The following is a 67,413-nucleotide window of genomic DNA, read 5'->3' on the forward strand; positions in this document are numbered from 1 at the left end:
AGTTGTTTCTGAATACAGAACTTGCGCCCTAAATTACGGCGGCGTAACGTATCTGAGATACGTATCTGAGATACGTTACGCAGGGCGGACAGTTAGACCATTCTATCTGAATCCAGCCCTAGATGTTTAACAAAAAAATAATAATAATCAAATAAATATCCAGATGCCGAAAGGGAAGCTAGAAAAGGCAGATGAGAACATTAGGTTTAAAATAGAAAACAGTCAGGAGATTCCATATAATAAATAACATCATTACACTCCTTGCTGGGTGGGAACGTTTGTGTGGCAGAACCAAATACTTTACACGGGGAAGTAATGTGGGTGCACCCAACAGGGGAAGGAATTAATGAGAGCACTGCAGGAAGCATGGTGTAGGCTGCAGAAGGTGTAGAGTGTGTTTTGCAGAAATTGTAAGTGTCTTGTGACTGATTGCTGCCTCCAGGTCTGATTTCCCTGTATTATGTGTCTGTATTGTACTTTTAGGTGTCTACTCCTAGACCTAGAGAGTGATAACTCATCATTACAGGAAGACCTGTGTATCCTCCCTGTGTTTTCCTCCATTAATGCATTGAATAGACATATATCTCCTGCTATTAGTGTACTTTGTACTCCTACCAGCATCTCTTAGTACATGCTTACACTTGTAGTCCTACAAGGATTGAAGAAACACACACATATAGCTCATAGTGATCTGTCTTTTGCAGGGAATGGCTGTCTTTTGGAAACAAAGCCTGGTTTCCCCTTCAAGTGTATACATACGCTAACGCTGAGTTTAGATGTGTAGTTGGGGGGGGGGGGGGGATTTGGTCAAAAAGGCGCAGTTGAGTGTGTTTTTAGCGCCCCCACCATCCCCCTCTTAAAGGAGAAGTCCAGGCTGAGCTTGTTTTCAGCAGAGAGCTGTCTGAAGTCCGTTCTCCGCTGACGTCACTGGAATCAGCCCAGGCACCGCGTTATACCGACTTGGAAAGTCTGGATCCGCCAGGTGCCTGGACTGATACCTGTCTCAGCCAGCCACTGAGACAGCTGCTCAACGCCCTTCCACAGCTCAGCGCTCCAGTAAGCGAGGGGGGGGCCGAGAACAGAGAGCTGCTGACTGACAGTCAGCAGCTCAATGCTCGGGGATCTGAGGTAAGTATGATGGTAAAAAAAAAAAAAAAAGTCTATTTAAAGCTACAATGGCTGCAGACAGGGCTGTTTACTAAGGATGAGCTCTGGCGTGTTCGCATAGAACACGTGCAGAGCCCGCCAGGAAGTGTGCACGGTGCTGCGCTAATAACAGCCAGGGAGACATTTCCCGATCTCTGCAGCCGAGCATCGGGACAATGTCTCCCTGGCTGTGATTAGCACAGCGCCGTGCACACTTCCTGGCGGGCTCTGCACGTGTTCTATGCGAACACGCCGGAGCTCATCCTTACTGTTTACATGCTTCAGTCGCAAAGCTTTACTTCACACCCGTGGCATAAAAACCTGTCATGATATTGTGATTCAAGTGAATAGGGAATTGTCACAGCCATTTGCACAACACACGGTTATGGTGTGTTTGTTTGGCAAACATAAGGTTAAAACGGGCGTCGCATCACCTCCTCACTATCTGTTGATTGCTCTTCATTCATCTCTTTGGGGGTTATTTACTAAAGGCAAATCCACTTTGCACTACAAGTGCAAAGTGCACTTGAAATTGCACTGAAAGTGCACTTGGAAGTGCAGTAGCTGTAGATCTGAGGGGGACATGCAAGGAAAATAAACAGCATTTTATCTTGTACATGATTGAATTGAATAATAAAATCGGCAAAGCTTCCCCTCATTTCAGATTTACAGCGACGGCACTTCCAGTGCAATTTCAAGTGCACTTTGTAGTGCAAAGTGGATTTGCCTTTCGTAAATAACCTAGATCTTGGGTACAAAATAAATCTCTGAAAGCGATTTCTAACACAGCCCAAAGCTGTAGCACTATCACCAGCGACTCAGCAGCCCTCCCATGGGGAAAGTAAGGCCTGATTTACACCTATGCAGTTTGCATATTCCAGGTGCATGTTGCGTTTTTCAATGCACATTTTTGATCCATTGAAGTCTAGGGAGCCAAAAACCAGAAAAAAAAAACACCCTGGCCCTTTCCGTAAAATGCCCAGATGTGAACTACATCCATAGGAAACCATGATAAATGGACTGTAGCGTGTTTCTGCAAAACTGAAAACGCACTAAAAAATGCATAGGTGTGAACCAGGCCTAAAGATCTACCTTTGCAGTAGGGCTGCCCCTTCGTTGCAAAGATTAAAGGGGTTGTAAAGGTTTGTTTTTTATTTTAGTGCATTGTTGGTTCACTTACCTTTTCCTTCAATTTCCCTTCTAAATGTTTTTTTTTTCTTTGTCTGAATTTCTCACTTCCTGTTCCTCCTCAGTAAGCTTGCCCCCATCATCCGAGCTGTTCTGACTGGGGGTTAGTCAGCCAGAACAGCTTACTGAGGAGGAACAGGAAGTGAGAAATTCAGACAAAGAAAAAAAACATTTAGAAGGGAAATTGAAGGAAAAGGTAAGTGAACCAACAATGCACGAGCTTAAAGGAACCTATTAAGAAAATAAAAACATAAACCTTTACAACCCCTTTAAATGCTTGTTTAGAGTACCAGAAAAATCAGCTGGCACTCTCCTCTGCTCCTCTATCCTCTGGCAGTGGACTGTTCTCGGCATCCTCATATCCTTTGCAGGGCTATGGGCTCTGCATTGTACTTGAGGACAAGGCCGGGTTGCAGTTGGATGGGGCAGGAGAGGTAGCTGCCCTTGGTGACTACTAGTAAAGCCAGCGGCTCTGATAGGCTTTTCCAGTACCGCCCTCCGGCTCTCGGATGTCTATACTCGGAGCGCAGGCAATCTGCGTTCCTTGCATAAGACTGACAGCCGTTTCAGCCAATCAGGTTCCCGGATTCTGGTTATCAGGAACCTGATTGGCTGAAGCTTCACCACGGCGGCAGAAGACATCGAGGGAGGACATGGAAGCTTCAGGTAAGTGCTTTTTACAGGAAAAGGGGCGACAATGGGCACAGAGGTGACAATGGGCACAGTGGCATCATGGGGCACAGTGGTGACAATGGGCACAGTGTTATCATGGGGCACAGTGGTGACAATAGGCACAGTGGTGACAATTGAGGGGCACAGTGGCTGCGTTTGATGGCATGGCACAGTGGTGACAATTGAGGGGCACAGTGGCTGCGTTTGATGGCATGGCACAGTGGTGACAATTGATGGAACAGTGGCTGCGTTTGATGGCATGGCACAGTGACTGCGTTTGATGGCATGGCACAGTGGTGACAATTGATGGCACAGTTGCTGTGTTGCATGGCACAATGGTGACAATTGATGGCACAGTGACTGCATTTGATGGCAAGGCACAGTGGTGACAATTGATGGCACAGTTGCTGTGTTGCATGGCACAGTGGTGACAATTGATGGCACAGTGATTGAATTTGATGGCATGGCACAGTGGTGACAATTGATGGCACAGTGACTGCATTTGATGGCATGGCACAGTGGTGACAATTGATGGCACAGTTGCTGTGTTTGATGGCATGGCACAGTGGTGACAATTGATGGCACAGTGGCTGCATTTGGTGGCATGGCACAGTGGCTGCGTTTGATGGCACAATGGCTGCATGTGATAGGCACAGTGAGGCTGCAATTTTTTATTTTTTTTCGTTTGCGGCTCCCCAAAAATTTTGAGCACCAGCCGCCACTGGACCAGTGATGTCTCTAGTGGACTGGCCACACACCGTAGTTTTCTTTTCTTGTTGTATTTTATTTTTTTGCACCTATCAGGCAGAAGCTGTACTGTAGTTCTAGTATCATGGGTCCCAGCTGCAGAAGACAATTGAGCCCACAGCAGCAGAGGGAAGGGGGTACAATTTGTCATCTTCACCCTGGACACTGGATGACTATGTTCCGGCACTGGTTGATGACGTCGGAGGACCTGTGGCCCCTGGAGCCTAGGGGAGCAGAGACTATGGACACCAGTCTAGCAGCTCAGATGGATCCTGCAGGAGCCGATAACTTTTTTCACAAGAGTTCAACTTTAATTTGCAAGCTGTTACTCGCTGGCATTAGTAGTATGAAGCGACTGTTAACCTCTGCTACAAAATTGCAATGGAACGTCAGCCTATGGCTTCCATGCTTCCTCACAATTGGTTTCCATCACCCAGTCTTTTTTTTGTCTATGAACTTTTCCTTGTCTATGTGACTACTAACATGAGGTGTCCCTTCCCATATTTCTTCTTCTAAGAGGCGTCCCTCCCATCTCCTCTCAAAAAGGTGGGGGATATGCACATGTTGTTGCTACAGGCTATATACAATTTTTTTTTGCTCCGGTTAAAATTTGACCATGAATATAATTTTAGTGATATGTTTTATTTTTCCTTTCTTTTTTTTTTTTTGTTTTAATCGTTTTTTCCATCATTCAGCAATGCCCTGAGTAACTCTCTGGTGATCATCAAGAAGTAGTGTTGGACAGACATGGAGGAGGTGAGTCTAAAGATGGCTATACACGGGGCAAATGTCCGACAATTTCAAGCAGCAAAAATGGCTCCAGACAAAACTTTTTTTTACAGTAGATTTGGTAATAGTCAGACCCTATTGCTGTTCCTGTTCTCCTCTGGGACTTTTCTAGTTGCTTTTTGTACCAGTGACACCAAGACAGAAAATGGGAAGTTGCTGTAACAGGAATTTGGAGAGGGCAAAAAAAACCTGACAGCTAAACAATTGTTCTTTTGTTGCTTTTACTATGTGAATCGGAGAGAGATCCCATTACTTTCTGTCCTCATAACACCATGTCACAAGAAAAGGAGGTGCGAATCTTCCCAACTAGAACACCAATGGAAAACAAACCTTACGTAGATTCTCACCTTTCCTTCTCTGTACAAAATCTACTCCGACTCCACAGCACTGCTCCTAACCCCCTTGTCTTGTGTTGTAACTGTACTCTTAGACCTCTTTCACATTGAGGCGTGGAGCCGCGGTGAAGGTATAGCCGCGATATTTGTAGCGCGGCTATACCGTCGTATTTACCGCGATATTCGGGCGCTAGCGGTGAGGTTTTAACCCCCCGCTAGCGGCCGAAAAAGGGTTAATACCGCTCTTTCCCATTGATTTCAATGGGAGGGCGCGGTATAGGAGCGGTGAACACACCGCTCCTATACCGCAGTAAAGATGCGGCTAGCAGGACTTTTGGAGCGCTCCTGCTAGCGCACGGCTTCAGTGTGAAAGCCTTCGGGCTTTCACATTGAAGTCTGCAGGGCATGATTTTTCATGCGGTATAGCAGCGCTATTTTTAGCGCTGTACCGCATGAAAAACGCCTCAATGTGAAAGGGGCCTTATACTGTAAAGTGTTGTGCAAACTGTTGGCACTATATAAATGCTGTGTAATAATTTGTTTCTTTTACAGATGGGCTTTTGTAAAAGTTAACCTGTGGTGATAGGGTCACTGTAATATTTGGAGCCAGGAGTTCTGCTACGAGAAGTCCCTAGTTATATTTGTAGTTTGCCATTTTTTTAAGCTATTTCTTGATATAGTTCATTAAGATCTGAATTGATAATATGGGCTACAGCATGTGTTATTTCCAGTGCCTTAAAGTGATATTAAAGTTTTTTTTTTTTTTTTTTGGGGGCTAAAATAAAAAAGGGGTTATACTTGCCTGCTCTGTGCAACAGAAAGATCCCTTATCCCCTCTTTGGCATACTCCCACCGGTGTTCTCTTCTTCCCTCTCCATCGGGTTCCTCCTTGGCAAGCTGCTGTGTGTGTCTATAGACACACAGTGCCTGTGAACCATGCCCCCTACTCCCTCCTCACAGGAGTTTGACTGACAGCAGCAGGAGCTTATGCCTCCCATTGCTCTGTGTCTCCTGTAAGACCAGAAAGTGAGAGGAGTGGTGCTGCAGCTTAGACGGCACTAGAATAGTGACAGGAATGGATAAGTGGGTTGGAGTGGGGACAGGAGAAAATGCATTGGGGTTAAAAAGAAATTGGACTTTAGAGCCACTTTAATAATGAACCAGAGTTGATGCAGTTTGCATATAACAGATTTTTTTTTTTTTCTAGGCTCCGCAAGGAACGTTTCAAGATGAGCTGGACTGGTGTATCCAACAGCTAGAAACCGCCCTCCTGCGGCGTAATCCAACCCAACAGCAAGGTAAGAGTGTGATATAAGAAAAGAAGGAAAACTGCGCAAGTGGTGTATGTGTGTGTTTATATATAATAGCTGCCTGCACAACAGGTATACTGTATATAGGCAAGGTGGAAATGGTAAAGTGCAGCGCTGAAAATCATGATTTTGATGTGCTCAAAAAATATATAAATTGGTGAATAAGAGGGTGCTATCTATATGAATTGAACCATTAGACTGCGCTAATTTCAATATACACACAGAAGGTAATAAATGAATATTAATAAAACAACCAAAATTAATGGTGTATAAACAGGGCTGGACTGAGACTAAAATTTGGCCCTGGACTTCATCCAGACTGGCCCACTTTAAGTTTTCAAACAAGCAAAAAACCAGTATATAAACTATACGCAATTGTGCAAAAAAACATAAGTAGCATAACATAAGGAGTCCTCACTCACCTCTTTTATTATTTCACTTATTCTCCTCTGTATTTTTCTCACCCTTCTCACATCACTGCATGAAGTGGAGGGCGAGCTGTGCAGCCATTACTTTGACAGGCTGTCACTGAAACCGGCCCACTAAGCCATCGGCCCACTGGGAAACTTCCTGTAGTCCCTATGGCCAGTACATGCCTGTGTATAAAAAACAAAAATCCTGATAAACAAAGTGTATAGATGTACAAAGAGATTGATAAATATCTATATTGAACATCAAGGTGATTTTGTTAACAAACACCAAAGTGACAATAAACCAAGTGTGTTGGTAAACAAGTATAAAGTCCAAAAAATTCCACTGAAATGAAAATGACTATATAATCAGTTGTCTGTAGGTAATCCACCACCGTGAAGATTGAAGGCTTACCAAACGAGTTGGACCCAGCGAGGCTTACGCCTGATGAGTCAAACGGGGCTTGTTGGTGTATCTCACTCAGGAAGAATTAAACAAGTACGACTTCCAATGGAACCAGGCAGAGATATATCACAGAGTTGACATCAATGAATATAGACCATGGATGGAGCAGCAGTACTTCACATATAAATCCTCCCAATGTAACATATAGTAGAAGGAAAAAGATTGGGCCACATAGTGTAATTCCAGTCACTCCCCTGATTTTATTCGCTTTATATGCCTTCTCAAATGTGAGTGATCATTTTATATTTTTAATAAATGTTCTAATTTTGAAACGGAATTACACTATGTGGCCCAATCTTTTTCCTTCTACTATATGTTACATTGGGAGGATTTACATGTGAAGTACTGCTGCTCCATCCATGGTCTATATTCATTGATGTCAACTCTGTGATATATCTCTGCCTGGTTCCATTGGAAGTCGTACTTGTTTAACCACTTGCTTACTGGGCACATATACCCCCCTCCTGCCCAGGTGAAATTTCAGCTTCCGGCACTGCCTCGCTTTAACTAACAATTGCGTGGTCGTGCGACGTGGCTCCCAAACAAAATTGACGTCCTTTTTTCCCCACAAAACACTTTTTTTTTTCCCTCAGTCTAGGCAGATACGTATTCTTCTACATATTTTTGGTAAAAAAAAAAAACGCAATAAGCGACTGGTTTGCGCAAAAGTTATAGCGCCTACAAAATAGGGGACAGAATTATTATTTTTTATTTATTTTTTTTACTAAAACTGGCAGCGATCTGCGATTTTTTTTATTGGGACTGCGACGTTACGGCGGACACATCGGACACTTTTGACACATTTTTGGCGCCATTCACATTTATACTGCGATCAGTGCTATAAATATGCACTAATTACAGTATAAATGTGACTGGCATTGAAGGGGTTAACACTAGGGGGGGGAGGAAGGGGTTAAATGTATCCCTGCATTGTGTTCTAACTGTAGGTGGAGGGGGCGTGACTGGGGGGGGTGACCGATCTATGTCCCTATGTACAAGGGACACAGATCGGTCTCCTCTCCAGAGACAGCACCGCTGTCTCTGTGTAAAACGGCTTCGAGAGATGATCTCATATGTTTACATATGAGATCATCTCTCATTGGCCGCACAGATCGCATCGCATCGCAAACGGCCACTCTGATTGGCCGTTCGCGATCTGTAATTGGCTGTGTCCAAGGGACACGGCCAACACAGAGTTTCCCCGCTGCGCGTTCTTGAGCGCGCGCGGGGAACGCGCAAAGGGGCGGACGTCAATTGACGTCCACTTGGATTTTGGGATCTGCGCTGTAGCCGTCATTTGACTATAGCGCGGATCCCAAGCGGTTAATTCTTCCTGAGTGAGATACACCAACAAGCCCCGTTTGACTCCTCAGGCATAAGCCTCGCTGGGTCCAACTCGTTTGGTAAGCCTTCAATCTTCACGGTGGTGGATTACCTACAGACAACTGATTATATAGTCATTTTCATTTCAGTGGAATTTTTTGGACTTTATACTTGTTTACCAACACACTTGGTTTATTGTCACTTTGGTGTTTATTAACACAATCACCTTGATGTTCAATATAGATATTTATCTATCTCTTTGTACATCTATACACTTTGTTTATCAGGATGTTTGTGTTTTATGCACCATTCATTTTAGTTGTTTTATTAACCACTTCCATACCAGGCACTTGCGCACCTTCCTGCCCAAGCCAATTTTCAGCTTTCAGCGCTGTCGCACTTTGAATGACAATTGCGCGGTCATGCTACACTGTACCCAAACAATTTTTTTATCATTTTGTTCCCACAAATAGAGCTTTCTTTTGGTGGTATTTGATCACCTCTGCGATTTTTATTTTTTGCGCAACAACTATAAAAAGACCGAAAATCTTGTGTTTTTTTATTTTTTTTTGTGAACAAGTAAGTTTTCTTCTTCGATTGCGGGCACTGATATGGCGGCATGAAATCCTGCAGGACGTCAATAGACGTCCAGTCAGGATTTTACAACCACTTCCCAGACGTCAATTGTATATTGACCGGGCAGGAAGTGGTTAATATTCATTTATTACCTTCTGTGTGTATATTGAAATGAGCGCAGTCTAATGGTCCAATTCATATAGATAGCACCCTCTTATTCACCTATTCATATATTTTTTGATCACATCAAAATCATAATTTTCAGCGCCACACTTTAACATTTCCAAGAGTGTGAGATAATACATAGGAAGCCTATTGTCTAATTATCATAATTACATAGTTGGTAATGTTGAATAACACGGTCTAATTGGTTCAACCTGTGTGGGTGTGTTTGTGTCAAAAAAATTTCCTATAGCCCTGTATACTGTGTTTGCTAAGAGTTTTTTGAAACGGTCTATGCTTCCCACTAACGCCACCAATTGTGGTAGGGAGTTCACATCCTTACCTCTAAGGCCTTGTACACACGATCAGTCCAAACTGATAAAAAAGGAATGAAGTTCAGTTTCATCGGTCCAAACCTACCGTGTGTATGGCCCATCGGACTTTTGTCCTTCAGACCAAAGTTTTAGAACTTGCTTTAAAATTGGACCGATGGACACCTGACCGATCGGTCCAAACTGATGGTTAGTACGCAAAAGCATCAGTTCCAAACCCGCGCATGCTCAGAATCAAGTCGACGCATGCTTGGAAGCATTGAACTTCATTTTTCTCTGCACGTCGTGTTTTACGTCACTGCGTTGTACTCGATCGGATTTTGAACTGATGGTGTGTAGGCACATCAGACCATCAGACTTCAGCCTTCAGTCCGTTTCATCGGATGGACTGAGCGTGTGTACAGGGCCTAACAGTGAAAAAACACTCTTCACAGTTTAAAGGGGTTGTAAACCCTCCTGTGTTTTTTCACCTTAATGCAGCCTATGCATAATTTTATTTTTAATAGAACAAGATACTCAAAGGATACTGCGGGTCCTGCGTTCTCGGAAAGCCCCCTTTGTGAAGAAAAGGCAGGTCATGAATCAAGTATTTGGAAACTACCGTCAAAAAATGACAGAGGAGAGAAAACAAAAAGAAAAAGCAGGTTTGCATTTTTGTAATAGTCGAGAATGGAGAATCATTCCTCCCATATAGAGATTCAAAATGAGCTTGAGTGTCCTAACTCCTCTCTAACCTGAACTCCTGAAATTTACCCTTTTGGTATTCCATTGAGCTGCGTGCTGGGTCACTCCCCACCCCCAAATCACACGAGGATTGACCCAGCCCATGGCTTGGGGTACTAAAAGTTGGGAATTCAGAGCTCTGGTTACAGATGAGAATGCCCAAGCTCATCTCTTGGAGAGATCCAGAAGGGCAGCCATGTTGTCGTGTCTATGACTGCAGGGAGAATACTGGGAAAGATCACATTCATCTTTACTTTCACAGCATTCGTCCACTGGAGGATGGTAAATCCATTATTATTCATGCTCTGGGTCAACATTACACTTTTCAAGCAATGAATACTTTAATAAAAATGTAAGGGAACATTGTGACAAACTAGTTTTCTTTGATTGAATTTGTAGTCATGTCAACGTTTTTGTAAAACCCTTGTTGGCAATCACAGAAGTCAGACGTTTCTTGTAGTTGGCCACCAGGTTTGCTCACATCTCAGGAGGGATTTTGCCCCACTCCTCTTTGCAGATCCTCTCCAAGTCATTAAGATTTTCGAGGCTGATGTTTTGGTAACTCGAACCTTCAGCTCCGTCCACATATTTTTTTGGGGGTTAAGGTCTGGAGACTGGCTAGGCCACTCCAGGACCTTAATGTGCCTCTTCTTGAGCCACTCCTTTGTTGCTTTAGCTGTGTGTTTTGGGTCATCATTGTAACGGACTCCCAAATGGGACAGGGGTTAAATCCGTTCACGATATTCCATTCCACCCAAGACCGCTTATTGACACTCCACAATCGGGCAAGCGAACACGACCCATAAGAATTCCCCCCAGACACGAGACACACAGCTCTGTTCTGGTTTCAAATGCAAGACAACTTTAATGGTTGGCTCTCAAGTTTATATACAGTTCAAGTATGAAAGGAACCATCAAACTCTCCACCCACACATCACACCCTGGGGGGCTTCAATACACCTTCAGATGGCTAATTGCTAAACATTCCAGACATCTCGGCGCCGGGCTATAATTATCACTGCACCTGAGAAGTCACATTCCTTCATTAACAGAATTCAAACAAAACACCATCACACATTAAATCCCTCTCAATCCACATCTTTAGACAGACGTTCTGTCTCCGCATGAAAGGTATTCACACCTCTGAGCATCAATAGGCTTTAAACAGTGTTATTACACAATGAAAGGAAAAAAAAACAAGATGCGCTAAATAAATTTATACAAATTTTGATACCAAACAGCATGTAATAAATCAATGTCCATGAGTGAAGGTAAGGAAATAGAAGAAATAAAGTCCTTGAGGGGACGGCAAGGCTTCTATTCACCCGTGTAGTGAAAAGAGGAGATGAACCTTATAAATCCACAAATAAGTCCAAGGTTCTAAAAAGTGACTATCCCAAAGCAGTGATCCACCACCGAGAGCAAATTTTAGCCTCTTACCAGATGTCCGGCGGTCTCTTAACTAAAAGAAGACCCCAGAAAGCATATAAAAGATGAACCGTTGGAAATCAGAATGCAGGTGGGCTGAGCTGGAAACCAATCTTTATCTCATTCCGGTGCTTGCAGACACTGTCACTGATGGCTGTTCCCTGTGATCGGGAATGGTCATCAGTGACGTGTCATGTGTAGCCACGCCCCCCTAACAGTAAGAATCACTCCATAGGGAACACTTAACCCCTACAGCGCCACCTAGTGGTTAACCCCTTCACTGCCAGTGTAATTTTTACAGTAATCAGTGCATTTTTATAGCGCTGATCGCTGTAAAAATTACAATGGTCCCAAAAATGCGTCAAGTGTCCGAATGCGTCCGCCATAATGTCGCAGTCACAATAAAAATCGCTGATCGCCGCCATTTCTAGTAAAGAAAAAAATGAATAAAAATGCCATAAAACGAACCCCCTATTTTGTAAACGCTATAACTTTTGCTCAAACCGATCAATAAATGCTTATTGCGTTTTTGTTTTTTAATATGTAGAAGAATACACATCGGCCTAAACTGAGGAAAAAAAATATTTTTATATATTTTCGTTTCAATAGTTTTTATTAGTTTTGACAGTTTTAAACATAAGTGACATGAACAAAAAAAAAATACAAAGACACCTATAAGTGAGTTGGATCACAAGGTGAGGAGGCATCTTATCCATACAATACTAAGATGGTGTACATAACAGATGAGAGTAATTGGATACCCGTAACCCATCACGCCAGAAGGGCCATTTTTCATGTAGAACCGAGGTAATAGTACATCACCAAACTCAACATGACTAAAATGAGATAATACAACTGAAATAACAAGAAAAAGCAAACGGAATAGCAGACTGAAACTCGGGCATTAGAAACAGACGCAGTCAATCACCTTTAGCAGTGGGCAGTATATCTGCATTGTGTCAGGCAAGAGCTAACTCATGGAGGGCCAGGTCCGGGTTGAACCTTATACCATTCGTTCCAAGGTTCCCAGAATTTACTAATCTCTGTATTACCGACCCCGGAGGCAAATAGTTGTTCATATGAGCCATGGGTATTGATTATTTGGATAACTTCAGAAAGTGTAGGTCGAGGAGTGGTCTTCCAATGTCTGACCAAGGCTCAATTGAAAAGCCTGTGGCGTGCATAACACAACCCAAAAACTTCACCCGGTGCAGTAAAAAATGTGCACACACATAAAGAGTGAAACACAAAAAAAAATGTGACGGGTGCATCGTCAAGTGGCCCTCCGAAAAGGGCCCAGCTCTGATCCCCTGGGGCGTTAGGCTCCTGGCAGGGAAAAGAGTAAACTGCGGTCCATGCAGCCGAAGCCACATGGACCCACCTTGGCCCAAGCAGCCAAAGCCACAAGGACCGAACGTCCTGGGAGGGACTGCCGAAACAGAACCCTCCTCGGTGAGGCTCCCCCGAAGGGAGACCCCATGAGAGCAGGCGAACTAAGCCAGAAGGCCATGTCCACCCACTCCCAAGACTTTCAGAGCAGGCCCGAGGACCAGCACCCTACTCGTCACACTAAAAGTGCAGTGCACCAAACAAAAAGAAGACAAAACGTGACAAACGGGGGTAAAATAAAAAAGAAAGTGGGGGGAAAAGGAAGGTGGGAATGGTGAGTGGAAAGTGGCCACCTGGCAATACGATGGCCGGCCCTCCGGCCAGGAACAAAAATTCCTCTGGTCCTAGCCAAAAGGCTCGGCCCTAGAGGCAGGTGTTAAAAAGTGTGTTTGTGGAGATCGTGACCAAGGTGCCAAACGATGAGTGCCCCTCACACACTCGTGCAATGAATGGCACCCCTGGACTGCCACTCCAGGGGCACTATCTCCACAGGCTTTTCAACGGTCCGTCCTCCTCGTCTGGGGGTCCCCCTATCGGCATTCCTGGCTCCTCTTCAGTAAATGGCCCACTTTCAAAAGAAAGCCAATTTCTATGGGGGCACTCATTCAGGCTCGCTCCTGATCTGCCTTGTCCTCGTCTATTGACGCAGGCAGGGCGGCTCGTCACGCCCCCCCACTCCCTTGTCACAAAGCTTGATTGACAGCAACAGGAGCTGCTATTAATCTGCTCAGTGAGGAGGGACGGAGCTGGCAGAGATGCTGCTCTCATGCACATTGCTGGATCAAGATCAGGTAAATATAAGGGGGTGGGGGCTGGGAGGATTCTGCCTTTACAACCACTTTAAGAGGGACTATAGTCTTTTCACACACCCTGACATTCTGACTCGGAACAATTAGTGACTCAAGTATGAAAGAAAAGGGTCAGCATGACAGCTAGGTAATAAGTAATTGCAGAATCAGAGTCAACAATAGAAACCTCCATATTTTTCACAGGTGCTTGCTGCTAGTTCTCAGGTGGAACATAAATCTCAGGATTTGGTACTGTGCCCAAGAAGCTAATAGATTCGTTTTCAGGTGGTTAAAGAATGTTTGGTGGTCATGCATTTCTGACTCAAAACTGTTTTAAGCAAGTGTGTGTGTGTGTGTGTGTGTGTGTGTGTGTGTGTGTGTTTTTTTTTTTTTACCTTGTGGGTTATATTGTCAGTCTTTCACTGTTGTTTTATGTTTCCTTCATGCCAAAGCATCTCCTCCTCAAGTTCAGATTCAAGAAGTGATCCATCCAGATTCTCGCAGTGTGGCCTACAGGAAGTGCCCCAGGGACGGTCAGAGCACCAGCACACAATGGTTCACCCCGTCTGACAATAGTTTTAGCTTCAATTTCTGCCCAGAAAAAACTGATGACCATGCAGAAGCTGGGCCAGAAAACACAGAGGACAGCCAAGCCACGTGTAAACAGACCGACGTCAACAGTAAAGGCAACCTGTTGGGCACTGAGGAAGGGTCTGGCTTCACCTTCAGTTTCCAGATCCCAGAGGATACAGTATCTTCATCTCCGAACTGTGAAGGTCTTGCCTCTACTGCAGACACTTCAACCGACAAGCCCAGCACTAATCATTCATTGTCGGCGGTCAAAAATGTTGCAGAGTCACAAGAAGCCTCATCGCAAAGTGTGTCTAGTTTGGGAGAGGCTTCAGGGTTATCGGCCAATCAGAACTTAACGCTGGAAGCTGCTTTGCAAAGTTTAACTGACTCTTCAAAGAAAAAGAAGAAGAAAAAGGCTCAGAAAAAGAATAATTGTGCCCAAGCAGAAAAGAAGGTGGAGGAACACAAAGCGGACACAGAGAAATCACCTCCAGCGAGGGAAGATGGTCAGGTAAGATGATTCACAGACGTTGGTATTTAAAAAGGACCTTGCATATTTGTTAAGGAATTGAAATATAGTTAACAAAAAAATGACCCCAGTTATATATTTGTGTAAGGAGCCTTGTCCGCCCATTCGTTCTTTGAAAATGCTGCCGCGCCCCTGGATTGAATGGGCGACTCCATGTTTACAGCCAAGTCAGTGTCCTTTGAACTCCAGACGGTGGTGTTGGACCCCCTCAGGGTAGATATGTTTTCCTACACGCTAAGATAGCAGGTAACCTATTATTAATCTTGGCTTGGTACGTTCCTCTCCATATAACTCCACCGATCTCGGTGTTGGATTCTATTTTATGGCCAAACATCCCTCTATACCGGCTATATGGTTGGGGAATTTTAATATGGTGGTTAATCCTTGTCTGGACTGAATGGGCCTGGGATCGCAGATGCCTCTGCTGGATTGGGACTCTAGGTTTAGTCGTCTGATGACGAGCTTTAATCTGGTGAATACCTGGCAGCACCTACATCCTAATCGACAGGCCTATTCTTGTTTCTCTAGTCCCACTCTACCATGTCCTGAATAGATTTAATTTGGCTCTCTCGTACCTTAATCCCGGGGATGCAAACTGCTAGGTCTGGCCCCTGACTGTCGGATCATTCGCCCTATTGAGTTGAGCTGACACCCTACAACATCCCCCTGATATTGAACTGGAGATTAAACCCCTTCTGGTTAAATGTTCTCCCTGATACTGACAGACTGGTCATGGAATGGAAATTCTTGTTTTGACACTAATGCTGATACGTCCTCACCACTGACAGTCTGGGAAGCGTTTAAAAAACATGCCCGAATGCTTCTCACCGAATACATTTCCAGGTTTAGAAGAAATTCTAAATCCGGCTATGTTCAAGCTACTGCTCAGCTGACTGAACTGGAAGAACAATACGCGTCATCACCTGTTACCCGCAGGGGCTGGTGCTCAAAATTTTTAGGGGGGGGCGCAAACAAACTGAAAAAAAAAATCAATTGCCCCTAACTGTGCCAATCGATTGCCGCCAACTGTGCATCCCCCGCCTGCCTGGCACTTGCCTGTCTCGGTGGGGCAGCGGTTACGGCAATGTCTTCCATGCTCCTCAATGTCTCCTGTCCTCTCTTCCCATCCTCTGCTATGATTGGACGCCCAATAGGCGTCCAATCGCAGCGCCTGTCGTTTTCGGCAGGTGACAGGTAACTATTTTGGTTATTTATACATTTTACCAATTGCACCATTCTATGCTCTTGGAGCGCAACACCATCTCTTGATTTTTTCCAGGTAACAGACCCAAGCACCTGATTGTCTGAGAGGCGGTTCAGTGTTAGGAAAGCAAATGAATATTCGCTTTCCTAACACAATGCTAAGTGAACAGCAAGCTCACTGTTTACCTTTTTGCACGCCTATGGCTCTAATCGGGTGCTTCCAAAAAATACCCAGCGCTGTAATTCAGGCTCGGCACCACTCGAAAAGAGGTCGGCACCTGAATAGGGGGTGGCAGAGGCGACCATAGATTCATGCATTGCATGAATCTATCTATGGTGATAGAGGGGTGGCAGGAGAGAGGGGGCGGCGCCAATGCGCCCCTTTATGGACGTACCGCCACTGCCTGCTACACTGGCACAACTGAACCTTGAAACTAGGGTGGTTGATCAGCTGTGCCAGAAGCGAGCTAGGCGCAAGTTATTAGTAAACAAAAGATCTTTGAACAGGGTGAACGTCCGGGTAAACTGCTGGCCTAGATTCCTCCTGTATTGTATTGTAACTGTACTGTCTGCACTAATGTTGTAAAGCGCTGCAAAAAATGTTGGCGCTTTATAAATCCTTTATAATAATAATGTCAAAAGTGTTAGGTAGTTGAAAATGCAGCACTTTCACTGTTGAATGAAGGTCTACTTGAAATGCATAGATTCATAAAAAGAAACTAAAGCAGTGCCAGCCGGAACTCTCCTATCTCGGTGAGTAAAAGTTTAATTGTGGTTGGTTGCTATGAGCAACAACATCATCGTGACTTTAGCTAGTCATTCATTAATGCTGTGATCATATTATCTGGAGATTCATGATGTAAAATTACAACCAGTAAATGCAAATTGTGTACATATTTATTTAACAAAGTAACCTGTTGCCTCTCATGTCACAGTTGGGAGACAGTGACTTGCAGAGGGAGCTGGACTGGTGTGTGGAACAGCTGAAAATAGGACTACAGCGAAAGAAGTCAACATCCAAACAAGGTAAGGATATCCCTTTTTGTATTAAAGCAGCCTTGATATATATATAGGCCCAGATTCACAAAGCACTTACGCAGACGTATCTCGAGATACGCTGCGTAAGTGTAAGTATGCGCCGTCGTATCTATGCGCCGTGCCCATAAACTGAGATACGCCTGAAAATAGGCTTCATCCGACTGACGTAACTTTCCTACGCCGGCGTATCGTGGGCGCATATTTACGCTGGGCGCATTTGCCGCTCCCATTTATTTTCTATGCACATATGCAAATGAGGGAGATACGCTGATTCACGAACGTACTTGCGCTGTGGTTTGCGTAAGTCCGGCGTAAAGTTATTCCCCATATAGGAGGCGCAACTCATGCAAAGGTATGGACCAGGGAACAGAGCCGTCGTATCTTTTGTCGTTTACGTTGTACGTGAATAGGGTTGGGCGTAGGTTACGTTCACGTCGTAGGCAGTGATCCGTCGTATCTTAGGGAGTAGTTCTGACGTGTTTCTGAGCATGCGCACGGGGATGCGTCCACGGGACGGCGCATGTGCCGTTCATTTTAAGTACTTCTATGGTGCTTGCCCCATCATTTGCATGGGGTCACGTCTCATTAGCATGGCTCACGCCCACTTCCACCTACGCTGGCTTACGCCGAGGAAACCCAGCGTATCTTTAAGAGCGAGTGGGAGCGAGTGCTTGGTGAATCCAGTGCTTGCCTCTGTGCGCTGCGTTGGCCTAGCGTATATTAGATACGCTACGCCCGCATAAATATGAATGACTTGTATAGCGCAACTCATGCGAACTGAATCGCCTCTGGGCGATGTATGTGAACCTGGGCCATACTGTGTGTGTCACAATAAGCTGATGGAGGATATACTTTGAAATCTAACTTAAGCCAAAGTGTTTTTTTTTGGGGGGGTTTGGATAGAGTGCGGAAGAGTTTTTAAATCTTTTTCAGATTTTTATCGCCATCTATAACCCCCATTGGGCAGAGCGCAAGACTTTTTTTTTTTTTTAAAAGCTGGCGGTTGGCATACACAGCATGCCTGTAGCTGCAGCTCTTTATTTCAGACTCATTTCTGACCAGAATCCTACATGTAAATCGTCTTTTGCTCTGAGGCTACACAATGGTGTCCCACATAGTACTAATGGCAGCATCATTTTGTTGCAGCTGCCCTGCACCATGCAATCACCACACGACAAAGATCTGCATGGTTTGTATAGGTAAGGGGGTCATCTCCCAGGGAAAGAGTTTGATGTTAAAAGGGTGCATTCCGGTGCTAACTGGGATCTCTGTATTTTAGTCCAACATGCCCAACTAATAGAAGCTCATCATGGGAAATGAGCCAAAGATCCTACCCAAAACATGGAAGGTCTTCTTCCAAATTACAGAGATTCCACTATTAAGAGTGCTCCAGATCCTGTTCAAGAGAATTGCTGCCTTCTATACACTCCATCAAGGATTACTGCTGGACAAGAGTGTTTGAAAATACTGTTTGACAGAGGAAACCAAGGGACAACAGTGCTGAAAGCATGGAGGGTGATCTGCGTTATGCTTGTTATGAGGTCCCTGACAGAGTTCTCTTCATACCTAGGCAGGCCACATGCAGATCCCTCCATAAACGAGCAACCTTGTGAGACAAACCAGGCCTCATCCCCTTTGTTACCTCCCCTTCGCAAATTTCAGCGGAAGGAGAACTTTCTGATGGTGAGGAAGAGAAGATGTATGTAGACCGATTAAGTTATATTCAGACTTTAACTTCACCCTCAGAGCTCTTTATTTTGGGTTCAAGCAAGCTATTCGTTTGGAAAAGCCAGGAGAGGCCCCCCAATGATCCCTGAATTGCTATTCCTATGTGGGAAAAATTGCACAGTATTTTTTCTAATGGAGGAAGTACAAGGAGTGTCTAAAAAGTTCAGTGAAAGGTCCCTCAACATGGGCCAGGTGTATGCACATGGCTATCCCAGAGACGCGTCAAAAAATTCCACCTACAGAGGAGTACATGTGACCATCAGGGTAAACCTGCTGTAGACAGTCGAACGTGTGAGGCCTCGTACACACGGACAGACAATCCGATGAAAACGGTCTGCCGGTCCGTTTTCATCGGACATGTCCGCTGCCGGATTTTGGTCTGATGTGTGTACACACCATCAGACCAAAATCCCCGCGGACAGCGAACGCGGTGACGTGGTCGCGACGATGACGCGGCGAGGTGCGCGACCCTGGAAGGTCAATGCTTCCACGCATGCGTCTAATCACTTTGACGCATGCAAGGGCTTTCGGCCGAGCGGACATGTCCGGTGAGTCGTACAGACGACCGAACATGTCCGACGGACAGGCTTCCAGCGGACATGTTTTATAGCATGCTATGAAACATTTGTCCACTGTTAACCTGTCCGCTAGGCCGTGAATCCGGTCTGGTCGGCCGTACAGACGACCGAACATGTCCACGTAAACTGGTCCTTAGAGGTAGGGTCACAGTGTAGTGGAGCTTTGGATTGGGGTAAGCAGAAGATCTGTTCCCGGTTTGTGCCGCAGACGAACAGAAAGCAAAACGCATGGAAACCTCTGGAGATTTCATTACCATGTGTGACCAGGATTCATCCTTTGCTGTAAACCATCGTCACAGGGGGTGAGACCTGATGCTATCGGTTCAATCTGGAATCCAAGCGGAAAACGGTGGAATGACGTTCACCGTCATTCCCGTGACCCAAAAAGAGTCGCCTGCAAAACTCCAAGGTCAAGACAATGTTCATCGATTTCTTTGACAACGATGGCATCATCCATAAGGAATTTGTTCCTGCGGTTCCAACCGTGAGTATTCTATGAGGAAGTTTTTGTTTGGCCAGAGTTGCACAGGACTGGACAGTGGATGTTGCTGCACAATAATGCGCCTGCGCACTGTGGGATCCATGTGCACCAATTCTTGGCTCTGGGCTGCATACCTGTTCTCAATCATCCACCGTACTCCCCTGATCTGGCGCCTGCAGACTTATTTCTGTTTCCCTGCTTGAAGGGCGTTGTGAAAGGCGCACATTTTGCAGACGTTGCGGCAATTCAAGAACGTGTAACGGCGGTTCTGCAATTGATTCATAAAAAGGCCTTTGACAGTTTCCGGAAGCTGTTTGAACGTTGCTTGTGAAGAATATCGATTATTTTGAAGACCAATAACGGTAATTTGTTTATCTTCTGTTTTGTTTGTTTTCGGATACCATTCACCAAACTTTTTAGACACCTCCGTACATTTTATTATAAAGGACGAACAGAAGAAGACAAACAAGAAGCTAAAGCCCCAGAACCACCAGATAAAGCCCTCCTTGTTGACAGACTCGGATGTGGCCACCCAGTAGTGGATGCAGCAGTGGTGAGGTTGGCCAGCAATGTTAGTCTTAGGCCCCGTACACACGACCGAACATGTCTGCTGAAACTGGTCCGCGGACCAGTTTCAGCAGACATGTTCGGTCGTGTGTAGGCCCGAGCGGACCGGATTCCAGCATACATTTGCCCGCCGGGCCTTTTTCCAGCGGGCAAATATTTCTGGACTTGTTTTAAAACAGCCCGCTGAAATCCTGCCCGCTCGGACATGTTCGGTCGTCTGTACAGACCTACCGTACATGTCCGAGCGCCCGCCATCCCTCGCATGCGTCGAATGACTTTGACGCATGCGTGGAAGCATTGAACTGGCAGGGCCGCCCACGTCGCCGCGTCATCGTCGCGGCGACGGCGCGGACACGCCCCGCATATTGTTTACGCGCGGATTTCTGTATGATGATGAGTACAGCCACCATACAGAAATCCCCGGGCAGACATGTACGGTGAAAACGGTCCGACGGACCGGTTTCATCGTACATGTTTGCTCGTCTGTACCCGGCCTAATGATGGAGCACTCTATTGGGTTAATGTACTAAAACTGGAGAGTGCAAAATCTGGTGGTGGTATATTCCAGGATGTAAAGTAAGGCTGGCCATACATGGTCAAATTTCGAAGGAATTTTACTTTTGAAAATCAGAAAATTTGTGTGTGTTGTGATCCGATTGGTGCCACCATTGATTTTGAAATTCAGCCAACCAAGCCTTCAATTTCATCTCAAGTTGGAACAAAAAAAGAATTTTCATGGCTGAGAATCTTCTTTTCTTTCTGGGAATTTTCTTTTCTTGCACATGGGCATTTACTTTTTCGATTACATTTTTTGCACAATTCTCCCATCATTAATTAAAAAATTCCAACATGCCCGACTGCTCCAATTCGATGGCCGCATGAAAATCGTCTGTTGCTGCAGCCCACTAATGGTGCGAAATACTAACAAAAATTCTTAGATAAGATTTTCGAAAGAAAATTCTCTCGAGATTCGACCCATGCCTTGGTAAACTAAATTAATTGTCTGCCCTTACTCAAGCTGGCCACGACCAGAAATGCTAAGGGGGCATTTTATGAAGTGATTTCTCAACATAATAAAGCATGAAGACGTGGGTGAGTTTTCTTTTGAATATACAAAATGTCATTTTTGGTTTGTGGTGCTCGGAAGAAGTGTAGTTCCACTTTGACCTTGCATGATGCACAGGGCTGAAAAGGTGTATAGTTTAATGCTTACAAAAAGGGACTTTTTCGGTTTGCGTACATCTCAGAATCTATACAAACTTTTCTAACCAGCAAACCAGATTACCAAAAATACAGTGTGATAGAGGAACTCATAACGAGGTCACCCATATAGGAAAAAAAGATTAATAAACCACATTCATTAACCACTTTAATTGCACATAGAAACCTGTCCTACTTACCAAGCTTCCTTATTGAGTTTGTATAGCACTCATTAGGACGAATTGTTGGTAATCTGATATGCATCACAATTGTCATCTAATGTAGCTTGCCAATATCTTGGGAAAATCTCATCTATAACATGCATGTATTTACCATTGATCTGTATTCGCTTCATGTAAACTCTTCCCAGTTTTGTTGTCTTCTGCAGCATATCCAAAAATGTAGCATATCCACACTTTTAGGTAGATTCACGTAGGGGCGCCTAACTTTAGGGCGGCCTAGCCTTTTTAGGCTACACCGCCGTAAATTAGTTAGGCTAGTAGTGATTCTCAAACCACTTACCTGCTAATTTTCGGCGGCGTAGCCTAAAACGAGCGGGCGTAAGGGCGCCTAATTCAAATGACTTGGAGGGGGGCGTGTTGTATGGAAATGAGGCTTGACCTCACGTTTATTGACGTTTTTTGACACTGCGCATGCGCCGGGCGACTACATTTCCCAGTGCGCATTGCGGCTAAGTAGGCCGCACGGGCCTATTGATTTCGACGCGGACGTAAACGGCGTGACTCCCGATTCGCGGACGACTTGCGCAAACGACGTTCACATTTCGAAATTTGCGGCGGGAACGGCGGCCATACTTAACATTGGCTAGGCCACTAGAGCATAGCTCTAACTTTAGGCGGCCTATCCCTTACGGAAACGACGTAATTCGACGGCATAGGCCTGGCGTACGTTTGTGTTCGGTCGTGAATCGGCGTATCCCCTCATTTACATAATCTACGCCGGCCGCAATGGAAGCGCCATCTAGTGACCAAAAGAAACATTGCAATCTAAGATAGAACGGCACAAGCCGGCCTATCTTAGATATGTTTAAGTGTATCTCTGTTTGAGCATACACTTAAACATAGGTCGGCTTAGATTCAGAGTTAGGTCGGCTTATCTGTAGATAAGCCGGCCTAACTCTTTGTGAATCTACCTATTTGTGACCATAATTTCCTTTATTAAATCTCTGACAGTCCTTTCATGCATCACATATATTGAACATTACATGCAGTCATTTGATGATGTGATTTGATGTCGGGCTGCATTTGAGGCTTCCCTTTAGCTCATACCGTATATACTCGCGTATAAGCCGAAGTACCTAATTTTACCACCAAAAAAATGGGAAAACGTACTGACTTGAATATAAGTCTAGGGTGAGAATGCAGCAGCTACTGTAAGCGGGAAAAGAGGGTCAACAATGCCCATTTGCACGCCTCACTGTGCCCATTTGCACGCCTCACTGTGCCTGAGGCAGTGTACCTGAAATTATTGACAGGCTGCGGGCGTCCATTCGTTGTTTAAAAGTCGTGGTCTTCTCCTGGTCCCTTCAGTGATGGGCGTTTCTCAGCAGACACAGTTCCACCAATCAAGGACATCCTCTTGTCCGAGGATGATGAAAGGACGTCCGAGGATGTGATTGGTGGAACACTGAACACAGTGTCTGCTGGGAAACTGAGTCCGAGGATGAGAGAATGTTCGTGATGGGCGGAACTGTGTCTGCTGAGAAACGCCTATCACGGAAGGGACCAGGAGGAGACCGTGACTTTTAAACAATGGACACAAAAAAACCAAGTAAAACGTAATTATTTCAATTTTCTTTACTAGGTGAGCATAATTGTTTTTAAAATCCCAAACCTTTAAATTTGTTCAGTGTTGACGGTGAGACAGGTTTTTCGTTAGTTTTTCTACGGTGAAATAGGCTTTAAGTGGGAAACTCCATTCAACTATAATTTTTTTTGTGCTAAAGACAAACTTTTATCAGCCTGATTATTTTACAATGTAATAAACCTGTCAAAGCGACAGAATCTACACAAATTGGGAAACAAAATCATATACAAAGAAAACGGTCTGGCTTAAAAAAAAAAAAAAAGTTAAAGTCCGCAGCTACAAATACTGTAGCCGCTGACTTTTAATAAGGACACTTACCTGTCCAGGGTGCCCGTGATGTCGACAGCCGAAGCCGAGCAATCACTCAGGTCTCGGCTGCCCCACCGCCATCCTCGGTGAGGGAACTAGTGAGACGTTGCAGCTTCGCTGCTCGATTCCCTACTGCGCATGCGCGAGCCGTGCGGCGCTATGTGAATGGGCGGTTGTCTCCTGGGACACACACAAGGTCCCAAAAGACACCGCTCCCCATTTCCCAGGAGGCAGCGCGACGAGGAGAAGAAAGAAGACCCACCGGACAAGGAAGAGGCATATTAGGAGATCTGCCTAGTAACAGCCACTTCTGGTAAGTATAAAACAAAATTTTGTTTTTTTTTTGTAGCCTTTTGGCTTTTTTCTTTTGGGTGGACCTCCGCTTTAAATATACTCCAAAAACACCCTCTACATAAAGAAAGTATTGTTACTTGTTTTCCCACAAATTTTACCTAACAAGCTCGATGAGTGAAATCAAGAGTTTCTGCTTTGGCAAAATTTAGCAAAATTGATTTGGGCTCCCTACGAGTCCATACACACTAGGCTCCACTCCTTCCTACGGGTCCATACACACTAGACTCCACTCCTCCCTACGGGTCCATACACACTAGGCTCCACTCCTCCCTACGGGTCCATACACACGAGACTCCACTCCTCCCTACGGGTCCATACACACTAGACTCCACTCCTCCCTACGGGTCCATACACACTAGGCTCCACTCCTTCCTACGGGTCCATACACACGAGACTCCACTCCTCCCTACGGGTCCATACACACTAGACTCCACTCCTCCCTACGGGTCCATACACACTAGACTCCACTCCTCCCTACGGGTCCATACACACTAGACTCCACTCCTCCCTACGGGTCCATACACACTAGACTCCACTCCTCCCTACGGGTCCATACACACTAGACTCCACTCCTCCCTACGGGTTCATACACACTAAACTCCACTCCTCCCTACGGGTCCATACACACTAGACTCCACTCCTCCCTACAGGTCCATACACACTAGACTCCACTCCTCCCTACGGGTCCATACACACTAGGCTCCACTCCTCCCAGTCTTCTGTGGCTGACTTTTTTTTTTTTTTTTTTTCATAGACTGGAACTAACTTTTCATTGTCGTCTTGTGCCCCAAAAGTACAGCTGCATCTGCCTGTCTTTGTTTTGTTTTTTGTGTTATGAAGAATCAGTTTTGATCCCGAGTTTCTCTTGTATAGTGGAAGAAGCAATGCGTACTATGAAAACACTGCGTAGCGAAAAAGTGGCATTGGTTAAGAAACGGCAAGTGATGCGCACAATGTTTGGCGATTATCGACAAAAGATGGAAGAAGAGAGACAGAAGCAACTAAAACTAATGCAGGCAGGTGAGTAACCCCCTAAGGTGACTTATGAAAACTGGAGCGGGTGTATAGAGCAGAAGTCTGTTACAATCAATAGGAAATGAAATGACATTCCTGAGTCTGCACCAGCAAAATAAATGAACCATTTTGATTGGTCTAATTGTGCTGTCTACAGGGCTCTGACAGCACTGTTGATTTTATATGGATTTGATTAAAACTTTTAGGCCCAGATTCTCAAAGGGCTTACGACGGCGCAACGCCATTTATGCCGTCGTAAGTCCTAATCTGGGCCGTCGTATCTATGCGACTGATTCTTAGAATCAGTTACGCCTAGATATCCATTAGATCCGACAGGCGTAAGGCTCTTACGCTGTCGGATCTTAAATGCATTTTTCTTTTTCGCCGCTAGGTGTCGTCTCCGTCGTTTTCCCTTTTGAGTATGCAAATTAGCTAAATACGCGAATTCCCGAACGTACGCGCGGTCGACACAGTGAAGTTACGACGTTTACGTTAGGTTTGCACGGCGTAAAGTTGCCCCTGCTATATGAGGGGCAACCAATGTTAAGAATGGCCGTCGTTCCCGCGTCAAAATTTAAAAATTTACGTTGTTTGCGTAAGTCGTCTGTGAATGGGGCTGGACGCCATTTATGTTCACGTCGAAACCAATGACGTCCTTGCGACGTCATTTGGAGCAATGCACCCTGGGATATTTTCCGGACGGCGCATGCGCTGTACTTTCGGCGCGGGAACGCGCTTAATTTAAATGCTCCACACCCCATACCCGGCTAATTTGAATTAGGCGGGCTCGCGCCGGGTGATTTACGCTACGCCGCCGTAACTTTACAGGCAAGTTCTTTGTGAATAAAGCACTTGCCTGTAAAACTTGCGGCGGCGTAACGTAAATGAGATACTTTACGCCCATCTACGAGAATCTGGGCCTTAATGCGCCAGTAAAAAAAAATTAAATTGTTCCATTTTGTGCTGAGAGGGGAAACCCGTGTCCAATTCGCAGTAGTGTGAACCCAGCCTAAAAGTTACATAGTTAGTCAGGTTAAAAAAAGACACAAGTCCATCTGGTTCAATCAAAAAAAAAACATACAATCCCATATACCCAATTCCATACCCACAGTTGATCCAGAGGAAGGCGAAAAACCCCAGCAGAGCATGATCCAATTTGCTACAGCAGGGGAAAAAATTCCTTCCTGATCCCCCGAGAGGCAATCGGATTTACCCTGGATCAACTTTACCTATAAATGTCAGTACCCAGTTATATTATGTACATTTAGGAAAGTATTCAGGCCTTTCTTAAAGCAATCTACTAGAACTGCTGGCCAGAACCACCTCTGGAGGGAGTCTGTTTCACATTTTCACAGCTCTTACTGTGAAGAAACCTTTCTGTATTTGGAGATGAAATCTTTTTTCCTCTAGACGTAAAGAGTGCCCCCTTTTCCTCTGTGATGACCTTAACCACTTAACGCCCCCTGCACGACTATTTACGTCCGCAAAATGGCACGGACAGGCAGATGGGCGTATATATATACGTCCTTGCCTTTCCGCGGGTCGGGGGTCCGATCGGGACCCCCGCTGCGGGCGGATTCCCTCGGGGAGCGATCCGGGACGACGGCGCGGCTATTCGTTTATAGCCGCTCCGTCGCGATCGCTCCCCGGAGCTGAAGAGAGCTGTATGTAAACACGGCTTCCCCGTGCTTCACTGTGGCGGCGCATCGATTGTGTCATCCCCTTTATAGGGGAGACACAATCGATGACATCAGACCTACAGCCACATCCCCCTACAGTTGTAAACACACACTAGGTGAAGCCTAACACGTTCAGGGCCCTCTGTGGTTAACTCCCAAACTGCAACTGTCATTTTCACAATAAAGATTGCAATTTAAATGCATTTTTTGCTGTGAAAATTACAATGGTCCCAAAAATGTGTCAAAATTGTCCGAAGTGTCCGCCATAATGTCGCAGTCACGAAAAAAAATCGCTGATCGCCGCCATTAGTAGTAAAGAAAAAAAGATTAATAAAAATGCAATAAAAATATCCCCTATTTTGTAAACGCTATAAATTTTGCGCAAACCAATCGATAAACGCTTATTGCGATTTTTTTTTTTTTTTACCAAAAATAGGTAGAAGAATACGTATCGGCCTAAACTGAGGGGGAAAAAAAAATTATATATGTTTTTGGGGGATATTTATTATAGCAAAAAGTAAAAAATATTGAATTTTTTTCAAAATTGTCGCTCTATTTTTGTTTATAGCGCAAAAAATAAAAACCGCAGAGGTGATCAAATACCACCAAAAGAAAGCTCTATTTGTGGGGAAAGAAGGACGCCAATTTTGTTTGGGAGCCACGTCGCACGACCGCGCAATTGTCTGTTAAAGCGACGCAGTGCCGATTCGCAAAACCTGGCCTGGGCATTTAGCTGCCTAAAGGTCCGGGCTTAAGTGGTTAAGTGAATAACTCAACACCAAGTTCACTATATGGACCCCTTATATATTTGTACATGTTAATCACACCTCCCCTTATTCTGCTCTTCTCAAAAAGCACATAAATTCAGCCCCTCTAATCTTTCCTCATACCTGAGCTCCTCCGTGCCTCTTATTAGTTTGGTTGCCCTTCTTTGCACTTTTTTCCAGTTCTCCTATATCCTTTTTGAGAACCGGGCCCAAATCTGAACTGCATATTCTGGATGAGATCTTGCTAATGATTTGTACAGGGGCAAAATGATATATCTCCCACCCCATCCCCTTAGTTGCCCAATTAGACAGTGCAGTGCAAAAGTGATCGGGTGGCTGTAGAACCACCTGCGTCACTTTTAAAAAAAAAGCCAATTGCTGGCTAAAATAAAATGACCCCCAAGCTCATGGCTGCAGCCGTGTTTCCATATTAGGGGACTCTGATGTGAAAAGATGGGGAGGACACACTGAGGAGGAATCTGAAGAAATGGGAGGGGTGGAATTGAGTCTGATGTGAAAATGGGAGGAAGGGAATAAGGACTTTGATGTAAAGGGGGGGGTGGCTCAGGACTTGTGGGGGGTGGGGTGCCTCAGGACTTGAAAGTTTTGTAAAAGTGGAGATCGACTTGGGACTCTGATGTGAAGGGGGAAGCAGGGGACTCTGATGTAAAGGTAGGGGGACTGAAGAGGAAGGGGTGAGGGGGACTAGGGATTCTGATGTTAAAGGAGGGATTTTTCTGTCACTTTGTGGGGCTTTGAGATTTTGCATACAGTGGAACCTCAGATTGCAAGTAAGGCGGTTAACAAATGTTTCGCAATTTTTTTTCAAATCCTGATTTGTTTTTCGAGCAGGATTCAAGACTGCGTTGTGCAGTACCGCATCAAACCAGAGGTGCAGGGGCACCGGTGACACTCTGAGCTGTTCGGAAATACTCCGTTCCCGAGTTCTTCCGAGCCTTTTCAAGGGTTCCCAAGGTGTTTACGAGTCTTTCTGAACGGTTTCCGAGTCTCTCCAGCGCCCCCCTTGGCCACATGCGGTATTGCATGCAATAAAAGTCAATGTGGAACAAATTATCTTTGTTTCCATGGACTTCTATGGGGAAACTCACTTTGATATGCGAGTGCTTTGGATTACAAGCACTCTCCTGGAACGGATTATACTCGTAATCCAAGGTTCCACTGTACTTTCAAAAGGCGCTTTAACTGAAAAAAGTTGAGAAACCCTGCGCTAGACTAAAGCCAGCCACAGACTGATTGAATTTCCATCTATCTATGGGCAAGCTAGTTGTACTGAATTTGATTAACCAACTTCAGTATAACCAGCCTGTCAGCTTTTTTTCGTTCGATCACTGCCAGCAACAATGGCCGCCAGAGATGATCATTTTATTCTGATGGTGGGGAAACCTCCCACTATCATACAATAGCTCTGTGGGATGGATTCCCCTATCAACACTGATTGCTTTGTTCGGGAAATCAGTTTTCTTTAAAGCGGAGTTCCACCCAAAAGTGGAACTTCCGCTTTAAGCACTCCTCATCCCCTTACATGCCACATTTTACATGTAATTTTTTTGGTAGGAGTGGGACTTCCTGTCCCACTTCCACCTACAGGCCACCTAGGCAACTCCTCCTCTCGCCTTAGGTGGCCCCTCCCTCTAGGTGATCTCTTGGGACACGTGACGGGTCCCAGGAGATCGCCTTCCACTCCTAGAGCACAGAGCGACTCGCGCATGCACAGTGCGTGCCTGGCCACGAAGCCGAAAGCTGTCACGGTCGGTTGCCCACACTATGAATGGAGGTGCTGGCGGAGAGGGGGGGAGAGGAGCGGAGCTCTGGGCGGCCTCATTGCTGGACCGTGGAGCAGGTAAGTCTCTTTATTAAAAGTCAGCAGCTACACTTTTTGTAGCTGCTGACTTTTGATAAACGTAAACAGGTTGGAATTCCACTTTAATCTGTGGTTGAAGGAAAGAAAATTGCATAATGTATGGCCTGCCTAAAGCTAGCCATATGCACATCAAATATTGCCGGATTCCTATTGAATCGGCCAAGAGTTGTCCTATCAGTGCCACCCGGCTTGACCAATAGTCGATTTTAAAAACTTTCTGAGCCTGTTGGAATCTTCTAGACTGAACATTGTTTGGGTATTCAGGCAGCCATGGATGCTGGGGATGCTGCTAGAGGTAGACCGATATATCGGCCGATATTTGGCCATTTTTGATAAATCGGCATCGGCCAAATATTATCAAAATTAGGCCGATCTTTTACACTGACCACCGTTCCTCCTCTCTTCTCCACACTCGGTGGCTCTGGCAGCTTCAAGCGACACGCTGAGTGTGAAACTGAAAAGTAACAGAGAGGATAGAGAGAGGAGCTGTCCACTCGATGTCAGGGGTGGGCGGGACCCAGCAGCTATATTACACTAGCCAATGGGATGGTATCTGGGCAGGCCGCTATGTGTATGTGGCCCGCCCCCTTTCTAAAGCAGCCCAATCATTGGCTGGTGCCATCTGTCAGTGCCAATTAGTGTCACCCGCCAGTGCCAACCACTGCCAGCCAGTGTCACCCGCCAGTGCCAACCAGTTCCAATTGCCAGTGCCACTGTCAATCAGTGCCACCTGCCAGTGCCATCTGTCAGTTCCAAACAGTGCCACCTGCCAGTGCCAATAGTGCCATCTGTCAGTTCCAAACCAGTGCCATCTGTCAGTTCCAAACCAGTGCCACCTGCCAGTGCCAATAGTGCCATCTGTCAGTTCCAAACCAGTGCCACCTGCCAGTTACAAACCAGTGCCATCTGCTAGTGCCAATAGTGCCATCTGTCAGTTCCAAACCAGTGCCACCTGCCAGTGCCATCTGTCAGTTCCAAACCAGTGCCACCTGCCAGTGCCAACCAGTGCCATCTGTACTGAGGACATCAAGTGTGTGCTAGAGTGACAGGAGTAAGCAGGAAGGCGTGAAGTAGGCAAGGTTTTTTTTTTTTTTTAAATCGGCCTAAAATATCGGCCACAAAAATAGGCATCATACATCGGCCGTCCCAATTTCTAAATATCGGCATCGGCCAGAGAAAAACCCATATCGGTCTACCTCTAGATGCTGCATACAATGGCCAGTGGTTGAGACTCCTCCATCCACGTTAATAGATACTTGACTAATCCTAAAATATTTTTTTTACATCTATTTGGAGTTCCAGTTTTTAGCATCTCTTCTTGTCTTGTAATTTGCAGCTGCTAAATCTGCACGGGTAACTGAAGTGCCAGAAACATTGAGACGGAAGAGCAGCAAAGTTTTCCGGAAGAGCGCACAAAAGTCCAACAGAGACACTGGACAGGACCTTCCCACCAGCTCCCAAGACTCAACTGCACAGCCCGCTCCTAACCAAGAAGGATTCACTTTCCAACCATCCCAGGAGCCATTCTTTTTCAATTTCTTGTAATTAACGACCTCATGGGGACATACTGTTGCTGTTATCGGTCCATGGATGGCCTACACCAGTGTGCCCCTCATCTTTCTTTTATTTAAAGGAGAGCTAAAGAAACACGATTTTAGTGCAAACTCAAGAAAGCTGCAAGGGAAAACGTATGCTTGTATAGTATGTCAGCTGAGTGACGGCTCTGCATCATCTTGGGCTGCTGACATGACGTCCAAGATGGCAGTAGCAAACGGCATTCTTAGAAGGCTTTAAGTGGTCAAACATGCATAAAATTAAATTAAATGTACCGTATTTATCGCGGTATAACACGCTCCCGTGTATACCGCGCACCCCTAAAGTGACCCCGAATCCTGTGGAAAAAGTTTTTTTTTGAACTTACAAGTTTGGTGTCTTGCGCGGTGTCCATCGGCGGCCTCGTCGGGTCCGGCGTCCTTCTGCGGCTTCGGGTGTCCTCTTCGGCGGGTCCGGCGTCCTTCTGCGGCTTCGGGTGTCCTCTTCGGCGGGTCCGGCGTCCTTCTGCGGCTTCGGGTGTCCTCTTCGGCGGGTCCGGCGTCCTTCTGCGGCTTCTGGTGTCCTTCTGCGGCAGGTCCGGTGTCCTCTTCGGCGGGTCCGGCGTCCTTCTGCGGCGTCCTCGCTCGTTTCCCGCGCCGAGTTTTGAATACTGCGCCGACATATACCGAGCGCAGTAAAGTCGGGCAGTCTCGGCAACTTCCGCGCTCACGTCCTGGACGTACAGGACGTCAGCGCGGGTAGCCGAGCATTGCCGACAATACACGAGTGTACTGCGCTCTGACACTCGTGTATTGTCGGCAATGCTCAGCTACCCGCGCTGACGTCCTGTACGTCCAGGACGTGAGCGCGGAAGTTGCCGAGACTGCCCGACTCTACCCGAGTGTACTGCGCTCGGTATATGTCGGCGCAGTATTCAAAACTCGGCGCGGGTATTGGCGTATACCGCGCACTCATGATTTTACCCTGATTTTCAGGGCAAAAACTTGCGCTGTATACGCCGATAAATACGGTACATATAATCTTATAGGCCAAGTGGCTGTATGTCATTGGTCGTGCTGCTATGCCTGCATAATCTCAGGAAACACGGTTCTGCAGGTATGCATGGACATTTCATATGGTGAGACTACACTTTTCCCTTAATTTACTGCTGAAGAACGAGTTCAGCCAAAAGCACTTGTATATGACATCAAGTGTCTCTTTCATTTTTAAACTCTTTTGTTTAAAAATGAATTGTGCTAGTGAATGAGAAAATGGCAGACATGGGTTGTTAGCAAAGTTATAGTTTTAGAAGAATTAAAGCCCAACTGGGGAATTTTTTTTTTTTTATTATTTAAAAAAAAAAATGATGCCGTGAGGCTGTGCCCACACTGCATGGATTAACTGCTCCTTTTCTTCATGTTGAGAGGAGAGCGGAGATCTACTTGCCTGATCTCCCGATCCTCCCAGGTGAAGACTGGTCCGGTACCCCCACGCTCCAGTGGTCTTGAATATTGGATTGTTCCTGATGTCGTCACGCACAGGACAGACTCCATAGACCTCTAGATCATGGAGCTCACCTCTAGACAAAATGGGCAGTTGACCTGTGCCGTGCAGGCGCAGCCCGACAGCATGGGCACTTTTTTTTGCTTGAAGTTGAGCTTTACATATAAAGGTAAGGCCATTTTTTGGAGCACAATGTCCATGAAATTACTAAATAAACTTGAAAATGTGTTACATTGTTGGCTTCAATATGAGTGTGTTTTTTTTTTGCATTTCACTACATGCAGGGCCCCCCCGAACTGCTGCAGCCTGGGTGCCAGATGCAACCCTTTGCTTTCTTCTGTCTGGCCCTTGGGACACCATTCCTCTAACTGACATCAATGATGTGACCCCATTTCTCCCACTGACACCATTAATGTGGCACGCTTCTCCCATTGATATCATCAATGGGGCACCATTTCTCCTACCTAGACCAATGATGGGGCACCATTGCTCCCATTGATACCACTGTTCCTCCCATTGCTTCCAACCACTGAGCACTATTCGTCCTGCTAAAACCAATGATGGGAGAGTGTTTATCCCCACTGATGCCGGTGATCTATCGATTTGTGCCCTCCGTCAAAAAGTGCATGCGCAGAAAGGAAGGGCACTCCAGCTGAGTTTCCGATCAGCTGGAGTGCCGTCACTATAGCGCATGCGCACATCGTAGGAGTTTTTTTGGTTTTTTTTAATGGGCGATACTATTTTCACCTTTTGGGAGATTTGACGTGCTGACGTCATCGCTTTGTATCCTGCAGTGGACGGGTGTTCGATAGCCGGCCGGCTCGCTTTTTTATCTTGATGTTTTCCTGTAGTCCAAGGGAGGGGGAGCACGACGCTCCACACCAGGGAGAAAGCCTTGCATTACTGTGTGGAGTTACAGACAGAAGAACAGGAAGTGAGAATTTCTCAGAAGAAATAAGGACATTTAAAAGCAAAATGGAAGGATGAGGTAAGTGAAGGAGGACGGCACTAAGGTAAAGGAAGCGATTTAGGGAAAAAAATGGTACCTTTACAACCACTTTTAAGGACCGCTCAGATTCACCCCTTAGCGGTTTATGGACTAGTTTAGAATATATGGTGTTATATATATATATATATATTACACCCACCTTTCATTTATGGACTTGGTGTCATTATTTCATGTATTCACTTTTATGATTCTCACTCATTTGCCTTAGCGTGGCTTTATTATTCTTTATTAAACTATTTCGCAGGCACAATTGAAAGCTATGCAAAGAGCGTAGGGACACCGTAGATGTCAGACTGTGTCTTGCTGAAAACCCGTGGCGCAACAGCGAGGCACAATATGACAAATACGGCGTCCCTCCGCTGTTTTCATAGCATTAAATTGTAGCTGAGAAATGGTATCACCCGTTGAAATAAAAGGCTCCTATGATGTGCACATGCGCTATGGGACGTTACTCCAGCTGATTGGCGACTCAGCTGGAGCACCCTTCCATTCTGCGCGGGCACTTTTCGACGGAGGGCACATATCGACACAACATCGGGACATTTTCTACTCACGCTGGCTACAGTTCAGCCCCCCTAAAGCCGGGATGACAATAAACTGGACCTTTTTGTTTAAGTTTGGAGACCCCTGGATTACATGATCCTTGCCGAAGGGGGATGCTCAGAATTTGGTTTGGCTGATTTGCTAATGCAGTGTGTATCACAGACAGTTGATATATTTTGTGAAATAACATTTTTGTATTTCTTTTTTTTTTTCATCCTTTGGTGCATGTCAGTGGTGATTATATCATGAAGCAACTTCCTGTCCACATGCATGGCAGTAATGGATGCAAGGCATTTTACAGAGCCAGTTCCTGTTGGTGACAACTGTGCAAAATGTGTACAAATGTCCACTCGTAAAAATGACTTTTTATTATGTTTACATATTAAAGGGGTTGTAAAGGTTTGTTTTTTATTTTCTAAATAGGTTCCTTTAAGCTAGTGCATTGTTGGTTCACTTACCTTTTCCTTCCATTTCCCTTCTAAAATGTTTTTTTTTCTTTGTCTGAATTTCTCACTTCCTGTTTCTGCTCAGTAAGCTGTTCTAAATGACTTTCCACCTCTCGGATGATGGTGGAAAGCTTACTGAGGAGAAACAGGAAGTGCAAAATTCAAACAAAGAAAAAAAACATTTAGAAGGGAAATCTAAGGAAAAGGTAAGTGAACCAACAATGCACTAGCTTAAAGGAACCTATTTAGAGAATAAAAGACGAACCTTTACAACCCCTTTAACCACTTAAGGACTGCCTCCTGCACATATACGTCGGCAGAATGGCACGGCTGGGCACATGCAGGTACGTGCTGTGCTATTGTCCAGTCACGGGTGCGTGCCCGCGACCTGGTCCGAAGCGCCGGGACCCACGGACCCGATCGCTGCTGGAGTCCTGCGATCGGTCCCCGGAGCTGAAGAACGGGGAGAGCTGTATGTAAACACGGCTTCCCCATTCTTCACTGTGGCGGCATCGATCGTGTGATCCCTTTTATAGGGATTCACAATCGATGACGTCACACCTACAGCCACACCCCCCTACAGTTGTAAACACACATGACGTCACGCATAACCCCTTCAGCGCCCCCTTGTGGTTAACTCCCAAACTGCAACTGACATTTCCACAGTAAACAATGCATTTTAAAAGCATTTTTTGCTGTGAAAATGACAATGGTCCCAAAAATGTGTCAAAATTGTCTGAAGTGTGCCCCATAATGTCGCAGTCAAGAAAAAAATCGCTGATCGCCGCCATTAGTAGTTAAATTTTTTTTTATAAAAATGCAATAAAACTATCCCCTATTTTGTAAACGCTATAAATTTTGCGCAAACCAACCGATAAACGCCTATTGCGATTTTTTTTTTTTTATACCAAAAATAGGTAGAAGAATACGTATCGGCCTAAACTGAGGAGAAAAAAAAATGTTTTATATATTTTTTGGGGATATTTATTATAGCAAAAAGTAAAAAATATTGCATTTTTTTCAAAATTGTCGCTCTATTTTTGTTAAAAGTGCAAAAAATAAAAACCGCAGAGGTGATCAAATACCACCAAAATAAAGCTCTATTTGTGGGGAAAAAAGGACGCCAATTTTTTTGGGGAGCTACGTCGCACGACCGCGCAGATGTCTGTTAAAGTGACGCAGTGACGAATCGCAAAACCTGGCCGTGTCCTTTAGCTGCATTTTGGTCCGGGTCTTAAGTGGTTAAGTAAAACGTTTTACTGTGTGCAATGTAGTGTGCTTTTTTTTTTATTTAAAAAAAAAAATGAAGCCATACAACCCCTTTAACCTTCTCACATCCAGAGAACCAGAATGGGGTCGTCTGCTGTACATAATACACACAGTGGGAACAAAGCTGTCAATCAAAAACATAAGTCTCCATAAGCCCCGCCTTCCTCCTGCAAAAGGGGATGGGATAAGCCGAGAAGGAGCAGTCTGTGTGGTAGATTGTGGGGATGGTAGAAGGACTACAGCAGAGGAGACATACAGACCAAGACTTGATGGGACGCACCAATACCTTGGAATAGTGACAGTCGCTGGACAAACGGATATCACTCACAATAAAGGACATTTTAACCTGCGATCAGCCTACCAGCCTACGTGATCCTGACCTGGGTTTAATTTTTTTTTTAAGAAATATATACTTTTTTGGTAAATTAAAATTAATTCTAAAACATTTTTTTGTACATTTCAGCTGCTTTCAGTAAAAAGAAAGGAGAAAACTGTTATTTTTATAGCTTTGGACAGTGGACTTTTATTCAAATTTGAATCTGTTTACACGCTTCTTACTTTCCTGATTTTTTCCATTGAAAAGTTGATCCTTCAGATTTTTTCGTGGTGCTAGAAGAAAGTGACAGATCAATCCATTTCCATAGAGTTTCTCCAGGAGCAGTAGAAGAATATGGATGAAGTGTGGATCTTGTCCCTCTGCCTCTCTTTATTTGCCATTTTCCTTTTTATTTTGACCTTAAAACCAAAAGAACAAGAACCCGAAAGCATCGGCAAGAAATCTGCCCCCAGTACTTCTTCCTATGTCGGCTCCGGCGGGCGAAGCCTGGAGATCAAAGAAGACGATGTGGACAAGATGATGGAGCGGCTAAATAAATTGCTGTATCAAGACGAACCTAAGAAGAAAGAGGTCCCTCAAGAAAGGAAGAAGCCCGTTGTTCAGGAGAGAGCCCCAGAGTCTCCTCTACACATTAAAGACTTTGAAAATGCTCCGGAAACTCAAGAACCAGTGGGCAAAGGGCCAGGGCATTCCCAGCCTGCCTACCAGCCGAGCCATCACAGGGTTCAGGTATGGGACAAGGCCAGGAGGAACTGTCCAGTCAGCATGCGCACTGAAACTTAGACCAGAATTAGCAGCTCAGGAATTATATGTGGATATTAATAACACTTGAGCTACAAAATTATTGTCCAAATGTGGGGTTTGATTTAACGGTTTCTCTAGACATTTCCTCAGGCATCAGTTTCTAATGTGTTTTTAGATGTCTAAGGATTTGCTTAAATCGGTATTAAACCCAAAAGTAGATATTTATTTTATTGCAGCTTACTAATTCTCAGGCCTTGTACACACGGTCGGACGGTCCGATGAAAACAGTCCACCGGACCGTTTTCATCGGACATGTCCGCTGCCGGATTTTGGTCTGATGTGTGTACACACCATCAGACCAAAATCCCAGTGGACAGCGAACGCGGTGACGTGGCCGCGACGATGACGCGGCGACGTGCGCGACCCTGGAAGGTCAATGCTTCCACGCATGCGAGGGCTTTCGGCCCAGCGGACATGTCCGATGAGTTGTACTAACCATCGGACGTGTCCGACGGACATGGTTTCAGCGGACATGTTTCTTAGCATGCTAAGAAACATTTGTCCGCTGGAAACCTGTCCGCTAGGCCGGGAATCCGGTCCGGTCGGCCGTAAACACGACCGAACATGTCCGGAAACTGGTCCGCGGACCAGTTTCAGCAGACATGTTCGGTCGTGTGTACGAGGCCTCAGATGTTATGGTTACATTTTAGTTTTAGTTTTTTCTGCTTTTGCCTATTGATCTGGCCAGTAAGGCCGCATTCACACCTGAGCGTAGCGTTGTCGGTCGTTTTGTCGCACGTATTCGCGCGTTTGAACTTTGTTGTTTTTTATTTTAGCCAATAGGAAAAATGATCATCTTTCATCATTTGTTGCTATGTTTGCAGATTTTTTTTATCTTCTTCCTGGGTGAATGTTATATTTCACAGAACAGATTAAAGCGACAAAACACCCGTAGAAACGCTCGTTGTCGCGCTAGACACTTGAATCGAGCGTTTCCATTAGTTTCTATGGGAATACAAACGTTCAAAAACGCCCAAATCCGCCCGATTCGCGCGACAAAAAAGGGTCCAGAACTTGTTTGAGCTTCAGGCGTTCGGCTTCAGGCGTTTTGGAGTGGAGATGTGAACCATCTCCATAGAGAATAATGGATTTTTTCCCCTCTATCGTTTTGGAGCTTCAGGCTACAAAACGCTCAGGTGTGAATGCAGCCTTAGTCTGTTTTTCAATAGAACAAGCTCTCCTGAAAATGGTAGCAGTTAAAAGGCTGAGACAAACCATTTCACACTCCCCTGGGTACTTACAATGATCAGCTTTGGGGAGGGGGGAAAAAAGCCTAGAAAAGAATGCAGCCACGACATCTAATGATTGGAAAGCTGCAATATATGGCATTTTTGGTTTAATACCGCATTTAAAGGGGTTGTAAAGGTAAACGTTTTTTCACCTAAATACATTCTATGCATTAAGGTGAAAAAACTTCCGACTATACCGGCCCCCTGTTATACTTACCTGACCCCTCGAAAGTCCCGCGCTCGGCCCCGACCTCCTCTTCGCCGCTCAGCCTGGCCGTTGATTGGCTAGAGCGGATGGATTGAAAGCAGCGCAGCCATTAGCTGGCACTGCTATCAATCACATCCAATGACGGGCCGAGTGATACAGCGAGCGGCTATGGCCGCTCGCTGTATCACGGGAGCCCGCCCACAAGGACTCCACACAATGCGAGGGAGCTCGCATGAATGTGTGAAGTTCTTGCGGGGAGGACCAGAGACAGCCGCCGAGGGACCCCAGAAGACGTGGATCGGGGCCACTCTGTGCAAAACGAACTGCACAGTGGAGATAAGTTTAACATGTTTGTTATTTTAATAAAAAAAATCTTTACAAACCCTTTAAAGTATATCAAAATTTAAGAAAAATAATTAATACATTGCTGCTTACCAGTTCTTAATTACATTCATTTTCTATATGCAGGCCATTTTCTGTAAGTACAAAAAACGTGTTGTCAATCCTAACTGAAAGCTTGTGGACTGAGCTAAAATCTCACACATTGTTATTTTACTCTTCCTAGTTCTCCCGTGTTAACTACAGAACACCTACCTACTATAATGTGAAGATAAGGAGAATAGAAGGGTTTCTGTAGTCCTAATACACTTTCTGCCTTAAGGTGACAACTCTGCACTTCCCTATGCTGGAAGATTTTTTTTTTGAAAATTTGGGTTTTTGATTTTCTAACGGGTAGTGTAGTTAACCACTTCAGCCCCGGGAAGATTTACCCCCCCCCCCCCTTCATGACAAGGGCATTTTGGCGATACGGCACTTTAAAGCGGAGTTCTACCCAAAAGTGGAACTTCCGCTTTAAGCACATTTGGCATGTAAGGGGGCGAGCGCTTTACCATGTGATCAGCTGTGTCCAATCACAGCTGATCGAATGTAAACAAATGGCGGCAGTTTTCCTTTCCTCAGCGCTGTCAGTGCCTGAGTGCTTACTGAAGGGAACAACATTGGAGAAGATTGCGTTAAAGGCTGTTTTTTTATTTTCGCTATTGCTGGGGAAGCTTTTAAAAACCAAGCCTGGAGTTCAGTTTTAGCTAACAAAGCTGCTAATCCTTGCGGCCAGACTTTAAATTGCTGCATTTGGTATCATGAAAATCTAGTTTTAAGGAAACAGGCAATGTAATCTGAGATGGACGAGAGCATGTCCCTTGCCTACTCAATTTGTGCTAAAATATATATTTTTCTATCATCTCAAATTTGGGAATTAATATTATTGACATTAACATGGGGGTACAGCCTCTAAAAGTGATGTCTATAGGTTCAATTGATGGATCTCTAGCCCAGTAGGGTCTCTAGTACAGTAACCTTCTAAGCCCGGACGGAATTGTGTGAAGAGTTAGGCTAGGTTCACATCACGATTTTTACATCCGATAATCGGACCGTTAAATCGGATGGAATCGTATATGACAAAATCGTATGTAATCGTATCCATCCGATTTTCACTAAAAAATCGGATCCTGATTTTAAAAAATGTCTGGCAATGGCCATAAAGTTTTGGCTATTTGAATGTTTTTTTTTTGTTTTGTACAATAAAGCTTGTTTCAATGAACAAAAGGGGTGTGGTTTAGAGCGTGGAGAAAGAGAGACGAGCTTCCAGTGTCTAGTGCGCATGCGTAATAAAAAATCGGGTACGATTTATCGGATAAAAACGCACAGTCATCCGATTTATTACGATTTAGATTGACCACAATATAAGAAAAATCGGACACGATTTTAATACGATTTCAAATCAGGACCAAAAATCGTGGTCAAACACGATTTTTGATGCGATTTTAAATCGTATCAAATCTGATGCGGATCAAATCGGATGCACTTGGGGACCTACATTAATGAATGGAAGTGAATGGATATGTTTTGCCATACAGATTTGTACGATTTCAAACCTAAGAATCGTGAGAACAAGTAGGATGATAAAATCGTGGTGTGAATGCACCCTAAAGCAGAATTTTATAATGGTCACTGATCAGACCATGTTGGGGTCTAGTCTAATAACAGCTGATGAGCCTTGAATTGCATGCTATCCATATGGATGAGCAGAGATTGGATTTAGTTACTGAAAAGCCTTCAGTGGAATGCTGGACTATGTTGCTCTGTGATCCAGCAGTATCCTATTCTTGGATAATCAGAGGGGTTGATCTCACACCTCCTGAATGTCAAGAGTGGACTGAAGACTGCCAACAACATATTCTGTAATTTACAGTGGTATTAACTCACATTGATTGCATAATACATCCTATTAGAGGAACTACGTAAAGTAAATACGAGGCTTGTAACCTTTTCAGCTGCCGTCCTAGGGTGTCCCTTCTAGTTAAGACTTTTTAAGTCCTAGATTGTAATGTAAATGCTGACCTTTTAAAAGGGCCTCGGGCCAGATTCACGTAGAAGTGCGGCGGCGTAACGTATCGTAGATACGTTACACCGCCGCAAGTTTTCAGCGCAAGTGCCTGATTCACCAAGTACTTGCGTGAAAACTTACGCCGGCGGCCTCCGGCGTAAGCCCGCGTAATTCAAAGGGCGTGTGCCATTTAAATTAGGCGCGCTCCCGCGCCGGACCTACTGCGCATGCTCCCTTTTGAATTTCCCGCCGTGCTTTGCGCGAAGTGACGTCATTTTTTCGAACGTATTCCCGGACGTCTTACGCAAGAAGCAAACATTTTTACATTTCGACGCGGGAACGACGGCCATACTTTATACAGCACATACGTGTGCTGTGTAAAGTTAGGGCACCTAAAACGACGACTAACCTTGCGACGGGAAACTAGACTAGCAGCGACGTAGCGACCGCGAAAAACCATCGTGGATCGCCGTAACTACTAATTTGCATACCCGACGCTGGTTTACGACGCAAACTCCCCCCAGCGGCGGCCGCGGTATTGCATCCTAAGATCCGACAGTGTAAAACAATTACACCTGTTGGATCTTAGGGCTATCTATGCGCAACTGATTCTATGAATCAGTCGCATAGATACTCTGAGAGATACGACGGAGTATCTGAGATACTCCGTCGTATCTCTGCTGTGAATCTGGCCCCCTGTTCTTAGTCTGGAAACATTTCAGCCTAGTACACACTAGTCCTGAAATTCATTCTGAATGGAAAAAAAAACGCTCAGGAGGAGGCACTGTACTAACTATCTAACTTTAGTAATGCAATCTCCCCTGCTGTTCTATGGTGTTCTCCTCCCCCCCCCCCCCCCCCACCAACCAGGACACTCTGGTCAGTGATCTCAGCCATTCGCTGACCTTTTTCGGTCATGCCCCTTCGGCTTCTGTTGGACCAACTGCAGTGAGTGAGTGAGAAACATATAGCGCAACACATGCAAACTGAATCGCCTCTGGGCGCTTGGTATCCATTCCCTGGGCCCTCAGAAGAGATGGGTCTTGATCTTTCTCCTGAAGGCCAGGTGGTTTACCTCCAATCGGATGCTGGTTGGTAGAGCGTTCCATAGTCTGGGTCCTTGGACCGCAAATCTTCGTTCTCCTTTGGACTTGTATCTGGCTTTGGGTATCTGGAGTAGATTTTGGTTGGTGGATCGCAGAACGCGATTGGTGTTGTGAGCTTTTAGTTTCTCGCATAGATATTGGGGGGCATTTCCCAGAATACACTTATGCGTTAGACAGAGAGCTTTGAAAGTGATTCTGTCTTTTACTGGCAACCAATGAAGGGATCTCAGAGAAGGTGAGATTGATTCCCATGGTTTTTTCCCAGTCACAAGTCGAGCGGCCGTATTTTGAACGACTTGCAGACGAGTGATTTGGTATTTTGGGAGTCCAAGATAAAGGGCATTTGCATAGTCAAGTCTGGAGTTGATGGGTGTCCCCACCGCGACTGCTATGTCTTTTTTTGGGATAAAGGGAGTGAGTCTGCGTAGAAGGCGCCACAGATGGTTCCAACCTGCTGACTACTGACCCTATTTGTGCATCCATTGTCATGTAGGTGTCGAAGATGACTCCGAGACTTTTGACTTTGGTGCTGGGGGTGATGGATTGACCCAGAATGGTCGGGGACGTCCATGTTGTTGCGGGATGAATCTTCCGATTGGCCTGAAACAGGAGAAGTTCTGTTTTTGAGCCATTGAGTTTAAGGTAACTCTTTGTCATCCACTTTTCTATCAAAGAAAGGCATTTCTCTAGTCCGAGATAATAATCCTTTTTGTTGCAGATGCGAAAATACAGTTGTGTGTCATCTGCATAAGAGTGGTAAAGTAACTTCTGGTTGCTGATGATTTCAAAAAGCGGGCGGAGATAGATATTGAAAAGAACAGGCGACAGAGGGGATCCCTGGGGGACTCCGCATGACACCGTGCGTACACACAGGCCAAATGTCATCTGTTTTCTATTGAACCAGCCGATGCCGCCCGACATTCAGTCTAGGCTTTAGATTTAAGATAGCTGGAGCAGATATGGATCTGTTAACCAAAAGTTCACTTTTGCTTCAGTTGTCATAAACTAACTGAATTCATGCTTCTCATAAGCCATTAGAGATGCAATTAATACTTAGGGGAGTCCAGAAACTTGGGCACCTTTTGGATGTAATACACTATTATTTTTTCCTATTTAGCCCTAGCCGTGTTATTTTTTTAGTGTATGTAAACTCTAAAAACAAACTTTCATCTTCTATCATTTATCCTAGTAAATAAACCACTTAAAATGTTTTTTGTTATATCTGTACGATGCGAAAATTTACCCAGACTACAGAATGATTAGTCTTTATGTTGTGCACAATAGCATAGGGGTGGGTTTGACTGGTTTAGCAAAGAAAACTGGACAGGGCTGACACCCCCAAGTCTAGAAAAATATTGTGTTGTCAACCCACAAGGACATTATTTCTTTTCATCTAGCCTTTGTTTATGTGATTTTGGATTTTAGTTTATTTTTTCACTTTATATCACTGTTTGTTTACCCACAACAGTAAAATGAGTCTGTATATGCAGTAAAGCATGCTTGTTATACTCACTGTGGAACCTAAGGCGGTAATCCTCTGCATTGTGTAAAAAGGCTGCTTGATCCTCCCTATCTTCCACTTACTCCAAAACAGGGGCGGATAAGACAGAGTTACTGGAGTCAGGCTGCACATGCTCAGTTTGGTGTGCATTGCCAGAGCCTTGTTTTTTCCTCTTGGGAAGGTGCATGTGATCGGCGCAGGGCCAATCAGCACTGTCCAGACAGAGAGTCAGGGGTCCTGTGGCCTCAAAGGGCAGCCAGAGCAGTATGAAAACTCCTCCTGCAAGCCCTGTTCGGACACTGATAGAAGTCACAAGACTGCTATATACTGCTGAGGAGAAAAGATATTTAGCAATTTATATTTACTAAAATGATTGCATTTCTGTGTACTGTGGGAGACCAGATATAGTGAATGCAGGGTCCTGGGTTTAGTAACACTTTAAGGCATGGCTAGTAGCTTAGGACTTGAAATTTGGAGCCCTGACATACAGTATATAATTTTTTTATAAAATTTCCTCCAGATTTACCTTCAACTATGTAGTGTTCGAGGGCTGGCCTGATTGCATATATGGTTTTGGGAAGTATAAAGGAAAATTATACACGAAAATTGTATAATGTATAACGAGCCTTAGTAGCGGAGTACATTTTTGGCAACTCAACAGGTTTTTTTCTGTACTTACAGGCTCTTAAAGTGATACTAAACACACACTGTTTCATTTACATTATCCCTTCTCTTCCTGTATCTTGATGTACCTTTTTTCCTCAGCGTTATACAGCTGTCACATGACCCAGCTCATTCCCAGCCTGTCTGCAGGGAAACATAAGCATGAGGAGCTTTAAGTCATTTTCTGCTGGTCACATGTTCAAAATTTAAAATAAATTATTATTTTTGGCAATAACATGAATTGGGCAGATTTCTGCTAGTCACAGGCTGTGCCAGGCCCCTTTAGCCTATGTCTTGGAATACCAAGGAGGTGAAGCACCAAAAAAACAAATGATACGCTCGTATGCATAATTACTAAACCGCATGATTTTTTTTTCGATCCACTGTACTTTAGTAATCCTTTATGTTACTGACCGCTTCCAGTATATGGATTCATCGGGAAGCAAGTTCTTTCTAAATCCCACGATAACTCGCGGCAGACCTCCGCAATGTCTCCTGGGAACAATGACAAAAGCTCCCAGGAGACATTGCGGCATCGAGGAAGTGACGGAATACACACACACTATCTGATGAATCCATATACAGGAAGCGGCCAGTAACATAAGGGATTACTAAGGTTCCCCTGCCCCTGACAGTGACTCGAGCTGGGCATCGCCGCTTAGTGAAGGATTGGCACGGGTGGCTCGGCTGCTCTAGTCCTGCAAAGGGAACTCAGTTCCTGCTGTGAAAAAAGTGCAGGAACTCCGTTCCCACGCGTTCCCGCAGGACTTGAGCCCTGCTGCCCCTTTGGTGGGCATGGAGGAGAAGAAGAAGGAGGAGGAGGGAGTGGACTGTCTTTTACCACTGTGTATATGCCAACATGTGTGACTCTATAGTCACATGGGCTGCTCAGATGTGATCAAAGAGGAAGTCCTAATGCCTCATACGCACGATCGGTTTTCCCGGCAGTCAAAAGTCAGCCGGGAAAACCAAGAAACTTCTCGGTTGCTTTTCCCCGTGTACACATGGCAGGTTTTCCCGACAGGAAAACGTCCATGACAGCTTTGATCGGGAAAACCGTCCGTGTGTATGCTCCACTGCAGTGTTTCCCATAGAGAAACTGTCCCACAAAAAAAACGCTGAAAATTGCGGCGGGTAAAAAGAGAACAAGTCTTTGCTCGCAGTTTTCCTGTGGGGAAAACTGCTATGGAGCATACACATGGGCAGTTTTCCCAACAAAAGCAAACATGGCAGTTTTCCCGTCGGGAAAACCAGACGTGTGTATGCTCCACTGCATACAAACCGGTCGTGTGTACGAAGCATAAGGGTATAAAAACCTCTAAAAACGGACCATGTGCTCATATGCAAATCCCTAGCTGAAGTAAGAACATGGACATAAGGGGGCAGCAGGATCAACCAGTTTTTTTTCAGAATACAGAAAACAAATCTCATAGTGACTTAGTGGGTAATACAACATCTACTGATGGTTTTTAATGACGTGGGTTTAATAACACATAGGGCCAGATCCACAAAGAACTTACGGCGGCGTATCAATTGATACGCCGCGTAAGTTCTACGATGCGCCGTCGTATCTTTGTTTTGTATCCACAAAACAAGATACGCCTGAATGTGGGCTAGATCCGACTGACGTACGTCTTAGTACGCCGTCGGATCTTAGGTGCATATTTACGCTGGCCCCTAGGTGGCGCTTCCGTTGATTTCCGCGTCGAGTATGCAAATTAGCTAGATACGCCGATCCTCAAACGTACGTCCGCCCGGCACATTTTTTTTACGTCGTTTACGTAAGGCTTTTTCTGGCGAAAAGTTACCCCTGGCTCTATGAGGCGTACGCAATGTTAAGTATGTAAGTCGGGACAGCGTTGAATTTTCCGTCGTTTGCGTAAATCGTTCGCGAATAGGGCTTTGAGTGAGTTACGTTCACGTCGAAAGCATTGACTATTTGCGACGTGATTTTGCTCATGCGCACTGGGATACATCCACGGACGGCGCATGCGCCGTTCGTAAAAAGCGTCAATTAAGTGGGGTCATACTAGATTAGCATACAACACTTCCACTCCAAGCCTACTTTGAATTACGCGGCCTTACGCCGGCAGATTTACGTTACGCCGGCGCACATATGGGAGCAAGTTCTTTGTGGATACCCTACGAGCCACTCAGATTTACGGCGGCGTAGCGCATATGAGATGCGCTACGCCCGCCTAAATATACGCCCGTTTTTGTGGATCTGGCCCTTAAAATGTAAACCACCATTTCCTATATCTCTTGGGGACCTTATTGGTTGATCTCTGCATTGAGGGTCTGGGTCTGCGCGCCCATTGTGGTATGAGGATTTCCTACTCTCCTTGTTGGATTTTTTTTTTTATTATTCTATATTCTGGAAAATGCAGCAAGAGGAGCTGAGACACACAACGTTGGGATTACCCAAACCTCCCAGGTAGACAACAATAGTTGGCAACCATAGCAGAAAGATCTACAGGTTAGAGTGTCCAAGACATATAGGAAACCAGGGGCTTACCCAGCATATATAATTATAATCTCTTTTGAGTGAAATAATATCATGCAAAAGTAAGGTACCCATATCATGCCATCAAGATTTGTTTTTTTTATTGCTCTGCCCACAAACTTTTGAAAGTGTTAGATATGAATAAGAGTGGTAAATGTAGTGGGTAGGAAAAATTAGTAAGTAGAGGAAGCGTAAAGATTTTCTCATTTTAGTGATATACTTTTTTTTAGCAATTGACAGTGTCATGTATTGTATGAGCAAGTGTGATAACAAGACCATGACCTTCAGAGTCAGCAGAATATTGAATCACTTTTTTTTAATGGATTTGTATGTGCTTAAATTGTCTTTGGGTTTTTCCAGCACCAGAAACTAATATGGCTCCATGTCTGTATGCTTTAAAGCACCTCATTTATACATTATTTTGAAGCCACGCTGTCCCACCAAGTCCCTTCTGGATAGCGCAGTCCTAATTCTAGTCCGTGAGAACCTACACACTGAAACATAAATAGCAATAGATAAATTAAGGGCAGGTATGCCTGGAGTCAGTTCATTCCTCCCTAAAGGCACAGGAAAAATCACCAGAAGCCCAGCAGAGCACATTGGCACCAATTCCTGCAAGCTAAACAAAAATGGCAACCTTCCCAATGTATAACTAGCTTTTAAAGTGAGGTACAGTACAGACCAAAAGTTTGGACACACCTTCTCATTCAAAGAGTTTTCTTTATTTTCATGACTATGAAAATTGTAGATTCACACTGAAGGCATCAAAACGAAATAAAAAAAATAAATAAAATATATTTCATATTCTAGGTTCTTCAAAGTTGCCACCTTTTGCTTTGATTACTGCTTGGCACACTCTTGGCATTCTCTTGATGAGCTTCAAGAGGTAGTCACCTGGCGCAGCACCCCATCACTCTCCTTATTGGTCAAATAGCCCTTACACAGCCTGGAGGTGTGTTTGGGGTCATTGTCCTGTTGAAAAATAAATGATGGTCCAACTAAACGCAAACCGGATGGAATCGCATGCCGCTGCAAGATGCTGTGGTAGCCATGCTGGTTCAGTATGCCTTTAATTTTGAATAAATCCCCAACAGTGTCACCAGCAAAGCACCCCCACACCATCACACCTCCTCCTCCATGCTTCACAGTGGGAACCAGGCATGTAGAGTCCATCCGTTCACCTTTTCTGCGTCGCACAAAGACACGGGGGTTGGAACCAAAGATCTCAAGTTTGGACTCATCAGACCAAAGCACAGATTTCCACTGGTCTAATGTCCATTCCTTGTGTACTTTAGCCCAAACAAGTCTCTTCTGCTTGTTGCCTTTCTTTAGCAGTGGTTTCCTAGCAGATATTCTACAATGAAGGCCTGATTCACACAGTCTCCTCTTATCAGTTCTAGAGATGTGTCTGCTGCAAAAGGTGGCTACTTTGAAGAACCTAGAATATGAAATATATTTTCAGTTGTTTCACACTTTTTTGTTATGTATAATTCCACATGTGTTAATTCATAGTTTTAATGCCTTCAGTGTGAATCTACAATTTTCATAGTCATGAAAATAAAGAAAACTCTTGGAATGAGAAGGGGTGTCCAAACTTTTGGTCTGTACTGTACATATGGAAGGGCTTTGCAAGGCGCAAACAACACAATATGTATTTCTCATCACCACCACCTACCTACCAGCTAGCCAGCAAAGGCTCATAGACTACAGCAGGGGTCAGCAACCTTGGCACTTCAGCTATCCCATCATTCCTCTGGGAGTCTCTGGGAGTCATGGCTGTCAAGTCCTAGGATTACAACTTCACCAAAGCTGGAATACCAAGATTGCCTACCAGTGGACTAGAGCATGGATGGGTATTGATTTAAAACTCTTCGAGGTCTGGTCTATAAAATCTTCCAGCAGATGTCCAAATCTCATGTTTATGCTAGAACTCTGAAACTTCACGTCACAGCTTCCCCTTTACATCACAGTCCCCTTTTACATCAATGTCTTCAGTCCTTCTTTCACATCACAGTTCCTCCTCCACATCACAGTTCCCCTCTTTACATCAGTGTCCTCAGTCCCTGCTTTACATATCAGCCGCCTAACCCAAATCAGTCCCCCCCTTACATTACAGTCTCCCTTTACATCAGTGTCCTCAGTCCACATCGCAGCACCCCTCCCCTTTAAATCACAGTCCTCTTCACATCAGAGTCCCCCTTAACATCCCACCTCCCCTTCTTTACATCACAGCCCCTGCCATTTACATCAGTAACCTCATTCTCCTCTTTGAATCAGTGCTCCCAGTCCCCCTTACCCATTACATCAGTGTCCACAGTATCCCCTTTACATCATAGTTCCCCTGCCTTTACATTACAATCCCCCCACCCAGTTACCATCAGTGTCCTCAGTTTGCCCTTTCATATCAATGTCTCCCCTCTTTACATCACAGCTCCCCTTTACATCACAGTCCCCCTTTTACAGCAGTGTCATCAGTCCCCCTTCACATCATGTGAAAACAGCAGCAGTGGCGCTCACTTCCAGGAGAGGAAGCCCAAGCTGCTAAAGGCCACAGTCTGGATAGGAGTGTCACTTGGTCCTGGTTGGGACTCCGGTCCATCCTTTAGTGAAGGAGGACCAGACCTTTTGGGTTTCATCGACCACTGCGAGAGGGGACACTGTCACGTTGCCTGACCCCCGGTTCTATAAGTAAAGTACATGTGGGTTCTGCCTGACCCACTCACCTTGACAGAAGTTACGGACAAGGATTTTTGCCCCGTTCAGTTTCTCCCAGTTTCCCCTTTTCCCCCCTGCTCCTCCAGATCCACATGACATTTTGTGAAGAACTTTTGGGAGGGGTTTGGGTTCAGTCAGTTAGAGGGGGTCCTTGCCGGCTTCTCCACAGCAGTTCAGGAAAAAACAGCAAGAAAAGTACTGTTCTACTTTTTTTTTTCACTTCCCTTTCACTGCTACTTCTTGAAAAACAAAAAAGAACTGCCGCAGTACCAGCGCACTGACCGCTAGGGGCAGTGTTCTGCAACGTTACAATGCAGGACAGATATGTATATACAGTTTTATATTCTTGCAAACAGAGTAATATGCTCAAGCACTTACATTAGGATTTCTTTGGGTGGACTGGAAATTTTTGCGCTCGGGCCCGAGTGCACAGTTTCAATTTCGACCTTGGAGGTTGTATATAGAAAATTATATTGGTGACATCAGGATGTATATTGTGTATTTTGTATGCTTCTTTATCTTTCCTATACAGGTTTTTCTGGACCCACCTACTATCAACACTACGGAGAATGGGCAGCTAGATAGATAGGATTGTGTATGTTTGTATGTCTCCTGTTATTTAAGTGATGTCAATATTGTAATGCAATGTGTGAATTCTGTCCTTCCTTCTTTTCCTTCTTTTTTTTTTCCTGTCTGGTTTAGCAGGTATCAGGCTAGCATTCAGGCTTGAATGCTTTGGACACTGGAGACAGTGTCAATTCAAGTGGGGGGAGTATGTAGCGCCCCCTTACTTTCAGTATGGGCACTACTCTAAAGTTATTGGGGAATGAGAGAGTTATTTTGCTCCCATTCACAATTCGTCAAACTTTGGCTGCTGTCATTCCTGAACTGTCCTGTGGGCCAGTCTGCGCTCCAGGGGTGTTTTCCCACTCCTGGGTGACAGGTGGCGCTAGAGGGGTTCTGGCAGAGCCACTTTTCCCCAGCAGCCAATTAGAGGAGTTTTCCCCTCGCTGGGCATGCTGGGGGAGGGTATATCTGTGGCAGACGCCATTCTTTCCGCGAAAAAGGGGTCCTCCTTCTTCTTCCCGCGGGGTCCATGTTCCAGGTGCGGCATCCACCTTCAGGGTGCGCGCATCCACCGGACCCCAGCGATGGCCCTTTGGACCGAGGGCACATTCTACACGGAGTTCCATGTTCCTGAGAGGGGCCCCAGTGACTTACTGGGTCCCCAGCTCCATTGAAAGGATCCCAGGCTGGGTGCCATTCGATTGAGGGGTCGGCTTGAGGAGAACCCGGAGGCAGGTTATCCAACAGGGCTTGAACGAACCAATCGGGGATCTGGTGACCGGAATGCTGATAGGTATGCTTTGCTGTCATCCGGTGACCTATACTTAAATCTACTGGGAGGATTCGCTCAATTCATTCATCTAGCTTATCCAAGGTAATAGGCCTGTGGCAGAGGCCCTAGAGCCAGGTCTGTGAGAGAGATCTGTTCCTCCCAGCAATCTAAAGTGACACTTCGGTTGCCAGGCTCGTGACAGGAGTCTGTCCGGGGGCACTTCACCCACTCTGGCTAGAGTGGCGACGAACTGCAATTTATACTACTGAGAGCAGGATTGCTCGGTTCATATCCAGGCCTGATACTGCAAAGTTCCCTCTCTTGCTTCATCAACCTTTTCTTCCTACTTGATGTTGATGTTGGCCGTGTTGGTCTGGAAATAAAGCATTGGAAAAAACCTTTATTCATTATCTGGACATTCGCTCACTACTCTGTTCTCCATCCACACCCTAGACAACACTAAGGTAACTTAATACGCCGATCCCAACAACAAATCAGCGGCTCCTGCAGGGGTAGCGCTGCATATATCTGACCCCGACACACTGATTCCCCTGCCGACAAAAGAGAAGAGCATAAACACTTCTCTTATGGCAGAGCCAGTATAAGGGAGATCTTGCCCATGTTCTTGCTGCTACACAGAGCGATAATACTAATGCGCATGGGGTGATTAGGATTAGCCTGGGCACACCTGGCACACCCTGTGCACACGCCTATGTCTGTGGGTCTAAAATACAAAAAACAAACAAAGTACTGGACAGTTTTCTGACTCTGGGAGACTGTGGAAATTCGGTGTGCCTAGCTGTGCAGGGTGGGGGATCCCAGTTCGCTTGCGGCTCCTTTTTTTTGCAAAACTGAGGCATGCTGCCCAAATCCACTTGTAGGCCACGATATAACACAATTGTTTCTAAATCCTCTGTCCCTCAATGAATTCCAAGTACAGTGGAACCTCGGATTGCGAGTAACGCGGTTAACAAGCGTTTCACAATACGAGCACTGTATTTAAAAAGATCCCAAGTCAGTGTGCGAGTGTTGTCTCGCAAAACGAGCAGGATTCAGGCAAAAGTGGTGTGCAGTACCGCGTTTGGCCTGAGGTGGGGGGGGGGCGCCGGAGCCAAACGGCACCGATTGCAGCCAGTCAGCACCATTCGGAAATGCACGGAAAGGCCCGAGGACAGCACGGCTAACCTCTGCAAACCTTGGGAACAGAGTCTTTCCGAGGTTTGCTGAGGTCATTTGAAGTGTCCTCTGGCCTTTCCGGCCGTTTATGAGGCTCTCCGGTGCCCCCCACCTCTGGCCACATGCAGTGCTGCATGCCATTGAAGTCAATGCAGAACAAATTATTTTCGTTTCCATTGACTTCAATGGGGAAACTCGCTTTGATATGCGAGTACTTTGGAATGCCAGCATTCTCCTGGAATGGATTATGCTCGTAATCCAAGGTTCCACTGTATCTGATTTTTTTGTATAGGTTTTCCACATATTACACCTGCTGGTCCTCTCAATAACACACTTCCTGTCCTAGGGTGACAAAACTCATTCACCTGACTGTATCTATCAAAGAGCAGCGTGATGTATGATGTGTGCCCCAACACTAAAAAGGTCCCACATCAATGTACAGTATATTTAACAAATAGCATTTGATCTGTAATCTGAAAGTCCCATTTCATGGTTTTAAACTGCAATATTGTTTATATTCTAGGAAAAGTCAGGTGCCCCTGCTGTCGAGAATATCATGGATGAAATAGGTGAGTCGGACAAACCTTTCTATCTTATTCACTTTTGGTAAAAAAAAACGTTATCTGTTATGCAAAACCCAAATTAATTTTGAGTTAGTAACATTAAAGCGGAGGTTCACTCAAAAAACAAGTATATAACATTACATTCTGTATACCTCAAACCTGTACAGTATGCCGTTTTTTTTTTTTTTCAGGGGGGTGTACATATGGTATTATCGCTATTTTTCACCTGGCTTCCGGGTACTAGCTCCCGTGGGAGTAGGCGTTCCTATGCAGTGGCGCAATGTCATCTGGCACTTCGCCCAGATGATTGACGTCTTGAGAAAAACTTCCCCTCGGCGGATAAGGCGCGTCACGAGTTTCCGTAACTAGCCGAACTACAAGTCGGCTCTATACGGCGCCTGCGCAGTCAGCTCTACACGGCTCCCAGTCGGTGCGCAAGCGCTGTATAGAGCTGACTCGCAGTTTGGCTAGTTTCGGAAACTCGTGACGGGCCTTATCCGCCGGAGGGAAGTTTTTGTCAGGCACGTCAATCATCTGGGCAAAGTCCCAGATGACATTGCGCCACTGCATAGGAACGCCTACTCCCGCGGGAGCTAGTACCCCGGAAGCCAGGCGAAAAATAGCGATAATACCGTATGTACACCCCCCCCCAAAAAAAAAAACGCATACTGTACATGTTTGAGGTATACAGAATGTAATGTTATATACTTGTTTTTTGGGTGAACCTCCACTTTAAAGAGAAACATGCTAGTAGCCTTGCTGCCATATTAATCCAGTGGCTTCAGCATACCTCCCAACTTTTTGAGATGGGAATGAGCGACACCTATCAGCAAAAGTATGCAGGCATAGGACACACCCCCTTAAAGGAGAAATTGTACAGAAAAAAAAAACAAGTTTGGTTAAAACCACAAGTGCTTTTTTTACCACTACTATTCCTTTATATTGGCTTTTGGAATTTACAAATGCAGCAATTTAGAAATCGGATGAAAGTTTTAGGGCTGGAAAACACTTTTTGATAGATAAAAAGTGCATTTTATATACAGCTATATAGATCAGACCAAAATGAGGAGGAATGAGGGACAGAGGGACTTTGTTCCAAATCAGGGACAATTCCCGCAAAATCAGGGACAGTTGGGAGCTATGGCTTCAATACTTCCCAAGTCACTGACTGTGAGCAGTAAAATGCCACCGGATCAGCATGACAGCCAGACAACTTTGAATTAAGCAGTGGTAGCCTCCTTACTTTCTTAGCTTAGATTTTAAAGAAGAACTGCAGCCTAAACATTTATTAGGCCCCATGCACACTGGGCATTTAGCCCCAGTGCATGGGGCTCTGGCTTTTAGGTTTTGGTGGAAGACACAGGTGCACTGTCCAACCCTGTTGCCAGCAGCATTTCAAATTCTATAAGGGACTGACCGCTACTGCAGCTGGGCGGTGCACCTAGCAGTACTTACGCACAGGACAGTATGCGCCAGAGATGAATGTCTGAAATGCAAGCACTCTGCATTCTGGGCTATCATCCCAGGGTGCATACTGCCCTAAACATTCATAATCCTAGGGGCACAATCCAGCCCCCTCCAATAGCAGCAGCCGCCAGCCTCTCATGGAGTTGGACAGGCTGCCAGTAGTGGTGCTTGACGGCGTGTCTGTACCAACCATCTGCACCTAAATTCCAGAGCCTCACGCACCTGGGCAAAATGCCCAGTGTGCATGGGGCCTTAAGCCTTGGATTATGCTGGAGATGTGGGAATGTCAGGTTTTTATTGATGTTTGTGTCTCAGATTTCTTCTGTTTTGGCTTGAGTTTCATTTTGAAGAGAAATGATGGAGGTATCTCAGTCATCACATGAAAATATTAGGGCTGTTACTGATTAAAATTTCCGTGTTCGATTAATCAATTTTTTTAATCGACTAATTTTGATTAATTATAACGCACATACATTTTTCGGATCACCACCATATATAGTCCCCACTGTAATATCCACAGACATCTCCCCCCACTGTAATATCCACAGACATCTCCCCACTGTAATATCCACAAACATCTCCCCACTGTAATATCCACAGACATCTCCCCCACTGTAATATCCACAGACATCTCCCCACTGTAATATCCACAAACATCTCCCCCACTGTAATATCCACAGACATCTCCCCACTGTAATAGCCACAGACATCTCCCCCACTGTAATATCCACAGACATCTCCCCACTGTAATATCCACAGACATCTCCCCACTGTAATATCCACATCATCTCCCCCACTGTAATATCCACAGACATCTCCCCCACTGTAATATCCACAGACATCTCCCCACTGTAATATCCACAGACATCTCCCCACTGTAATATCCACAATCACCTTCACTGTAATATCCGCAGACATCTCCCCACTGTAATATCCACAGACATCTCCCCCACTGTAATATCCGCAGACATCTCCCCCACTGTAATATCCGCAGACATCTCCCCCACTGTAATATCCGCAGACATCTCCCCCACTGTAATATCTGCAGACATCTCCCCCACTGTAATATCCGCAGACATCTCCCCCACTGTAATATCCACAAACATCTCCCCCACTGTAATATCCACAGACATCTCCCCCACTGTAATATCCACAGACCTCTCCCCCACTGTAATATCCACAGACCTCTCCCCCACTGTAATATCCACAGACATCTCCCCCACTGTAATATCCACAGACATCTCCCCCACTGTAATATCCACATACATCTCCCCCACTGTAATATCCACAGACATATCCCCCACTGTAATATCCACAGACATCTCCCCCACTGTAATATCCACATCATCTCCCCCACTGTAATATCCACAGATATGCAATATGGTCCACATCTCCTCCACTGTATAGGAAAATTAGTGCTTGCTTGGTCTTACCAGAGAAGCCGGCCGAACACGAGCAGTTGAAGCCGGGTGATGACGTCAGCATGCTGCTCTAGGCTCACCTATGCTGCCCCCGGGTGGACCAAGATGGCCGGCGCTCCGGGAGTTAGGCCTCCTGGAACCCTCCTGTGGAAAAAAAAACATCTCTCCAGTGCTTCAAACTATTTATCACGTTTCCAGACCTTTCTGGATACTCCTCTTAAAGGATTGTCTGGGGCCTGATAAATATTCAGGTTGGTTATTTGCATCTCCCTCCAGAGGCAGGGAGAAGCAATCAAACTCCAAGCTTATGAAACCCTGAACAGACCAGGGCAAACAATCACTGCTCCTTTGAATGTAGATGGACCAAAAAAACACAAAGTTTACCTAGCATCCCATGCTACGATGATGCTACATATAGTTTACATTCGGTTTATGAGAAAGAGAGTCCCGGGGCTGATAAAGAAATGATAGGAGGAGGGACGGCATGACAGGGAGGGGCAGTTCAGGGAATCGGAGTTAGAATGTGGGTTCCTTTATGGGAGTAGGAGTGGCCCAGGGAAAGGAGGGGCTGCTGGGAGAACAGGCTAGCAGGGAGGAAGTGACCTATCGTCACTCCTCCATTTTACAGCAAGGAGAAGCGTCCCACCCACCCTCCCCAGGTTGCAGGCAGGAGGGGGGGGGGGGGCGGTGTTGGGTCTCTGGAAGAGGAGAAAAGGCAGGAAGTTTTAGGAAAACGGTGGTACCCATAGGTGGTATGGGGGTTACGGGTACCTTTCGGTCAACGAGGGTTGACCAGGAAGGAGTTAACATGTAGGTCACTGCGGACAGGTGTACTGCCTCTGAGTCGGGGTCTTGCGACTGAGGCCGAAGTTAAATAGTTTTTTGTCCCAGTGTCCAATTGGAGTTGTGGTCTCTTAGACCACCAGGATGTTGTAAAGTTTTGTATAAAGTTATTTAAAAAAAACGGTTATTTATGTTAATTATAGAATTTGTTAAATAAATAGGCCGTAAGGCCAATTTTACTCCACAACGGTGTCAGTCGTTTATTGGAAAGGTGGGATGTGGGGGAGGTTATGCAAGGGGTGGTCACTAACTGAGGATCGGTCCTTAACATGTCATGTGTTGGGGCTGGATAGCTGTCTTTATGTCAAGTCAGTGCCTTCAACATACCGTAATAGCTGATGAATTGCTCAGATACAGTAAGTCCAATTGTAGGATAAGTAACCTAGAAATTGTATTTTTTAGTTCGGCAGACTCAGACTTGTATTTTCCCTTTTCCACATACTTTGTATTAAAACATTGGACCTCTTTTGCAACTCAAAGTTGGGAGTTATGAGAATTGGCTACTGCCATGTGCATACATAAATTCAAAATCGTTAAAAATAACTTTTGAGGACAGGAATATAGAAATTGCAATTGCTTACTTAGTAAGTCACTGATCTGGAATGAAAAAAAATTACAGCTCGGGTAGGAACTGTTGTACAGCTCTGCTATTGTGTTCTGATAGGGGAATGCCCGGGACGCTCGCACCACACCACCAGAACACTCCCGGCAATGGCTGAGAGCGCTGACCGGGAGCTGGTTGGCAGACCTTTTTTAGCCATAACCCTTTGTCCAATTGTTGGACCAACTGCTGTACACGCTGGCCGATGCCGCCTGACATTCGGCCCGTGTGTACTAGGCTTAAAGGGTCACTAAAGGAAAAAAAATGTTTTATTTAAAATAACAAACATGTTATACTTACCTCCACTGTGCAGTTCGTTTTGCACAGAGTGGCCCCGATCCACGTCTTCTGGGGTCCCTCGGCGGCTGTCTCTGGTCCTCCCCGCAAGAACTCATCACCTTCATGCAAAAGAGCTTGCATGGTGATGAGTCCTGGTGGTCGGACTCCCGTGATACAGCAAGCGGCCATAGCCGCTCACTGTACCACTCGGCCCCGCCCCTCGGCGCGCCGCCTCACTGAATGTGATTGACAACAGCGCCAGCCAATGGCTGCGCTGCTCTCAATCCAACCGCTCTAGCCAATCAGCGGCCAGGCTGAGCGGCGAAGAGGATCTCGGGACCGAGCGCGGGACTTTCGAGGGGTCCGGTAAGTAAAACGTGGGCTCTGGGGGGGGGGGGGCGGCATCATCAGATGTTTTTTCACCTTAATGCATAGATTGCATTAAGGTGAATTTTTTTTTTCTTTACAACTCCTTTAAGTGTGAAAATTCTGAAGACCTATTCTTGTTCGAAAGGTTTCAGGTTGGTGATTCACTGGGTAGAAAAGTCAGGATCAGGATGTATTTATGATTCACCAAGCTTGTCCTGGTATAGAACTGATCACTGTATTTCATATGAAGCTTGGACTGACTTGAAGCTCTAACTCCAGGATGTCCCAGCTCTCCGTCCTTACTAAGACTGCATTATATTCTGAAACTATCATGAAATCTCCCATTGAAGAAAGAGAAATAACTCAGGCTGGGTTCACAAATGTGCGAATTGGATGCGGTTTTCATTGCACCCAATTCGCATGACATGCGACCGTGACCAGCTCTCAGTGGAGCTGGGTCACACATGTCTGGGGCGGCCACAGTGTGAGTACCAAAACAGTCCTGTGCGTTTTTGGGTCCGGTTTAGGTGTGAATTCAGGCAAAATTTCGGACCTGAATTGCACTAGAACCGGTGAACAGGAACGCACCGGACTCGACGCTGGAAACTGCGGATGTCTTTCTTTGCTCAGACTGTCATTGTTTTTTTTTTATTCTAGAACAAGCCGTACAAGAGGACGCGGAGCAAGACTACTACGCCAGACGTAGACTAGAACGAGCTGCTGCTCGGTCAAGACACTTGTAAGTGACTTGATGAACAAAACACATCTGTGATGCATCAGAAATAGAATTCACGCTCAAAATTTACTGATGAACCATGTAGTTTTATAGCATCATAGAAGTTCTGACAACTTGTGTATATTAGAAGCAGGGGCAGACTGACAACTCATGGGGCCCCTGGGCAATAGGAGATTATGGGGCCCCCGGGCAAGAGGAGATTATGGGGCCCCCCAGGAAATAGGAGATTATGGGGCCCCCCAGTATACACACATACACATACAGTATACATACACAGTATACACACAGAATACACATACACACACTGAAAAGGTACTGGAGAGGCGGAGCAGCTATAATCTTGGGATTTTTAGACCAAAAGGATGTCGGTAAGGGACATTTCAGGCACAGGTGGTTTTACTGAGGCTGGCAACCCTGATGGGGCCCCCTAGTGGCATGGGGCCCTCGGGCAGTGCCATATGGTCAGTTCGCCCCTGATTAGAAGTAGTCAGAAGAGAGAGGTCCCAGTCAGCAGTTATTCCACATATATAAAGCCCAGTTGAATTTTCTGTTGAAATCATCTAAAGATAATTTAGAGGCATCAAATCAAAAGGCGTACAAACCCTTAAAGAGAAATGTATTTAGAAAGCAGCCACAGCCTGTTCTCTGCCAGTATGATGCAAATAAATACCCAATGGAAGAAGTGGAAGCACCTGCAGAGGTCTGAAGCACCTACTGCTGAGTCAGAACCAGAGCTCTCCAATCAGCAAATAGCACCAGCTTTGTTGATTGCCAGCTATGGGTCTTGCTCAGTAGAGTTGATGTTCGACCACTGTTTTCCCACCGAGAGAAAGGATCCCACTCTGCAGCTACTGGCAGAGGTCAGGCTTTTCTACTCAGGCTGTGGCTGCTTTAAAAAGAAATAGAACTGTAAGATATTGAACATCTTTTGTTGTGTTGCGCCTGATTTAAACAGAGGGTTCAGCTGGGCTTTAACGCAAGCCTATTTGAAGTCAAATGCTCAAGTCATCTTGTCCTAGAGACATTTCAGACCTTTCCTGTCTGTTCATTTACCCCTCATGCCGCGTACACACGATCGGTCCATCCGATGAAAACGGTCTGATGGATTTTTCCATCGGTTAACCGATGAAGCTGACTGATGGTCAGTCGTGCCTACACACCATCAGCTAAAAAAACGATCGTGTCAGAATGCGGTGACGTAAAACACAACGACGTGCTGAAAAAAACGAAGTTCAATGCTTTCAAGCATGCGTCGACTTGATTCTGAGCATGCGTGGATTTTTAACCGATGGACGTGCCTACAAACGATCGTTTTTTTTCTATCGGTTAGGTATCCATCGGTTAAATTCAAAACAAGATTGAATTTTTTTAACCGATGGATAAATAACCGATGGGGCCCACACACGATCGGTTTGGTCCGAAGAAAACGGTCCATCAGACCGCTCTCATCGGTTTGACCGATCGTGTGTACGCTGCATCAATGCTGAGGAAAGAACTCTAGGACTATGACGTGAGACAATTCTGCTGACTTGAGGTTTGGAGTTAGGTTAAGGTTAGGGTTAAGTATTCAGCTGAGATATAAAATAATAACTATCCCCATCTGCCCAGACAGATTCTCCTAATGCAGACAAAAAGCAAAGTGCACTTATTACATCAAGGCCTCCCCCCCATTTGAACTCACACTAAAAAATAAAAAGTACATATACTTACCTTACCCCCAGCTTTCATGCAAACAGAGGGCGACGTCACCGTCCTACTGGCAAGATCCTAGATTCACATAGTGCTGGTGCATCTTCTTGCAAGATTTTGGATATTCAACATTACCCCAGATGTCACAGTAAGGATTGTGAAATCATTCTCGTGTAGGCACTGTGGGGAAATGCTTATATTTCCTATTTTTTTTTTTTAATGCAACAATGTTTCATGGGGGTAGGGGCCACTATGCTTTTTAGTACATGGTTTGTTTTTAATAACACCCCTTACACTCCAATTGAAAAGGCCTTCCTGCCTGGTGGCAACAGTTTGAAGAAACTTGCTATTCCCGATGCACACATTCCTGCCTGTCTGTAGATGTTAAGGGGTGCTGTAGCAACAATCAGCTGGAACCGCAGGTAATCAGAGCAAGGAAATTTCACCAGCACACCATGGATCTCCAGAGCAGGTCAAAGCTTTTATTCAGCGATCACATTATTAAAACAGTAGCAACATTTCGGAGCCTCACAGGACCCCTTCATCAGGCATGTGATGCAAAGTTTCCAAGCCGCGCTAGACCCCTTCATCAGGCATGTGATGCAAAGTTTCCAAGCCTCGCTGGACCCCTTCATCAGGAATGTGATGCAAAGTTTCCAAGCCTCGCTAGACCCCTTCATCAGGCATGTGATGCAAAGTTTCCAAGCCTCGCTGGACCCCTTCATCAGGAATGTGATGCAAAGTTTCCAAGCCTCGCTGGACCCCTTCATCAGGCATGTGACTTGCGTGCCTGATGATGGGATCTTGCAAGGCTTCGAAACATTGCTTCTGTTTTAATAATGTGATCACTGAATAAAAGCTTTGGACCTGCTCTGGAGATCCGTGGTGTGATGAGGACATTTTCTTGCTATAAACCTTTTGAAGAAGGTCCTTTGTTGGTCCAGAATGACTGTGCCCCTGTGTACAAAGCCAGCTCCATAAAGGCATGGTTTGACAACCTTGATAAGGAGAAACTTGAGTGGCCTGCACAGAGCCATCAGCACAATTGAGAACCTTTTTGGGTTGGGTTGGAATCCTTATTGTGAGCCAGGTCAACTTGTCCGACATCAGTTTTCTAACCTCACAAATACTTTTTAGGCACAAATTCCCCCAAACACACTCCATAATCTTGTGGAAAGCATTCCAGACTGGTATAGCCACAAAATTGATGCCAACTCATATTAAAGCCCATTGTGTTGGAATGTAATGTCCAACAATTTTATATATGAGGGTTGGTCGGGGGATCCATAAACATTTGACCATAAAGTATAGATGATGCTTCTGTCTTTGCTTGTTCCTCTTCTAAACATTGGCACCTAACTTGACACGAGGATCTTTGTTCATTGAATTCCTCCTGTAATTCAGCAAATACTACTTAATGCAGGGTTAAATTCTGAGACATAAAAATCTTCTTGTTGGATTCTGTACAAGGATTTTTTACATAGAATGCCATATCTACCTATTTCCGTGCTTGCACGATGGTAGAATAACTTTTGTAAGAAAGATTATGAATACATAGAGGTAATAAAAGAGTGGATGCTCAAACCTAAAATCAACGAACGGCACTAGCTTGAAATATACCTGGTGTGTACGATATCCAGCCGTGGGTTCCCCCATACGATGGTACCTTGGGTGACCTCATAGGTGACAGAATGGCTTTATATATTAGTTAAATTGACCACAGGCTGTTGCTAGGACATTTATAACATAACGCTCAAGCCAAGAGTTCTTAGAGCTTCAAGTACTGTAGGGGCTGAGAGTAAAATGTTTAATTGCTGGAGTAGAGTATATATCATGAGGATAATGGTTAAAGGGGTTGTAAAGGTTCGCACTGGACTCGAGTTTGAAATACAGTCTTTCGTAACATGCTCGACCGAAAGAGTCGTTTATCTGATCCAATGCCCTTGTGGGCTTCTATACGTGGGCAGAACTAAACGACCCTTACGTGTGAGACTAAACGAGCACATAACTAATATCCTCACAGGTTTTCCAAAACACCCAGTCTCTCTGCACTGTTGGTTCACTTACATTTTCCTTCGATTTCCCTTCAAAAAAAATGTTTTCTTTGTCTGAACTTCTCACTTCCTGTTCCTCCTCAGTAAGCTTGTCCCCATCATCCGAGCAAGGAAAAGTTAAGTGAACCAACAATGCACTGGCTTAAAGGAACCTATTTAGAAAATAAAAAACAAACCTTTACAACCCCTTTAATTTAAAGTATGGGCAGTGATTTATTCTACCCTGTTGTAACATGTCCCATTGTACCATGATATTTAAAGAACTATTACCAAAAAATAAATAAAAAATCACAGCAGTCTTACTCATTTTTTTATTTTTTTATTTTCCTCTTTGCAGTCCTGAGACAGACAGCCAATGAATGGATCCCTGTATTTGGTGAGTTGATACACAGAGGCATAGATATGTGGTTGTAGCATAGGCTGACCAGACATTCCCGGTTTCCGGGGACAGTCCCCAGGTTGAGGACACTGTCCCCGGACCAAGTCTGTCCCAAGTTTTGTTCTCAGATTGGATTTGAACAGGGGCTGGGCAATTTAAAAGACAGTCAAGGGAATATTTCTTCAGTTTCGGGCGCATGACCATCCAGCTCCGCTCGCATGTTCTTCTGCCTTGGCTCAAGTCCTGGCCAGCCGCCTGCCTGCTTATCTCCTTGCCTTCCCTGGCAGAGTGATCTTCCTCCGCTCCCCACCCAGTAGTACCCGGGGCCCGGAGAGTAAGACTTGACAGGTTGTGAGGCGGGCAGTGACGGACAGAGAGTCTCTGATTGCCGCCATTACTATTAAAAAAAAATATGTCCCCGGATTTCATTTAAAAAATCTGGTCACCTTATTGTAGCACCAGGCTCCTACTGGACCTTTTTTTCCACCACCATGAACTTTTTCCCACTTAATGAAATATACAGTTAAAGAGGGCCTGCAGACATGTACTTACAGTAAATCGTCCTGAGCAGACAAGGAAATTGCTGATGGCTATCACATTGGCTTTGCCCCATGTGTCTCCTGTGCTTGTCATGTGATCAAAATATAGGGTATAAAGGGTGTATTGGTCAGCATCACTGTTATCAGCAGAAGGAAGGATCTTCAGTAAGAATCTATACACAACATAGCTGGAAGGTTACAGCTTCATGCACATGGCTGTACAGGGGCTGTACAGTGCGCAGAGCCTGCGAAATGTAATGACATCTCCAGGACCTTCTTCCACAGCATACAGCTGCTAATTAGGTTCCATTAGAAGAGACAGCAGTTTTTCTCCAAATGCACACTATTAGCTGGATTCAAATAGACCGCCGCATCTTTGCGGCGGCGTAGCGTATCGTATTTACACTACGCCGCCGTAAGTTAGCTAGGCAAGTACTGTATTCACAAAGTACTTGCCTGCTAAGTTACGGCAGCGTAGCGTGAATAGGCCAGCGTAAGCGCGCCAAATTCAAATGAGGATGTGGGGGGCGTGTTTTATGTAGATTAACTGTGACCTGACGTGATTGACGTTTTTTACAAATGGCGCATGCGCCATCCGTGTACATATCCCAGTGTGCATTGTGGCAAAGTACGCCGCAAGGACGTATTGGTTTCGACGTGGACGTAAATTACGTCCAGCCCTATTCACGGACGACTTACGCAAACGACGTAAAATTTTCAAATTTCGGCGCGGGAACGACGGCCATACTTAACATTACTAGTCCAGCTATTTGATGGAATAACTTTACGCCTGAAAATGCCTTACGTAAACGGCGTATCTTTACTGCGACGGGCGCATGTACGTTCGTGACTAGGCGTATCTAGTGATTTACATATTCTACGCCGAACGCAATGGAAGCGCCACCTAGCGGCCAGCCTAAATATTGCACCCTAAGATACGACGACGCAAGCCGTCGTATCTTAGATAGGTTTAAGTGTATCTCTGTTTGAGAATACACTTAAACTTAGGACGGCGCAGATTCCGAGTTAGGTCGGCGTATCTACTGATACGCCGGCCTAACTCTATGTGAATCTAGCAATATATGCCTGATAAGGTTCCGAAGGGGGACTCTCACTTGTCCCTCTACCCCCCTTTCCTGACCTGCCAGGCTTCATGCTCAGATAAGGGTCTGGTATGTTTTGTTTGGGGGTATCCCACACCACATCCAAGAATTGGTAAGCTGCAATACAAAAGTTTGTTTTTGGGTTTAACATCACTTTAAAGTATAGTGTGGAGTGGAGGGGGATTAGAATGCATTTCAGTTTTTATTGCTGTCTGTTCCCCAATTTAGGACATTTGCCTTCTCTATTTGTCCTGTTTACCATTATCATCAAAAGTAAAAACTAGAAGAAAATCACAAATTTTGGGTGAATGGGTACCACATACATAGTGGGGGCTGGATCTGGGGGGGCTTCCAGATTCCAACAAGTCCCATGCCAACAGACCCCCACAACCACAGCCCAAGGTTGTGGGAAAGAGACCCTTGTCCCCATCAACATGGGACAAGGTGCTTTGGGGTGGGAGGGGCAGAGCCCCCATGCCCCAAAGCACCCCCCTGGTATGAATTTGGGGGGGATGTTTTTTTTTCAATACATTGCTAACATTGCCTCTGAGCACAGTTAAGATGCTGATCCGACTTGTTTGCGACTTCCATTCAGTTCTATGAGCTGAAATCGGACAGAACTCTGACCAAAGTAGTGCAGGAACCTTTTCCAAAGTCAAACCGAGACAAGTTGGTCCAGTTAAGATGGCCCTCATAGGGAATCATTGATTTTTACATGCCATGCGACATGTGCTCTCAAAGTCGTAGCAATTGTTGCACCAGTGAGAAGCAGGCCTAAAAGTGGATTTTGCACCTAAAAAGCAGGGTCTCCTTTTAGAGGTTGTTGTTTGATGGTCAAGCGCAACCCAAAAACGTGTGGTTTCAACAGAGCTGGTTGGTGATCTCATGTGTAACATGGGATGTCCACAGGAAAAGAAAGGGGAGATGGGACAGTCCTTACACTGTAATAAATCGCTTTGTAGGTGGTATAGTGTTTCACTCCAAAAAATAAATCATGATTTACTCAAAAGAAAAATGGTTCCACAGTGGGAATAACAGAAAGCAGGAAAAAAATAACTTACAGCTGTTGAGGCTGCACTCACCCAAAGGTATGGAAATACACACAATGTCCAAGAGTGCCGGTAGAGATAACTCATCTCCACGCAGGAACGAGGTGGTCACTTTCTATTTTCCTCCTGGGTCCTCTCTGAGATTCTCAAGTGGGTGCAAGGAGTTGGTTGTGTAAAAAATTAGTTTCCAATAAAAAAGGCCCACCAGAAGTTCAATCAGTATTAAAATAGGTAGTCATCAGCTTTAATGAACACAAACATTCTTTATTTCACTAGATAAAGCAAGTTTTGTGGTTCAATTTGCCACTTCCCCAGCTTTTTTATTATTATTTTTTTATATTTTACAATTTAAAAAAAAATGTAATTTATTTTTTAAATATATGTTTTATATTTCATATGTATTATGTGATTAATCCCACCTACCCTATATAACCTTTACTCACAGATATCTTTGTTTTCACTTTGAAATGAGGAAGTAGTAAGTTGAGCCACAAAGCGCGTTTTATTTGGTGAAAAAAATAAAGTTTTTGTTCTGACTATTTTTACACATCTTTATTTCGGGCGCCTCTGCCAGTCCAACTACTGTTAAGTCTTTTTATTGCAAACTCCTTTTGCACACAACCAAGGTTTTCTCCCCAACTTGAATAAGCATCTTCATTAAAACATCTAAACCAATTAAGTTGTCACCCCCCATATCTTAATGGGTCTCCATGGTGAATGACGCATTAAAGAAATGCTAGCATTGGACAATAATACCTTTTAAGACGTTCACTACCTTATGGTATATTTGGATCCATTTCTCCACCTCTGATAACTTCAAGGAGATCCTATCCTCCAATAGTGGCTCAGTGGCCGCATCGTCTCAGTCCTCTACAAGAATGGCGTAGGACCTAACAAGCTTTCCCTGACAGTTAGCTTAGGCACTTATCCTCTGTTTAGTAGCCCCCTTTTTTATTATTATTTTGGTCCTCTTTTTTCTCACTTTCAGACCACTCTTTTTTTACTCTACTATGCCACGTTGCCTTCTGTTATTTTAGACCTCAACTCTACTCATTTAACTACATATTGCTTATTTGTCAGCCTATTACATGCTCTAACCAATCTTTTTTTTTTGTCCTTAATAGTGTAATATGTTAACTGTTATTAGTCCCCATGTTCATGGCCATTTTCTTTTTTTTTTTACATGGAAGTGGCATTATCTTTCCTTGTCATTCTATAAAATCAATAAAAGATATATACAGTATTTGCCTCTAAATCAATTAAGTCTTAAAAACAGACTTGAGATCTGTAGGAAGGATTTGGCATATATTCCTCATTCTGAGAATCTGAATCATTTATATTTCAAGTGAATATAAAACAAACTATAAGATGAAATAGTCTATTTTTTACATGTGTTTTTCCTCTTCCCTTTTTTCCAGTTCGTCACAAAGTCTTGCGGGGATGGCACCCACATCCTTTCTGGTCACCTCTGTCAGCTTCCTGTCTGGTGTCACAATCGCCGATTCAAGGATTCAAAATTTCCATCACAAAGCCTGCGTCAATTCACCTTTTTTCTCGATTTCTACTGCTGGTTAAAGGCTGTAAAGAGCCAGTGATCTCTGGGTAGAAAGATCTACATACTATGCTATGTACAGTATTGGTTTGTTGACCAGCATAACAAAACAATAGTCATATATTTCACATTTTCAGCCCTGTGACCCCGTTACGTATTAAACATTTCCCACAAATCTAAAGATACAGTCCCATTGCACTGAAAAATTAGATCCACAACTAAAATATACATTGAACCCATAATATAATCCTATCATGATACCCAAAGTACAACTATTAAGCATCTTCATTAAAATGTGTAACACCATGAAGGCTTAAAAAACATAAAATTCATCAATCCCAAATTCAAAAATCACCTGTTTTTTCTTTCATTTTATTGGTAACTCAGAATTCCATGACCTCAACACAAAAAGTCTTTTGTGGTGTAGTTAGTAAATAAAATGCATAAATAATTTTCCAACTCTTTACATATGGGTTTCATGCTGTGTCTAGATTAGGGATGAGCTTCGTATTCGAGTCGAACTTATGTTCGACTCGAACATCGTATTTTCGATCGTTCGTCGAAATACGAACAACATGGGTCGTTCGCGCCAAATTCGGGTAACGTTTCACAGACCATAATTCACTGCGGCATTGCTGGCTGATGATTGGCCAAACATGCACTATGACCAATCGCAGCTTGCAAAAAACGGAGAGCCATAATTGGCCAGAGCCAGGGTGGCTTTGGCCAATTATAGCTCAGGGGGTTTAGTACACGCCCCACAATATAAAAGGCCGCCTGCAGGTCGGCCTTGTGTAGTGTGTAGCAGTGGTTAAGAGAGGACAGAGAGAGTGTCATTTTTTGCAGGTAGATAGAGCAGGCAGGCTAGTCAGTTAATGTTACAGTATGTAGAGGATATATATACATACCAGGTGTTGTACATATATTTATACACTGTATAGTTTAGCTAGATCAGTTCTTCCTAATTTACTGGCAGGCAGGTGATT

At 44.9% G+C, this 67,413-nt stretch overlaps 1 protein-coding gene across 3 annotated transcripts; it reads left to right on the forward strand.

Annotated features, from left to right (window-relative positions):
* The first annotated feature begins 303 nt into the window (after positions 1 to 303).
* LOC120943369 (UPF0488 protein C8orf33 homolog) lies at positions 304 to 31,396 on the forward strand. 3 transcript variants are annotated; one of them, XM_040356621.1, is made up of 8 exons: positions 304 to 410; positions 4,449 to 4,509; positions 6,085 to 6,175; positions 9,963 to 10,100; positions 14,237 to 14,868; positions 17,025 to 17,115; positions 25,045 to 25,191; positions 30,850 to 31,396. In XM_040356621.1, the coding sequence occupies exons 2-8, from the start codon at positions 4,501 to 4,503 to the stop codon at positions 31,056 to 31,058; spliced, it is 1,317 nt and encodes a 438-aa protein (XP_040212555.1). In that variant the 5' UTR covers positions 304 to 410; positions 4,449 to 4,500; the 3' UTR covers positions 31,059 to 31,396. The 3 variants fall into 3 exon arrangements, with proteins under 3 accessions (XP_040212555.1, XP_040212556.1, XP_040212557.1); XM_040356622.1 differs by lacking the exon at positions 9,963 to 10,100; XM_040356623.1 differs by lacking the exon at positions 4,449 to 4,509 and having other exon boundaries at positions 306 to 410.
* Positions 31,397 to 67,413: the final 36,017 nt, after the last annotated feature.

The sequence above is a fragment of the Rana temporaria genome, chromosome 6, assembly GCF_905171775.1.
Source record: "Rana temporaria chromosome 6, aRanTem1.1, whole genome shotgun sequence".
NCBI lineage: Eukaryota > Metazoa > Chordata > Amphibia > Anura > Ranidae > Rana > Rana temporaria.

Excerpts from the sequence above, each read along its gene's own strand:
- LOC120943369 (XM_040356621.1), top strand. Across the intron at positions 6,176-9,962 it reads TAATCCAACCCAACAGCAAG|AACAAGATACTCAAAGGATA; the intron begins GTAAGAGTGTGA and ends TATTTTTAATAG. Across the intron at positions 14,869-17,024 it reads CAGCGAGGGAAGATGGTCAG|TTGGGAGACAGTGACTTGCA; the intron begins GTAAGATGATTC and ends CTCATGTCACAG.